This window comes from Schistocerca piceifrons, unplaced genomic scaffold (genome assembly GCF_021461385.2).
Source record: "Schistocerca piceifrons isolate TAMUIC-IGC-003096 unplaced genomic scaffold, iqSchPice1.1 HiC_scaffold_1718, whole genome shotgun sequence".
Classification (NCBI taxonomy): domain Eukaryota; kingdom Metazoa; phylum Arthropoda; class Insecta; order Orthoptera; family Acrididae; genus Schistocerca; species Schistocerca piceifrons.
In genome coordinates this window covers 174,496-246,584 of record NW_025727588.1, presented here as the reverse complement: position 1 = coordinate 246,584, position 72,089 = coordinate 174,496, and positions in this window count along the sequence as shown.

Sequence of the window (72,089 nt, the reverse complement as noted above, 5' to 3'; positions counted from 1 at the left end):
CGTCAATAAGAAGGTCCAAGGGATACAATAAACCTGGAGTGAAGCATCGGAATCTATAACTAGTGTCACAGGAATGGTTAAAACATAGACTCTTAGAAGGGTCAGTTTTCGTGTACTTAAGTAGGCATTTTGCCCTTTGTATTTAATTCCGATGCAATTTCTGTGATTCATCGTCAATAAGAAGGTCCAAGGGATACAGTAAAACTGAAGTCAAGCATCGGAATCTATTACTAGTGTCACAGGAATGGATCAAAGCATAGACAGTGAGATGTGTTAGTTTTCTTGTACTTAAGGCGGCATTGTGCATTTTATATTTAATTCCGATGCAATTTCTGTGATTCATCGTCAATAAGAAGGTCCAAGGGAGACAGTAAAACTGAAGTCAAGCATCGGAATCTATTACTAGTGTCACAGGAATGCTTTAAATCAAAGACAGTAAGAAGAGTCAGTCCTCGTGAACCTAAATCGGCATTGTGCTTTCGTATTTAATTCCGATGCAATTTCGGTGTTTCATCGTCAATAAGAAGGTCAGAGGGATACAGTAAACCTGATGTCAAGCATCGGAATCTATAACTAGTGTCACAGGAATGGTTCAAAACATAGCCAGTAAGATGAGTCAGTCTTCTTGTACTTAGGTAGGCATTGTTGGGTTTCTATTTAATTCCGATGCAATTTCTGTGTTTCATCGTCAATAAGAAGGTCAGAGGGATACAGTCAACCTGAAGTGTAGCATCGGGATCTATAACTAGTGTCACAGGAATGGTTCAAAGCATCGTCAGTAAGAAGAGTCAGTTTCTAGTACTTAAGTTGGCATTGTGCCTTTTGTATTTAATTCCGATGCAATTTCTGTGTTTCATCGTCAATAAGAAGGTCCAAGGGATACAGTAAACCTGAGGTGAAGCATCGGATTCTATAACTAGTGTCACAGGAATGGTTCAAAGCATAGACAGTAAGTAAAGTCAGTCGTCTTGTACTTAAGTCGGCATTGTGCTTTTTCTATTTAATTCCGATGCAATTTCTGTGTTTCATCGTCTATAAGAAGGTCCAAGGGATACAGTAAACCTGAAGTGAAGCATCGGAATCTATTACTAGTATCACAGGAATGGTTCAAAACATTGACGGTAAGATGAGTCAGTCTTCTTGTAGTTAAGTCGGCATTGTGCCTTTTGTATTTAATTCCGATGCAATTTCTGTGTTTCATCGTCAATAAGAAGGTCTAAGGGATACAGTAAACCTCAAGTGAATCATCGGAATCTATAACTAGCGTCACAGGAGAGGTTCAAAGCATAGTCAGTAGGAAGAGTCGGTCTTCATGTACTAAAGTCGGCATTGTGCCTTTTGTATTAAATTCCGACGCAATTTCTGTGTTTCATCGTCAATAAGAAGGTCAGTGGGATCCAGTAAACCTCAAGTGAAGCATCGGAATCTATAACTAGTGTCACAGGACTGGTTCAAAACATAGAGAGTAGGAAGAGTCAGTCTTCTTGTACTTAAGTTTGCATTGTGCCTTTTCTGTTTAGATCCGATGCAATTTCTGTATTTCATGGACAATAAGAAGGTCAGGGGGATACAGTAAACCTGAAGTGAAGCATCCGAATCCATAACTAGTGTCACAGGAATGGTTCAAAACATAGTTAGTAAATAGAGTCAGTCTTCTTGTACTTCAGTCGGCATTGTGCCTTTTGTATTTAATTCCGATGCAATTTCTGTGTTTCATCGTCAATATGAAGGTCAGAGGGATACAGTAAACCTGAAGTGAAGCATCGGAATCTATAACTAGTGTCACAGGAATGGTTCAAAACATAGTCAGTATGAAGAGTCAGTCTTTATGTACCTAAGTCTGCATTGTGCCTTTTGTGTTTAATTCCGATGCAATTTCTGTGTTTCATCGTCAATAAGAAGGTCTGAGGGGTACAGTAAACCTGAAGTGAAGAATCGGAATCTGTAACTAGTGTCACAGGAATGGTTCAAAACATAGACAGTAGGAAGAGTCAGTCTTCTTGTACTGAAGTCAGCATTGTGCCTTTTGTATTTAATTCCGATGCCATTTCTGTGTTTCATCGTCAATAAGAAGGTCCAAGGGATGCAGTAAACCAGGAGTGTAGCATCGGAATCTATAACTAGTGTCACAGGAATGCTTCAATTCATAGACAGTAAGAAGAGTCAGTCTTCTTGTACTTAAGTCGGTATTGTGCATTTTGTGTTTAATTCCGATGCAATTTCTGGGTTTCATCGTCAATATGAATGTCCAAGGGATACAGTAAACCTCAAGGGATGCATCGGATTCTATAACTAGTGTCACAGGAATGGTTCAAAAACATAGTCAGTAGGAAGAATCGGTCTTCATGTAATGAAGTCGGCATTGTGCCCTTTGTATATAATTCCGATGCAATTTCTGTGTTTCATCGTCAATACGAAGGTCCAAGGGATACAGTATACCGGAAGTGAATCATCGGAATCCATAACTAGTGTCACAGGAAAGGTTTAAAACATAGACAGTAGGAAGAGTCAGTCTTCTTGTACTTAAGTTGGCATTGTGCCTTTTGTATTTAATTCCGATGCAATTTCTGTGTTTCTTCGTCAATACGAAGGTCCAAGGTATACAGTAAACCTGAAGTGAAGCATCGGAATCTATAACTAGGGTCACAGGAATGGTTCAAACAAAGTCAGTAAGAGGAACCAGTCTTCTTGTACTTAAGGCGGCATTGTGCCTTTTCTATTTAATTCCGATGCAATTTCTGTGTTTCATTGTCAATAAGAAGGTCAGAGGGATACAATAAACCTGAAGTGAAGCATCGGAATCTATAACTAGTGTCACAGAAATTGTTCAAAGCAAAGTCAGTAAGTGGAGTCAGTCTTCTTGTCCTTAAGTCGGCATTGTGCCTTTTGTATTTAATTCCGATGCAATTTCTGTGTTTCATCGTCAATAAGAAGGTCCAAGGGATACAGTAATCCTGGAGTGTAGCATCAGAATCTATAACTAGTGTCACAGGAATGGTTCAAAACATTGACAGTAGGAAGGGTCAGTCTTCGTGTACTTATGTCGGCATTTTGCATTTTGTACTTAATTCCGATGCAATTTCTGTGTTTCATCGTCAATAACAAGGTCTAAGGGATACAGTAAACCTGGAGTGAAGCATCGGAATCTATACCTAGTGTCAATGGAATGATTTAAAACATAGTCAGTCAGAAGAGTCAGTCTTCTTGTACTTAAGTCGGCATTGTGTCTTTTGTATTTAATTCCGTTACAATATGTGTGTTTCTTCGTCAATAAGAAGCTCAGAGGGATACAGTAAACCTGAAGTGAAGCATCGGAATCTGTAGCTAGTGTCACAGGAATGGTTCAAATCATAGTCAGTAAGAGGAGTCAGTCTTCTTGTCCTTAAGTCGGCATTGTGATTTTTGTATTAAATTCCGATGCAATTTCTGTGTTTCATCGTCAATAAGAAGGTCCAAGGGATACAGTAAACCTGGAGTGAAGCATCGTAATCTATAACTAGTGTCACAGGAATGGTTCAAAGCATAGTCAGTAAGAATAGTCAGTCTTCTTATACTTAAGTCATCATTGTGCATCTTCTATTTAATTCTGATGCAATTTCTGTGTTTCATCGTCAATAAGAAGGTCCAAGGGATACAGTAAACCTCGAGTGAAGCATCGGAGTCTATAACTAGTGTCACAGGGATGGTACAAATCATAGACAGTAAGAAGAGACAGACTTCTTTTACTTAAGTCAACATTTAGTTTTGTATTTAATTCCGATGCAATTTCTGTGTTTCATCGTCAATAAGAAGGTCCAAGGGATGCCGTAAACTTGGAGTGAAGCATCGGAGTCAATAAGTAGTGTCACAGGACTGGTTCAAAAATAGACGGTAAGAAGAGTCAGTCTTCTTGTACTTAATTCGGCATTGTGCCTTTTGTATTTAATTCCGATGCAATTTCTGTGTTTCATCGTCAATAAGGAGGTCAGAGGGATACAGTAAACCTGAAGTGAAGCATCGGAATCCATAACTAGTGTCACAGAAATGGTTCAAAACATAGTCAGTAAGAAGAGTCAGTTTTCTTGTACTTATGTCGGCATTGTGCCTTTTGTATTTAATTCCGATGCAATTTCTGTGTTTCATCGTCAATAAGAAGGTCCAAGGGATACAGTAAACCTGGAGTGAAGCATCGGAATCTATACCTAGTGTCACAGCGACAGTTCAAAACATAGACAGTAAGATAAGTCAGTATTCTTGTACTGAAGTCGGCATTGTGCTTTTTGTATTTATTTCCGATGCAATATCTGTGTTTCATCGTCTCTAAGAAGGTACAGAGGGATACAGTAATCCAGAAGTTAAGCATCGGAATCTATAACTAGTGTCACAGAAATTTTTCAAAGCATAGTCAGTAAGAAGAGTCAGTCTTGATGTAGTTAAGTGGGCATTGTGCCTTTTGTATTGAATTCCTATGCAATTTCTGTGTTTCATCGTCAATAAGAAGGTCCAAGGGATACAGTAAACCTGAAGTGAAGCATCGGAATCTACGACTAGTGTCACGGGAATGGTTCAAAACATAGACAGTAGGAAGAGTAAGTCTTCTAGTACTTAAGTCGCCATTGTGCCTTTTCTATTTGATTCCGCTGCAATTTCTGTTTTTCATCGTCAATAAGACGGTCAGAGGGATACAGTAAACCTGAAGTAAATCATCGGAAACTATAACAAGTGTCACTGGCATGGCTCAAAACGTAGACAGTTGGAAGAGTCAGTCTTCTTGTACTTAAGTCGGCATTGTGTTCTTTTGTATTTAATTCCGATTCAATTTCAGTGTTTCATCGTCAATAAGAAGGTCCAAGGGATACAGTAAACCTGAAGAGAAGCATCGGAATCTACAACTATTGTCACAGGAATGGATCAAAACATAGACAGTATTAAGAGTCAGTCTTCTTGTACTTAAGTCGGCATTGTGCCGTTTGTATTTAATTCCGATGCAATTTCTGTGTTTCATCGTCAATAAGAATGTCCAAGCTATACAGTAAACCTGGAGTGAGCATCGGAATCTATAACTAGTGTCACAGGAATGGTTCAAAACATAGACAGTAAGAAGAGGCAGTCATCTTGTACTTAAGTCGACATTGTGCATTTTCTATTTAATTCCGATGCAAATTCTGTGTTTCATCGTCAATAAGAAGGTCAGAGGGATACAGTAAACCTGAAGTGAAGCATCGGGATCTATAACTATAGTCACAGGAATGGTTCAAATCATAGTCAGTAAGAAGAGTCAGTTTTCTTGTACTTAAGTCGGCATTGTGCCTTTTGTATTTAATTCCGATGCAATTTCTGTTTTTCATCGTCAATAAGAGGGTCCAAGGGATACAGTATACCTGAAGTGAAGCGTCGGAATCTATAACTAGTGTCACAGGAATGGTTCAAAACATAGTCAGTATGAAGAGTCAGTCATTATGTACCTAAGTCTGCATTGTGCCTTTTGTGTTTAATTCCGATGCAATTTCTGTGTTTCATCGTCAATAAGAAGGTCAGAGGGATACAGTAAACCTTAAGTGAAGCATCGGAATCTGTAACTAGTGTCACAGGAATGGTTCAAAACATAGACAGTAGGAAGAGTCAGTCTTCTTGTACTTAAGTTGGCATTGTGCCTTTTGTATTTAATTCCGATGCAATTTCTGTGTTTCTTCGTCAATACGAAGGTCCAAGGTATACAGAAAACCTGAAGTGAAGCATCGGAATCTATAACTAGTGTCACAGGAATGGTTCAAACAAAGTCAGTAAGAGGAACCAGTCTTCTTGTACTTAAGGCGGCATTGTGCCTTTTCTATTTAATTCCGATGCAATTTCTGTGTTTCATTGTCAATAAGAAGGTCAGAGGGATACAATAAACCTGAAGTGAAGCATCGGAATCTATAACTTGTGTCACAGAAATTGTTCAAAGCAAAGTCAGTAAGAAGAGTCAGTCTTCTTGTCCTTAAGTCGGCATTGTGCCTTTTGTATTTAATTCCGATGCAATTTCTGTGTTTCTTCGTCAATACGAAGGTCCAAGGTATACAGAAAACCTGAAGTGAAGCATCGGAATCTATAACTAGTGTCACAGGAATGGTTCAAACAAAGTCAGTAAGAGGAACCAGTCTTCTTGTACTTAAGGCGGCATTGTGCCTTTTCTATTTAATTCCGATGCAATTTCTGTGTTTCATTGTCAATAAGAAGGTCAGAGGGATACAATAAACCTGAAGTGAAGCATCGGAATCTATAACTAGTGTCACAGAAATTGTTCAAAGCAAAGTCAGTAAGAAGAGTCAGTCTTCTTGTCCTTAAGTCGGCATTGTGCCTTTTGTATTTAATTCCGATGCAATTTCTGTGTTTCATCGTCAATAAGAAGGTCCAAGGGATACAGTAATCCTGGAGTGTAGCAGCAGAATCTATAACTAGTGTCACAGGAATGGTTCAAAACATTGACAGTAGGAAGGGTCAGTCTTCGTGTACTTATGTCGGCATTTTGCATTTTGTACTTAATTCCGATGCAATTTCTGTGTTTCATCGTCAATAACAAGGTCTAAGGGATACAGTAAACCTGGAGTAAAGCATCGGAATCTATACCTAGTGTCAATGGAATGGTTCAAAACATAGTCAGTCAGAAGAGTCAGTCTTCTTGTACTTAAGTCGGCATTGTGCCTTTTGTATTTAATTCCGATACAATATGTGTGTTTCATCGTCAATAAGAAGCTCAGAGGGATACAGTAAACCTGAAGTGAAGCATCGGAATCTGTAGCTAGTGTCACAGGAATGGTTCAAATCATAGTCAGTAAGAAGAGTCAGTCTTCTTGTCCTTAAGTCGGCATTGTGATTTTTGTATTAAATTCCGATGCAACTTCTGTGTTTCATCGTCATTAAGAAGGTCCAAGGGATACAGTAAACCTGGAGTGAAGCATCGTAATCTATAACTAGTGTCACAGGAATGGTTCAAAGCATTGACAGTAAGAAGAGTCAGACTTCTTGTACTTAATTCTGCATTGTGCCTTTTGTATTTAATTCCGATGCAATTTCTGTGTTACATCGTCAATAAGAAGGTCCAAGGGATACTGTAATCCTGAAGTGAAGCATCGGAATTAATAACTAGTGTCACAGGAATGGTTCAAAATATAGTCAGTAAGAAGAGTCAGTCCTCTTGTACTTAAGTCGGCATTGTGCCTTTTGTATTGAATTCCGATGCAATTTCTGTGTTTCATCGTCAATAAGAAGGACCAAGGTATACAGTAAACCTGGAGTGAAGCATCGGAATCTATAACTAGTGTCACAGGGATGGTTCAAAACATAGACAGTAAGAAGAGTCAGTCTTCTCGTTCTTAAGTCGGCATTGTGCCTTTTGTATTTAATTCCGATGCAATTTCTGTGTTTCATCGTTAATAAGAAGGTCAGAGGGATACAGTTATCTTGAAGTGAAGCATCGGAATCTATAACTAGTGTCACAGGAATGGTTCAAAGCATAGTCAGTAAGAATAGTCAGTCTTCTTATACTTAAGTCATCATTGTGCATCTTCTATTTAATTCTGATGCAATTTCTGTGTTTCATCGTCAATAAGAAGGTCCAAGGGATACAGTAAACCTCGAGTGAAGCATCGGAGTCTATAACTAGTGTCACAGGAATGGTACAAATCATAGACAGTAAGAAGAGACAGACTTCTTTTACTTAAGTCAACATTTAGTTTTGTATTTAATTCCGATGCAATTTCTGTGTTTCATCGTCAATAAGAAGGTCCAAGGGATGCAGTAAACTTGGAGTGAAGCATCGGAGTCAATAAGTAGTGTCACAGGACTGGTTCAAAAATAGACGGTAAGAAGAGTCAGTCTTCTTGTACTTAATTCGGCATTGTGCCTTTTGTATTTAATTCCGATGCAATTTCTGTGTTTCATCGTCAATAAGGAGGTCAGAGGGATACAGTAAACCTGAAGTGAAGCATCGGAATCCATAACTAGTGTCACAGAAATGGTTCAAAACATAGTCAGTAAGAAGAGTCAGTTTTCTTGTACTTATGTCGGCATTGTGCCTTTTGTATTTAATTCCGATGCAATTTCTGTGTTTCGTCGTCAATAAGAAGGTCCAAGGGATACAGTAAACCTGGAGTGAAGCATCGGAATCTATACCTAGTGTCACAGCGACAGTTCAAAACATAGACAGTAAGATGAGTCAGTATTCTTGTACTGAAGTCGGCATTGTGCTTTTTGTATTTATTTCCGATGCAATATCTGTGTTTCATCGTCTCTAAGAAGGTCAGAGGGATACAGTAATCCAGAAGTTAAGCATCGGAATCTATAACTAGTGTCACAGAAATTTTTCAAAGCATAGTCAGTAAGAAGAGTCAGTCTTCATGTAGTTAAGTGGGCATTGTGCCTTTTGTATTGAATTCCGATGCAATTTCTGTGTTTCATCGTCAATAAGAAGGTCCAAGGGATACAGTAAACCTGAAGTGAAGCATCGGAATCTACGACTAGTGTCACGGGAATGGTTCAAAACATAGACAGTAGGAAGAGTATGTCTTCTAGTACTTAAGTCGCCATTGTGCCTTTTCTATTTAATTCCGCTGCAATTTCTGTTTTTCATCGTCTATAAGACGGTCAGAGGGATACAGTAAACCTGAAGTAAATCATCGGAATCTATAACAAGTGTCACTGGCATGGCTCAAAACGTAGACAGTTGGAAGAGTCAGTCTTCTTGTACTTAAGTCGGCATTGTGTTCTTTTGTATTTAATTCCGATTCAATTTCTGTGTTTCATCGTCAATAAGAAGGTCCAAGGGATACAGTAAACCTGAAGAGAAGCATCGGAATCTACAACTATTGTCACAGGAATGGATCAAAACATAGACAGTATTAAGAGTCAGTCTTCTTGTACTTAAGTCGGCATTGTGCCGTTTGTATTTAATTCCGATGCAATTTCTGTGTTTCATCGTCAATAAGAAGGTCCAAGGGATACAGTAAACCTGAAGTGAAGCATCGGAATCTACGACTAGTGTCACGGGAATGGTTCAAAACATAGACAGTAGGAAGAGTAAGTCTTCTAGTACTTAAGTCATCATTGTGCATCTTCTATTTAATTCTGATGCAATTTCTGTGTTTCATCGTCAATAAGAAGGTCCAAGGGATACAGTAAACCTGAAGTGAAGCGTCGGAATCTATAACTAGTGTCACAGGAATGGTTCAAAACAGAGTCAGTATGAAGAGTCAGTCTTTATGTACCTAAGTCTGCATTGTGCCTTTTGTGTTTAATTCCGATGCAATTTCTGTGTTTCATCGTCAATAAGAAGGTCAGAGGGATACAGTAAACCTGAAGTGAAGCATCGGAATCTGTAACTAGTGTCACAGGAATGGTTCAAAACATAGACAGTAGGAAGAGTCAGTCTTCTTGTACTTAAGTTGGCATTGTGCCTTTTGTATTTAATTCCGATGCAATTTCTGTGTTTCTTCGTCAATACGAAGGTCCAAGGTATACAGAAAACCTGAAGTGAAGCATCGGAATCTATAACTAGTGTCACAGGAATGGTTCAAACAAAGTCAGTAAGAGGAACCAGTCTTCTTGTACTTAAGGCGGCATTGTGCCTTTTCTATTTAATTCCGATGCAATTTCTGTGTTTCATTGTCAATAAGAAGGTCAGAGGGATACAATAAACCTGAAGTGAAGCATCGGAATCTATAACTTGTGTCACAGAAATTGTTCAAAGCAAAGTCAGTAAGATGAGTCAGTCTTCTTGTCCTTAAGTCGGCATTGTGCCTTTTGTATTTAATTCCGATGCAATTTCTGTGTTTCTTCGTCAATACGAAGGTCCAAGGTATACAGAAAACCTGAAGTGAAGCATCGGAATCTATAACTAGTGTCACAGGAATGGTTCAAACAATGTCAGTAAGAGGAACCAGTCTTCTTGTACTTAAGGCGGCATTGTGCCTTTTCTATTTAATTCCGATGCAATTTCTGTGTTTCATTGTCAATAAGAAGGTCAGAGGGATACAATAAACCTGAAGTAGAGCATCGGAATCTATAACTAGTGTCACAGAAATTGTTCAAAGCAAAGTCAGTAAGAAGAGTCAGTCTTCTTGTCCTTAAGTCGGCATTGTGCCTTTTGTATTTAATTCCGATGCAATTTCTGTGTTTCATCGTCAATAAGAAGGTCCAAGGGATACAGTAATCCTGGAGTGTAGCATCAGAATCTATAACTAGTGTCACAGAAATGGTTCAAAACATTGACAGTAGGAAGGGTCAGTCTTCGTGTACTTATGTCGGCATTTTGCATTTTGTACTTAATTCCGATGCAATTTCTGTGTTTCATCGTCAATAACAAGGTCTAAGGGATACAGTAAACCTGGAGTGAAGCATCGGAATCTATACCTAGTGTCAATGGAATGGTTCAAAACATTGTCAGTCAGAAGAGTCAGTCTTCTTGTACTTAAGTCGGCATTGTGGCTTTTGTATTTAATTCCGATACAATATGTGTGTTTCATCGTCAATAAGAAGCTCAGAGGGATACAGTAACTCTGAAGTGAAGCATCGGAATCTGTAGCTAGTGTCACAGGAATGGTTCAAATCATAGTCAGTAAGAAGAGTCAGTCTTCTTGTCCTTAAGTCGGCATTGTGATTTTTGTATTAAATTCCGATGCAACTTCTGTGTTTCATCGTCAATAAGAAGGTCCAAGGGATACAGTAAACCTGGAGTGAAGCATCGTAATCTATAACTATTGTCACAGGAATGGTTCAAAGCATTGACAGTAAGAAGAGTCAGACTTCTTGTACTTAATTCTGCATTGTGCCTTTTGTATTTAATTCCGATGCAATTTCTGTGTTACATCGTCAATAAGAAGGTCCAAGGGATACTGTAATCCTGAAGTGAAGCATCGGAATTTATAACTAGTGTCACAGGAATGGTTCAAAATATAGTCAGTAAGAAGAGTCAGTCCTCTTGTACTTAAGTCGGCATTGTGCCTTTTGTATTGAATTCCGATGCAATTTCTGTGTTTCATCGTCAATAAGAAGGACCAAGGGATACAGTAAACCTGGAGTGAAGCATCGGAATCTATAACTAGTGTCACAGGGATGGTTCAAAACATAGACAGTAAGAAGAGTCAGTCTTCTCGTCCTTAAGTCGGCATTGTGCCTTTTGTATTTAATTCCGATGCAATTTCTGTGCTTCATCGTTAATAAGGTCAGAGGGATACAGTTATCTTGAAGTGAAGCATCGGAATCTATAACTAGTGTCACAGGAATGGTTCAAAGCATAGTCAGTAAGAATAGTCAGTCTTCTTATACTTAAGTAATCATTGTGCATCTTCTATTTAATTCTGATGCAATTTGTGTGTTTCATCGTCAATAAGAAGGTCCAAGGGATACAGTAAACCTCGAGTGAAGCATCGGAATCTACACCTAGTGTCAATGGAATGGTTCAAAACATAGTCAGTCAGAGGAGTCAGTCTTCTTGTACTTAAGTCGGCATTGTGTCTTTTGTATTTAATTCCGATACAATATGTGTGTTTCATCGTCAATAAGAAGCTCAGAGGGATACAGTAAACCTGAAGTGAAGCATCGGAATCTGTAGCTAGTGTCACAGGAATGGTTCAAATCGTAGTCAGTAAGAGGAGTCAGTCTTCTTGTCCTTAAGTCGGCATTGTGATTTTTGTATTAAATTCGGATGCAATTTCTGTGTTTCATCGTCAATAAGAAGGTCCAAGGGATACAGTAAACCTCGAGTGAAGCATCGTAATCTATAACTAGTGTCACAGGAATGGTTCAAAGCATTGACAGTAAGAAGAGTCAGACTTCTTGTACTTAATTCTGCATTGTGCCTTTTGTATTTAATTCCGATGCAATTTCTGTGTTACATCGTCAATAAGAAGGTGCAAGGGATACTGTAATCCTGAAGTGAAGCATCGGAATTTATAACTAGTGTCACAGGAATGGTTCAAAATATAGTCAGTAAGAAGAGTCAGTCCTCTTGTACTTAAGTCGGCATTGTGCCTTTTGTATTTAATTCCGATGCAATTTCTGTGTTTCATCGTCAATAAGGAGGTCAGAGGGATACAGTAAACCTGAAGTGAAGCATCGGAATCCATAACTAGTGTCACAGAAATGGTTCAAAACATAGTCCGTAAGAAGAGTCAGTTTTCTTGTACTTATGTCGGCATTGTGTCTTTTGTATTTAATTCCGATTCAATTTCTGTGTTTCATCGTCAATAAGAAGGTCCAAGGGATACAGTAAACCTGAAGAGAAGCATCGGAATCTACAACTATTGTCACAGGAATGGATCAAAACATAGACAGTTTTAAGAGTCAGTCTTCTTGTACTTAAGTCGGCATTGTGCCGTTTGTATTTAATTCCGATGCAATTTCTGTGTTTCATCGTCAATAAGAATGTCCAAGCTATACAGTAAACCTGGAGTGAGCATCGGAATCTATAACTAGTGTCACAGGAATGGTTCAAAAATTAGACAGTAAGAAGAGGCAGTCATCTTGTACTTAAGTCGACATTGTGCATTTTCTATTTAATTCCGATGCAAATTCTGTGTTTCATCGTCAATAAGAAGGTCAGAGGGATACAGTAAACCTGAAGTGAAGCATCGGGATCTATAACTATCGTCACAGGAATGGTTCAAAACATAGTCAGTAAGAAGAGTCAGTCTTCTTGTACTTCAGTCGGCATTGTGCCTTTTGTATTTAATTCCGATGCCATTTCTGTGTTTCATCGTCAATAAGAAGGTCCAAGGGATGCAGTAAACGAGGAGTGTAGCATCGGAATCTAGAACAAGTGTCACAGGAATACTTCAAATCATAGACAGTAAGAAGAGTCAGTCCTCGTGTACTTAAGTCGGCATTGTGCCTTTTGCATTTTATTGCGATGCAATTTCTGTGTTTCATCGTCAATAAGAAGGTCCAAGGGATACAGTAAACCTGGAGTGAAGCATCGGAATCTATAACTAGTGTCAAAGGAATGGTTCAAATCATAGACAGTAAAAAGAGTCAGTCATCTTGTACTTAAGTCGGCATTGTGCATTTTGTGTTTAATTCCGATGCAATTTCTGGGTTTCATCGTCAATATAAAGGTCCAAGGGATACAGTAAACCTCATGTAATGCACGGAATCTATAACGAGTGTCACAGGAATGGTTCAAAACATAGTCAGTAGGAAGAGTCGGTCTTCATGTAATGAAGTCGGCATTGTGCCTTTTGTATATAATTCCGATGCAATTTCTGAGTTTCATCGTCAATACTAAGGTCCAAGGGATACAGTAAACCGGAAGTGAAGCATCGGAATCTATAACTAGTGTCACAGGAAAGGTTTAAAACATAGACAGTAGGAAGAGTCAGTCTTCTTGTACTTAAGTCGGCATTGTGCCTTTTGTATTTAATTCCGATGCAATTTCTGTGTTTCTTCGTCAATAAGAAGGTCCTAGGTATACAGTAAACCTGAAGTGCAGCATCAGAATCTATAACTAGTGTCACAGGAATGGTTCAAATCATAGACAGTAAGAAGAGTCAGTCTTATTGTACTTATGTCGGCATTGTGCCTTTTCTATTTCATTCCGATGCAATTTCTGTGTTTCATCGTGAATAAGAAGGTCAGAGGGATACAATAAACCTGAAGTGAAGCATCGGAATCTATAACTAGTGTCACAGGAATTGTTCAAAGCAAAGTCAGCAAGAAGAGTCAGTCTTCTTGTCCTTAAGTCGGGATTGTGCCTTTTGTATTTAATTCCGATGCAATTTCTGTGTTTCATCGTCAATAAGAAGGTCCAAGGGATACAGTAAACCTGGAGTGTAGCATCGGAATTTATAACTAGTGTCACAGGAATGGTTCAAAACATAGACAGTAAGAAGAGTCAGTCTTCGTGTACTTATGTTGGCATTTTGCCTTTTGTATTTAATTCCGATGCAATTTCTGTGTTTCATCGTCAATAACAAGGTCCAAGGGATACAGTAAACCTGGAGTGAAGGATCGGAATCTATACCTAGTGTCAATGGAATGGTTCAAAACATAGTAAGTCAGAAGAGTCAGTCTTCTTGTACTTAATTCTGCATTGTGCCTTTTGTATTTAATTCCGATGCAATTTCTGTGTTACATCGTCAATAAGAAGGACCAAGGGATACAGTAATCCTGAGGTGAAGCATCGGAATTTATAACTAGCGTCACAGGAATGGTTCAAAGTATAGTCAGTAAGAAGAGTCAGTCTTCTTGTACTTAAGTAGGCATTGTGCCTTTTCTATTGAATTCCGATGCAATTTCTGTGTTACATCGTCAATAAGAAGGACCAAGGGATACAATAAAAGTGGAGTGGAGCATCGGAATCTATAACTAGTGTCACAGGGATGGTTCAAAACATAGACAGTAAGAAGAGTCAGTCTTCTCGTTCTTAAGTCGTTATAGACAGTAAGATGAGGCAGTCATCTTGTACTTAAATCGACATTGTGCATTTTCTATTTAATTCCGATGCAATTTCTGTGTTTCATCGTCAATAAGAATGTCAGAGGGATACAATAAACCTGAAGTGTAGCATCGGAATCTATAACTAGTGTCACAGGAATGGTTCTAAACATAGTCAGTAAGAACAGTCAGTCTCCTTGTCCTTAAGTCGCCATTGTGCTTTTTGTATTTAATTCCGAAGCAATTTCTGTGTTTCATCGTCAGTAGGAAGGTCCAAGGGATACAGTAAACCTGGAATGTAGCATCGGAATCTATAACTAGTGTCACAGGAATGGCTCAAAACATAGACAGGAAGAAGACTCAGTCTTCGTGTACTTAAGTCGGCATTTTGCCATTTGTATTTAATTCCGATGCAATTTCTGTGTTTCATCGTCAATAAGAAGGTCCTAGGGATACAGTAAACCTGAAGTGAAGCATCGGAATCTATAACTAGTGTCACAGGAATGGTTCAAAACATAGTCAGTAAGAAGAGTCAGTCTTCTTGTACTTAAGTCTTCCTTGTGCCATTTTTATTTAATTCCGATGCAATTTCTGTGTTTCATCGTCAATAAGAAGGTCCAAGGGATACAGTATACCTGGAGTAAAGCATCGGAATCTATAACTAGTGTCAATGGAATGGTTCAAAACATAGACAGTAAGAAGAGGCAGTCTTCTTGTACTTAAGTCGGCATTGTGCCTTTTGTATTTACTTCCGATGCAATTTCTGTGTTTCATCGTCAATAAGAGGTCGGAGGGATACAGTAAACCTGAAGTGAAGCATCGGAATCTATAGCTAGTGTCACAGGAATGGTTCAAAACATAGTCAGTAAGAAGAGTCAGTCTTCCTGTCCTTAAGCCGACATTGTGCCTTTTGTATTTAATTGCGATGCAATTTCTGTGTTTCATCGTCAATAAGAAGGTCCAAGGGATACAGTAAACCTGGAGTGAAGCATCGGAATCTATAACTGGTGCCACAGGAATGGTTCAAACATAGTCAGTTGGAAGAGTCGGTCTTCATGTACTTAAGTCGGCATTGTGCCTTTTGTATTTAATTCCGATGCATTTTCTGTGTTTCATCGTCTATAAGAAGGTCCACGGGATACGGTAAACCTGAAGTGAAGCATCAGATACTATAATTAGTGTCCCAGGAATGGTTCAAAACATAGTAAGAAGAGTCAGTCTTCTTGTACTTAAGTCGACATTGTGCCTTTTGCATTTATTTCCGATGCAATTTCTGTGTTTCATCGTCAACAAGAAGGTCAGAGGGATGCAGTAAACATGAAGTGAAGCATCGGAATCTATAACTAGTGTCACAGGAATGGTTCAAATCATAGTCAGTAAGAAGAGTCAGTCTTCTTGTACTTAAGTCGGCATTGTGCATTTTGTATTTAATTCCGATGCAATTTCTGTGTTTCATCGTCAATAAGAGGGTCCAAGGGATACAGTAAACCTGGAGTGAAGCATCGGAATCTATAACTGGTGCCACAGGAATGGTTCAAACATAGTCAGTAGGAAGAGTCGGTCTTCATGTACTTAAGTCGGCATTGTGCCTTTTGTATTTAATTCCGATGCAATTTCTGTGTTTCATCGTCTATAAGAAGGTCCAAGGGATACGGTAAACCTGAAGTGAAGCATCGGAATCTATAACTAGTGCCACAAGAATGGTTTAAAACATAGACAGTAGGAAGAGTCAGTCTTCTTGTACTTAAGTCGTCATTGTGCCTTTTGTATTTAATTCCGATGCAATTTCTGTGTTTCATCGTCAATAAGAAGGTCCAAGGGATACAGTAAACCTGAAGTGAAGCATCAAAATGTATAATTAGTGTCCCAGGAATGTTTCAAATCATAGTAAGAAGGGTCAGTCTTCTTGTACTTAAGTCGGCATTGTGCCATTTGTTTTTAATTCCGATGCCATTTCCTTGTTTCATCGTCAATAAGAAGGTGCAAGGTATACAGTATACCTGAAGTGAAGCATCGGAATCTATAACTAGTGTCACAGGAATGGTTCAAATCATAGTCAGTAAGAAGAGTCAGTCTTCTTGTACTAAAGCGGCATTGTGCCTTTTGTATTTAATTCCGATGCAATTTCTGTGTTTCATCGTCAATAACAAGGTCCAAGGGATACAGTAAGCCTGGAGTGAAGCATTGGAATCTATAACTAGTGTCACAGGAATGGTTCAAAACGTAGACAGTAAGAAGAGTCAGTCTTCTTGTACTTAAGTCGACATTGTGCCTTTTCTATTTCATTCCGATGCAATCTCTGTGTTTCATCGTCAATACGAAGGTCAGAGGCATAATATAAACCTGAAGTGTAGCATCGGAATCTATAACTAGTGTCACTGGAATGGATCAAAACATAGTCAGTAAGAACAGCCAGTCCTCGTGTCCTTAAGTCGGCATTGTGCCTTTTGTATTTAATTCCGATGCAATTTCTGTGCTTCATCGTCAATATGAAGGTCCAAAGGATACAGTAAACCTAGAGTGTAGCATCGGAATCTATAACTAGTGTCACAGGAATGGTTAAAAACATAGACAGTAAGAAGAGTCAGTCTTCGTGTACTTAAGTCGGCATTTTGCCTTTTGAATTTAATTCCGATTGAATTTCTGTGTTTCATCGTCAATAAGAAGGTCCAAGGGATACAGTAAACCTGAAGTGAAGCATCGGAATCTTTAACCAGTGCCACAGGAATGGTTCAAAACATAGTCAGTAAGAAGAGTCAGTCTTCTTGTACTTAAGTCTTCTTTGTGCCTTATCTATTTAGTTCCGATGCAATTTCTGTGTTTCATCGTCAATAAGAAGGTCCAAGGGATACAGTAAACCTGGATCGAAGCATCGGAATCTATAACTAGTGTCAATGGAATGGTTCAAACATAGGCTGTAAGAAGAGTCAGTCTTCTTGTACTTAAGTCGGCATTGTGCCTTTTATATTTAATTCCGATGCATTTCTGTGTTTCATCGTCAAAAGTAGGTCAGAGGGATACACTAAACCTTAAGTGAAGCATCTGAATCTATAGCTAGTGTCACAGGAATGGTTCAAAACATAGTCAGTAAGAAGAGTCAGTCTCCTCGTCCTTAAGTCGGCATTGTGCCTTTTGTATTTAATTCCGATGCAATTTCTGTGTTTCATCGTCAATATGAAGGCCCAAGGGATACAGTGAACCTGGAGTGAAGCATCGGAATCTATAACTAGTGTCACAGGAATGGTTCAAAACATAGACATTAAGAAGAGTCAGTCGTCTTGCACTTAAGTCGGCATTGTGCCTTTTGTATTTAATTCCGATGCAATTTCTGTGTTTCATCGTCAATACGAAGGTCCAAGGGATACAGTAAACCTCAAGTGAAGCATCGGAATCTATAACTGGTGTCACAGGAATGGTTCAAACATAGTCAGTAGGAAGATCCGGTCTTCATGTACTTAAGTCGGCATTGCGCCTTTTGTATTTAATTCCGATGCCATTTCTGCGTTTCATCGTCAATAAGAAGGTCCAAGGGATACAGTTAACCTGAAGTGAAGCATCGGAATCTATAACTAGTGTCGCAAGAATGGTTCAAAACTTAGACAGTAGGAAGAGTCAGTCTTCTGGTACTTCAGTTGGCATTGTGCCTTTTGTATTTAATTCCGATGCAATATCTGTGTTTCATCGTCAATAACAAGGTCCAAGGGATACAGTGAACCTGAAGTGAAGCATCGGAATCTATAACTAGTGTCACAGGAATGGTTCAAACATAGACAGTAAGAAGAGTCAGTCTTCTTGTACTTAAGTCGGCATTGTGCCTTTTGTATTTAATTCCGATGCTATTTCTGTGGTTCATCGTCAATAAGAAGGTCATAGGGATACAGTAAACCTGAAGGGAAGCATCGCAATCTATAACTAGTCTCACAGGAATGGTTCATTCATAGTCAGTAAGAAGAGTCAGTCTTCTTGTACTTAAGTCGGCATTGTGCCTCTTGTATTTAATTCCGATGCAATTTTTGAGTTTCATCGTCAATAAGAGGGTCAGAGTGATACAGTAAACCTGAAGTGACGCATCGGAATCTATAACTAGAGTCACAGGAATGGTTCAAAGCAGAGACAGTAAGAAGGGTCAGTCTTCTTGCACTTATGTCGGCATTGTGCCTTTTGTATTTAATTCCAATGCAATTTCTGTGTTTCATCGTCAATAAGAAGGTCCAAGGGATACAGTAAACCTGAGTGAAGGATCGGAATCTATAACTAGTGTCACAGGAATGGTTCAAAACATAGACAGTAAGAAAAGTCAGTCGTCTTGTACTTAAGTCGGCATTGTGCTTTTTCTACTTAATTCCGATGCAATTTCTCTGTTTCATCGTCAATAATTTTAGAGGGATACAGTAAACCTGAAGTGAAGCATCCGAATCTATAACTAGTGTCACATGAATGGTTTAAATCATAGTCAGTAAAAGGAGTCAGTCTTCTTGTACTTAAGTCGGCATTGTGCCTTTTGTATTTAATTCCGAGGCAATTTCTGTGTTTCATCGTCAATAAGAAGGTCCAAGGGATACAGTAAACCTGAAGTGAAGCATCGGAATCTATAACTTGTGTCACAGGAATGGTTCAAAACATAGACAGAAGGAAGAGTCGGTCTTCTTGTACTTAAGTCGGCATTGTGCCTTTTCTATTTAATTCCGATGCAATTTCTGTGTTTCATCGTCAAAAAGTAGGTCAGAGGGGTACAGTAAAGCTGAAGTGAAGCATCGGAATCTATAACTAGTGTCACAGGAATGGTTCAAATCATAGTCTGTAAGAGGAGTCAGTCTTTTTGTACTTAAGTCGGCAGTGTTCCTATTGTGTTAATTCCGATGCGATTTCTGTATTTCATCGTCAATAAGAAGGTCCAAGGGATACAGTAAACCTGAAGTGAAGCATCGGAATCTATAACTAGTGTCACAGGAATGGTTCAAATCATAGTCAGTAAGAAGAGTCAGTCTTCTTGTACTAAAGCGGCATTGTGCCTTTTGTACTTAATTCCGATGCAATTTCTGTGTTTCATCGTCAATAACAAGGTCCAAGGGATACAGTAAGCCTGGAGTGAAGCATCGGAATCTATAACTAGTGTCACAGGAATGGTTCAAACCGTAGACAGTAAGAAGAGTCTGTCTTCTTGTGCTTAAGTCGACATTGTGCCTTTTCTATTTAATTCCGATGCAATCTCTGTGTTTCATCGTCAATACGAAGGTCAGAGGCATAATATAAACCTGAAGTGTAGCATCGGAATCTATAACTAGTGTCACTGGAATGGTTCAAAACATAGTCAGTAAGAACAGCCAGTCCTCGTGTCCTTAAGTCGGCATTGTGCCTTTTGTATTTAATTCCGATGCAATTTCTGTGCTTCATCGTCAATATGAAGGTCCAAAGGATGCAGTAAACCTAGAGTGTAGCATCGGAATCTATAACTAGTGTCACAGGAATGGTTAAAAACATAGACAGTAAGAAGAGTCAGTCTTCGTGTACTTAAGTCGGCATTTTGCCTTTTGAATTTAATTCCGATTGAATTTCTGTGTTTCATCGTCAATAAGAAGGTCCAAGGGATACAGTAAACCTGAAGTGAAGCATCGGAATCTTTAACCAGTGCCACAGGAATGGTTCAAAACATAGTCAGTAAGAAAAGTCAGTCTTCTTGTACTTAAGTCTTCTTTGTGCCTTATCTATTTAGTTCCGATGCAATTTCTGTGTTTCATCGTCAATAAGAAGGTCCAAGGGATACAGTAAACCTGGATCGAAGCATCGGAATCTATAACTAGTGTCAATGGAATGGTTCAAACATAGACTGTAAGAAGAGTCAGTCTTCTTGTACTTAAGTCGGCATTGTGCCTTTTATATTTAATTCCGATGCATTTCTGTGTTTCATCGTCAAAAGGAGGTCAGAGGGATACACTAAACCTTAAGTGAAGCATCGGAATCTATAACTAGTGTCACAGGAATGGTTCAAAACATAGACATTAAGAAGAGTCAGTCGTCTTGCATTTAAGTCGGCATTGTGCCTTTTGTATTTAATTCCGATGCAATTTCTGTGTTTCATCAGCAATACGAAGGTCCAAGGGATACAGTAAACCTCAAGTGAAGCATCGGAATCTATAACTGGTGTCACAGGAATGGTTCAAACATAGTCAGTAGGAAGATCCGGTCTTCATGTACTTAAGTCGGCATTGCGCCTTTTGTATTTAATTCCGATGCCATTTCTGCGTTTCATCGTCAATACGAAGGTCCAAGGGATACAGTTAACCTGAAGTGAAGCATCGGAATCTATAACTAGTGTCGCAAGAATGGTTCAAAACTTAGACAGTAGGAAGAGTCAGTCTTCTGGTACTTCAGTTGGCATTGTGCCTTTTGTATTTCATTCCGATGCAATATCTGTGTTTCATCGTCAATAACAAGGTCCAAGGGATACAGTGAACCTGAAGTGAAGCATCGGAATCTATAACTAGTGTCACAGGAATGGTTCAAATCATAGACAGTAGGAAGAGTCAGTCTTCTTGTACTTAAGTCGGCATTGTGCCTTTTCTATTTAATTCCGATGCAATTTCTGTGTTTCATCGTCAAAAAGTAGGTCAGAGGGGTATAGTAAAGCTGAAGTGAAGCATCGGAATCTATAACTAGTGTCACAGGAATGGTTCAAAACATAGTCAGTAAGAGGAGTCAGTCTCTTTTTACTTAAGTCGGCAGTGTTCCAATTGTGTTAATTCCGATGCGATTTCTGTATTTCATCGTCAATAAGAAGGTCCAAGGGATACAGTAAACCTCAAGTGAAGCATCGGAAATTATAACTAGTGTCACAGGAATGGTTCAAATCATAGTCAGTAGGAAGTGACGGTCTTCTTGTACTTAAGTCGGCATTGCGCCTTTTGTATTTAATTCCGAGGCAATTTCTGTGTTTCATCGTCAATAAGAAGGTCCAAGGGATACAGTAAACCTGAAGTGAAGCATCGGAATCTATAACTAGTGTCACAGGAATGGTTCAAAACATAGTCAGTAAGAGGAGTCAGTCTCTTTTTACTTAAGTCGGCTGTGTTCCAATTGTGTTAATTCCGATGCGATTTCTGTATTTCATCGTCAATAAGAAGGTCCAAGGGATACAGTAAACCTGAAGTGACGCATCGGAATCTATAACTAGTGTCACAGGTATGGTTCAGAACATAGACAGTAAGATGAGTCAGTCTTCTTGTACTTAAGTCGGCATTGTGCCTTTTGTATTTAATTCCGATGCAATTTCTGTGTTTCATCGTCAATAAGAAGGTCAGAGGGATACAGTAAACCTCAAGTGAAGCATCGCAATCTATAACTAGTCTCATAGGAATGGTTCAAATCATAGTCACTAAGAATAGTCAGTCTTCTTGTACTTAAGTCGGCATTGTGAATCTTGTATTTAATTCCGATGCAATTTCTGTGTTTCATCGTCAATAAGAAGGTCAGAGGGATACAGTAAACCTGAAGTGACGCATCGGAATCTATAACTAGTGTCTCAGGAATGGTTCAAATCATAGTCAAAAGGAAGTGTCGGTCTTCATGTACTTAAGTCGGCATTGTGCCTTTTGTATTTAATTCCGATGCAATTTCTGTGTTTCATGATCAATAAGAAGGTCAGAGGGATACAGTGAACCTGAAGGGAAACATCGCAATCTATAACTAGCCTCACAGGAATGGTTCAAAACATTGTCAGTAAAAGGAGTCAGTCTTCTTGTATTTATGTCGGCATTGTGCCTTTTGTATTTAATTCCGAGGCAATTTCTGTGTTTCATCGTCAATAAGAAGGTCCAAGGGATACAGTAAACCTGAAGTGAAGCATCGGAATCTATAACTAGTGTCACAGGAATGGTTCAAAACATAGTCAGTAAGAGGAGTCAGACTCTTTTTACTTAAGTCGGCAGTGTTCCAATTGTGTTATTTCCGATGCGATTTCTGTATTTCATCGTCAATAAGAAGGTCCAAGGGATACAGTAAACCTGAACTGACGCATCGGAATCTATAACTAGTGTCACAGGTATTGTTCAGAACATAGACAGTAAGATGAGTCAGTCTTCTTGTACTTAAGTCGGCATTGTGCCTTTTGTATTTAATTCCGATGCAATTTCTGTGTTTCATCGTCAATAAGAAGGTCCAAGGTATACAGTAAACCTCAAGTGAAGCATCGGAATCTATAACTAGTGTCACAGGAATGGTTCAAAGCATAGTCAGTAGGAAGAGTCGGTCTTCATGTACTTAAGTCGGCATTATGCCTTTTGTATTTAATTCCGATGCAATTTCTGTGCTTCATCGTCAATAAGAAGGTACAAGGGATACAGTAAACCTGGAGTGAAGCGTCTGAATCTATAACTAGTGTCACAGGAATGGTTCAGAACATAGACAGTAAGATGAGTCAGTCTTCTTGTACTTAAGTCGGCATTGTGCCTTTTGCATTGAATTCCGATGCAATTTCTGTGTTTCATCGTCAGTACGAAGGTTCAAGGGATACAGTAAACCTCAAGTGAAGCATCGGAATCTATAACTAGTGTCACAGGAATGGTTCAAATCATAGTCAGTAGGAAGTGTCGTTCTTCATGTACTTAAGTCGGCATTGTGCCTCTTGTATTTAATTCGGATGCAATTTCTGTGTTTCATCGTCAATAAGAAGGTCAGAGGGATACAGTAAACCTGAAGTGACGCATTGGAATCTATAACTAGTGTCAAAGGAATGGTTCAAATCATAGTCAGTAGGAAGTGTCGGTCTTCATGTACGTCAGTCGGCATTGTGCCTTTTGTATTTAATTCCGATGCAATTTCTGTGTTTCATCGTCAATAAGAGCGTCAGAGGGATACAGTGAACCTGAAGTGAAGCATCGCAATCTATAACTAGTCTCACAGGAAGGGTTCAAAACATAGTCCGTAAAAGGAGTCATTCTTTTTGTACTTTAGCCGGCAGTGTGCCTATCGTGTTAATTCCGATGCGATTTCTGTATTTCATCGTCAATAAGAAGGTCCAAGAGATACAGTAAACCTGAAGTGAAGCATCGGAATCTATAACTAGAGTGACAGGAATGGTTCAGAACATAGACAGTAAGATGAGTCAGTCTTCTTGTACTTAGGTCGGCATTGTGCCTTTTGCATTTAATTCCGATGCAATTTCTGTGTTTCACCGTCAATAAGAAAGTCAGAGGGATATAGTAAACCCTAAGTGACGCATCGGAATCTACAACTAGTGTCACAGGAATGGTTCAAATCACAGTCAGTAGGAAGTGTCGGTCTTCATGTACGTAAGTCGGCATTGTGCCTTTTTTATTTAATTCCGATGCAATTTCTGTCTTTCATCGTCAATATGAAGGTCAGAGGGATACAGTAAACCTGAAGTGAAGCATCGCAATATATAACTAGTCTCACAGGAATGGTTCAAAACATAGTCACTAAGAATAGTCAGTCTTCTTGTACTTAAGTCGGCATTGTGAATCTTGTATTTAATTCCGATGCAATTTCTGTGTTTCATCGTCAATAAGAAGGTCAGAGGGATACAGTAAACCTGAAGTGACGCATCGGAATCTATAACTAGTGTCACAGGAATGGTTCAAATCATAGTCAAAAGGAAGTGTCGGTCTTCATGTGCTTAAGTCGGCATTGTGACTTTTGTATTTAATTCCGATGCAATTTCTGTGTTTCATGGTCAATAAGAAGGTCAGAGGGATACAGTGAACCTGAAGGGAAACATCGCAATCTACAACTAGTCTCACAGGAATGGTTCAAAACATTGTCAGTAAAAGGAGTCAGTCTTCTTGTATTTATGTCGGCATTGTGCCTTTTGTATTTAATTCCGAGGCAATTTCTGTGTTTCATCGTCAATAAGAAGGTCCAAGGGATACAGTAAACCTGAAGTGAAGCATCGGAATCTATAACTAGTGTCACAGGAATGGTTCAAATCATAGACAGTAGGAAGAGTCAGTCTTCTTGTACTTAAGTCGGCATTGTGCCTTTTCTATTTAATTCCGTTGCAATTTCTGTGTTTCATCGTCAAAAAGTAGGTCAGAGGGGTATAGTAAAGCTGAAGTGAAGCATCGGAATCTATAACTAGTGTCACAGGAATGGTTCAAAGCATTGTCAGTAAGAGGAGTCAGTCTTTTGGTACTTAAGTCGGCAGTGTGCCTATTGTGTTAATCCCGATGCCATTTCTGTATTTCATCGCCAATAAGAAGGTCCAAGGGATACAGTAAACCTGAAGTGAAGCATCGGAATCTATAACTAGTGTCACAGGAATGGTTCAAAACATAGTCAGTAAGAGGAGTCAGTCTCTTTTTACTTAAGTCGGCAGTGTTCCAATTGTGTTAATTCCGATGCGATTTCTGTATTTCATCGTCAATAAGAAGGTCCAAGGGATACAGTAAACCTCAAGTGAAGCATCGGAATCTATAACTAGTGTCACAGGAATGGTTCAAATCATAGTCTGTAGGAAGTGTCGGTCTTCTTGTACTTAAGTCGGCATTGTGCCTTTTGTATTTAATTCCGATGTAATTTCTGTGTTTCATCGTCATTAAGAAGGTCAGAGGGATACAGTAAACCTCAAGTGAAGCATCGCAATCTATAACTAGTCTCACAGGAATGGTTCAAATCATAGTCACTAAGAATAGTCAGTCTTCTTGTACTTAAGTCGGCATTGTGAATCTTGTATTTAATTCCGATGCAATTTCTGTGTTTCATCGTCAATAAGAAGGTCAGAGGGATACAGTAAACCTGAAGTGACGCATCGGAATCTATAACTAGTGTCTCAGGAATGGTTCAAATCATAGTCAATAGGAAGTGTCGGTCTTCATGTACTTCAGTCGGCATTGTGCCTTTTGTATTTAATTCCGATGCAATTTCTGTGTTTCATGGTCAATAAGAAGGTCAGAGGGATACAGTGAACCTGAAGGGAAACATCGCAATCTATAACTAGCCTCACAGGAATGGTTCAAAACATTGTCAGTAAAAGGAGTCAGTCTTCTTGTATTTATGTCGGCATTGTGCCTTTTGTATTTAATTCCGAGGCAATTTCTGTGTTTCATCGTCAATAAGAGGGTCCAAGGGATACAGTAAACCTGAAGTGAAGCATCGGAATCTATAACTAGTGTCACAGGAATGGTTCAAAACATAGTCAGTAAGAGGAGTCAGTCTCTTTTTACTTAAGTCGGCAGTGTTCCAATTGTGTTAATTCCGATGCGATTTCTGTATTTCATCATCAATAAGAAGGTCCAAGGGATACAGTAAACCTGAAGTGACGCATCGGAATCTATAACTAGTGTCACAGGTATGGTTCAGAACATAGACAGTAAGATGAGTCAGTCTTCTTGTACTTAAGTCGGCATTGTGCCTTTTGCATTTAATTCCGATGCAATTTCTGTGTTTCATCGTCAATAAGAAGGTCCAAGAGATACAGTAAACCTCAAGTAAAGGATCGGAATCTATAACTAGTGTCACAGGAATGGTTCAAAACATAGTCAGTAGGAAGAGTCGGTCTTCATGTACTTAAGTCGGCATTGTGCCTTTTGTATTTAATTCCGATGCAATTTCTGTGCTTCATCGTCAATAAGAAGGTCCAAGGGATACAGTAAACCCGGAGTGAAGCGTCGGAATCCATTACTAGTGTCACAGGAATGGTTCAAAACATAGTCAGTAAGAGGAATCAGTCTTTTTGTAGTTAAGTCGGCAGTGTGCCTATTGTGTTAATTCCGATGCGTTTTCTGTATTTCATCGTCAATAAGAAGGTCCAAGGGATACAGTAAACCTGAAGTGAAGCATCGGAATCTATAACTAGTGTCACAGGAATGGTTCAAAACATAGTCAGTAAGAAGAGTCAGTCTTTTTGTACTTAAGTCGGCAGTGTTCCTATTGTGTTAATTCCGATGCGATTTCTGTATTTCATCGTCAATAAGAAGGTCCAAGGGATACAGTAAACCTGAAGTGAAGCATCGGAATCTATAACTAGTGTCACAGGTATGGTTCAGAACATAGACAGTAAGATGAGTCAGTCTTCTTGTACTTAAGTCGGCATTGTGCCTTTTGCATTTAATTCCGATGCAATTTCTGTGTTTCATCGTCAATAAGAAGGTCCAAGAGATACAGTAAACCTCAAGTGAAGGATCGGAATCTATAACTAGTGTCACAGGAATGGTTCAAAACATAGTCAGTAGGAAGAGTCGGTCTTCATGTACTTAAATCGGTATTGTGCCTTTTGTATTTAATTCCGATGCAATTTCTGTGCTTCATCGTCAATAAGAAGGTCCAAGGGATACAGTAAACCTGGAGTGAAGCGTCGGAATCCATAACTAGTGTCACAGGAATGGTTCAGAACATAGACAGTAAGATGAGTCAGTCTTCTTGGACGTAAGTCGGCATTGTGCCTTTTGCATTTAATTCCGATGCAATTTCTCTGTTTCATCGTCAATAAGGTTAGAGGGATACAGTAAACCTGAAGTGAAGCATCGGCATCTATAACTAGTGTCACATGAATGGTTCAAATCATAGTCAGTAAAAGGAGTCAGTCTTCTTGTACTTAAGTCGGCATTGTGCCTTTTGTATTTAATTCCGAGGCAATTTCTGTGTTTCATCGTCAATAAGAAGGTCCAAGGGATACAGTAAACCTGAAGTGAAGCATCGGAATCTATAACTTGTGTCACAGGAATGGTTCAAAACATAGACAGAAGGAAGAGTCGGTCTTCTTGTACTTAAGTCGGCATTGTGCCTTTTCTATTTAATTCCGATGCAATTTCTGTGTTTCATCGTCAAAAAGTAGGTCAGAGGGGTTCAGTAAAGCTGAAGTGAAGCATCGGAATCTATAACTAGTGTCACAGGAATGGTTCAAAACATAGTCAGTAAGAGGAGTCAGTCTTTTTGTACTTAAGTCGGCAGTGTTCCTATTGTGTTAATTCCGATGCGATTTCTGTATTTCATCGTCAATAAGAAGGTCCAAGGGATACAGTAAACCTGAAGTGAAGTTTCGGAATCTATAACTAGTGTCACAGAAATGGTTCAGAACATAGACAGTAAGATGAGTCAGTCTTCTTGTACTTAGGTCGGCATTGTGCCTTTTGCATTTAATTCCGATGCAATTTCTGTGTTTTATCGTCAATAAGAAAGTCAGAGGGATATAGTAAACCCTAAGTGACGCATCGGAATCTACAACTAGTGTCACAGGAATGGTTCAAATCACAGTCAGTAGGAAGTGTCGGTCTTCATGCACGTAAGTCGGCATTGTGCCTTTTTTATTTAATTCCGATGCAATTTCTGTCTTTCATCGTCAATATGAAGGTCAGAGGGATACAGTAAACCTGAAGTGAAGCATCGCAATATATAACTAGTCTCACAGGAATGGTTCAAAACATAGTCACTAAGAATAGTCATTCTTCTTGTACTTAAGTCGGCATTGTGAATCTTGTATTTAATTCCGATGCAATTTCTGTGTTTCATCGTCAATAAGAAGGTCAGAGGGATACAGTAAACCTGAAGTGACGCATCGGAATCCATAACTAGTGTCACAGGAATGGTTCAAATCATAGTCAAAAGGAAGTGTCGGTCTTCATGTACTTAAGTCGGCATTGTGACTTTTGTATTGAATTCCGATGCAATTTCTGTGTTTCATGGTCAATAAGAAGGTCAGAGGGATACAGTGAACCTGAAGGGAAACATCGCAATCTATAACTAGCCTCACAGGAATGGTTCAAAACATTGTCAGTAAAAGGAGTCAGTCTTCTTGTATTTATGTCGGCATTGTGCCTTTTGTATTTAATTCCGAGGCAATTTCTGTGTCTCATCGTCAATAAGAAGGTCCAAGGGATACAGTAAACCTGAAGTGAAGCATCGGAATCTATAACTAGTGTCACAGGAATGGTTCAAATCATAGACAGTAGGAAGAGTCAGTCTTCTTGTACTTAAGTCGGCATTGTGCCTTTTCTATTTAATTCCGTTGCAATTTCTGTGTTTCATCGTCAAAAAGTAGGTCAGAGGGGTATAGTAAAGCTGAAGTGAAGCATCGGAATCTATAACTAGTGTCACAGGAATGGTTCAAAGCATTGTCAGTAAGAGGAGTCAGTCTTTTGGTACTTAAGTCGGCAGTGTGCCTATTGTGTTAATCCCGATGCCATTTCTGTATTTCATCGCCAATAAGAAGGTCCAAGGGATACAGTAAACCTGAAGTGAAGCATCGGAATCTATAACTAGTGTCACAGGAATGGTTCAAAACATAGTCTGTAAGAGGAGTCAGTCTCTTTTTACTTAAGTCGGCAGTGTTCCAATTGTGTTAATTCCGATGCGATTTCTGTATTTCATCGTCAATAAGAAGGTCCAAGGGATACAGTAAACCTCAAGTGAAGCATCGGAATCTATAACTAGTGTCACAGGAATGGTTCAAATCATAGTCAGTAGGAAGTGTCGGTCTTCTTGTACTTAAGTCGGCATTGTGCCTTTTGTATTTAATTCCGATGTAATTTCTGTGTTTCATCGTCATTAAGAGGGTCAGAGGGATACAGTAAACCTCAAGTGAAGCATCGCAATCTATAACTAGTCTCACAGGAATGGTTCAAATCATAGTCACTAAGAATAGTCAGTCTTCTTGTACTTAAGTCGGCATTGTGAATCTTGTATTTAATTCCGATGCAATTTCTGTGTTTCATCGTCAATAAGAAGGTCAGAGGGATACAGTAAACCTGAAGTGACGCATAGGAATCTATAACTAGTGTCTCAGGAATGGTTCAAATCATAGTCAAAAGGAAGTGTCGGTCTTCATGTACTTAAGTCGGCATTGTGCCTTTTGTATTTAATTCCGATGCAATTTCTGTGTTTCATGGTCAATAAGAAGGTCAGAGGGATCCAGTGAACCTGAAGGGAAACATCGCAATCTATAACTAGCCTCACAGGAATGGTTCAAACATTGTCAGTAAAAGGAGTCAGTCTTCTTGTATTTATGTCGGCATTGTGCCTTTTGTATTTAATTCCGAGGCAATTTCTGTGTTTCATCGTCAATAAGAAGGTCCAAGGGATACAGTAAACCTGAAGTGAAGCATCGGAATCTATAACTAGTGTCACAGGTATGGTTCAGAACATAGACAGTAAGATGAGTCAGTCTTCTTGTACTTAAGTCGGCATTGTGCCTTTTGTATTTAATTCCGATGCAATTTCTGTGTTTCATCGTCAATAAGAAGGTCCAAGGGATACAGTAAACCTCAAGTGAAGCATCGGAATCTATAACTAGTGTCACAGGAATGGTTCAAAGCATAGTCAGTAGGAAGAGTCGGTCTTCATGTACTTAAGTCGGCATTGTGCCTTTTGTATTTAATTCCGATGCAATTTCTGTGCTTCATCGTCAATAAGAAGGTACAAGGGATACAGTAAACCTGGAGTGAAGCGTCTGAATCTATAACTAGTGTCACAGGAATGGTTCAGAACATAGACAGTAAGATGAGTCAGTCTTCTTGTACTTAAGTCGGCATTGTGCCTTTTGCATTGAATTCCGATGCAATTTCTGTGTTTCATCGTCAGTACGAAGGTTCAAGGGATACAGTAAACCTCAAGTGAAGCATCGGACTCTATAACTAGTGTCACAGGAATGGTTCAAATCATAGTCAGTAGGAAGTGTCGTTCTTCATGTACTTAAGTCGGCATTGTGCCTCTTGTATTTAATTCCGATGCAATTTCTGTGTTTCATCGTCAATAAGAAGGTCAGAGGGATACAGTAAACCTGAAGTGACGCATTGGAATCTATAACTAGTGTCACAGGAATGGTTCAAATCATAGACAGTAGGAAGTGTCGGTCTTCATGTACGTCAGTCGGCATTGTGCCTTTTGTATTTAATTCCGATGCAATTTCTGTGTTTCATCGTCAATAAGAAGGTCAGAGGGATACAGTAAACCTGAAGTGAAGCATCGCAATCTATAACTAGTCTCACAGGAAGGGTTCAAAACATAGTCCGTAAAAGGAGTCAGTCTTCTTGTACTTAAGTCGGCATTGTGCCTTTTGTATTTAATTCCGAGGCAATTTCTGTGTTTCATCGTCAATAAGAAGGTCCAAGTGATACATTAAACCTCAATTGAAGCATCGGAATCTATAACTAGTGTCACAGGAATGCTTCAAAACATAGACAGTAGGAAGAGTCAGTCTTCTTATACTTAAGTCGGCATTGTGCATTTTCTATTTAATTCCGATGCAATTTCTGTGTTTCATCGTCAAAAAGTAGGTCAGAGGGGTACAGTAAAGCTGAAGTGAAGCATCGGCGTCTATAACTAGTGTCACAGGAATGGTTCAAAACATAGTCAGTAAGAGGAGTCATTCTTTTTGTACTTAAGCCGGCAGTGTGCCTATTGTGTTAATTCCGATGCGATTTCTGTATTTCATCGTCAATAAGAAGGTCCAAGTGATACAGTAAACCTGAAGTGAAGCATCGGAATCTATAACTAGAGTGACAGGAATGGTTCAGAACATAGACAGTAAGATGAGTCAGTCTTCTTGTACTTAAGTCGGCATTGTGCCTTTTGCATTTAATTCCGATGCAATTTCTGTGTTTCATCGTCAATAAGAAGGTCCAAGGAATACAGTAAACCTCAAGTGAAGCATCGGAATCTATAACTAGTGTCACAGGAATGGTTCAAATCATAGTCAGTAGGAAGTGTCGGTCTTCATTTACTTAAGTCGGCATTGTGCCTTTTTTATTTAATTCCGATGCAATTTCTGTGTTCCATCGTCAATAAGAAGCTCCAAGGGAAACAGTAAACCTGGAGTGAAGCGTCGGAATCTATAACTAGTGTCACAGGAATGGTTAAAACATAGACAGTAAGAAGAGTCAATCTTCCTTGTACGTAAATCGGCATTGTGCCCTTGGTATTAAATTCCGATGCAATTTCTGTGTTTCATCGTCAATAAGAAGGTCCAAGGTATACAGTGAACCTCAAGTGAAGCATCGGAATCTATAACTAGTGTCACAGGAACGGTTCAAACATAGTCAGTAGGAAGAGTTGGTCTTCATGTACTTAAATCGGCATTGTGCCTTTTGTATTTAATTCCGAAGCAATTTCTGTTTTTCATCATCAATAAGAAGGTCAGACAGATACAGTAAACCAGTAGTGAAGCATCGGAATCTATAACTAGTGTCACAGGAATGGTTCAAATCATAGTCAGTAAGAAGAGTCAGTCTTATAGTACTTAAGTCGACATTGTGCCTTTTCTATTTACTTCCGACGCAATCTCTGTGTTTCATCGTCAATAAGAAGGTCAGAGGCGTAATATAAACCTGAATTGTATTATCGGAATCTATAACTAGTGTCACAGGAATGGTTCAAAACGTAGTCAGTAAGAACAGCCAGTCCTCTTGTCCTTAAGTCGGCATTTTGCCTTTTGTATTTAATTCCGATGCAATTTCTGTGCTTCATCGTCAATATAAAGTTCCAAGGGATACAGTAAACCTAAAGTGGAGCAACGGAATCTATAACTAGTGTCACAGGAATGGTTAAAAACATAGACAGTAAGAAGAGTCAGTCTTCGTGTACGTAAGTCGGCATTTTGCCTTTTGAATTTAATTCAGATAGAATTTCTGTGTTCATCGTCAATAAGAAGGTCCAAGGGATACAGTAAAACTGAAGTGAAACATCGGAATCTATAACTAGAGTCACAGAATGGTTCAAAGCATAGACAGTAATAAGGGTCAGTCTTCTTGCACTTATGTCAGCATTGTGCCTTTTGTATTTAATTCCAATGCAATTTCTGTGTTTCATCGTCAATAAGACGGTCCAAGGGATACAGTAAACCTGAAGTGAAGCATCGGAATCTATAACTAGTGTCAAAGGAATGGTTCAAAACATAGACAGTACGAAAAGTCGGTCGTCTTGTACTTAAGTTGGCATTGTGCTTTTTCTATTTAATTCCGATGCAATTTCTGTGTTTCATCGTCAATAAGAAGATCAAAGGGATACAGTAAACCTGAAGTGAAGCATCCGAATCTATAACTAGTGTCACATGAATGGTTCAAAACATAGTCAGTAAAAGGAGTCAGTCTTCTTGTACTTAAGTCGGCATTGTGCCTTTTGTATTTAATTCCGAGGCAATATCTGTGTTTCATCGTCAATAAGAAGGTCCAAGGGATACAGTAAAACTGAAGTGAAGCGTCCGAATCTATAACTAGTGTCACATGAATGGTTCAAAACATAGTCAGTAAAAGGAGTCAGTCTTCTTGTACTTAAGTCGGCATTGTACCTTTTGTATTTAATTCCGAGGCAATATCTGTGAAGGTCCAAGGGATACAGTAAAACTGAAGTGAAGCGTCGGAATCTATAACTAGTGTCACAGGAATGGTTCAGAACATAGACAGTAAGATGAGTCAGTCTTCTTGTACTTAAGTCGGCATTGTGCCTTTTGCATTTAATTCCGATGCAATTTCTGTGTTTCATCGTCAATACGAAGGTCCAAGTTATACAGTAAACCTCAAGTGAAGCATCGGAATCTATAACTAGTGTCACAGGAATGGTTCAAATCATAGTCAGTAGGAAGTGTCGGTCTTCATGTACTTAAGTCGGCATTATGCCTTTTGTATTTAATTCCCATGCAATTTCTGTGTTTCATCGTCAATAAGAAGGTCAGAGGGATACAGTTAACCTGAAGGGAAGCATCGCAATCTACAACTAGTCTCACAGGAATGGTTCAAATCATAGTCAGTAAGAAGACTCAGTCTTCTTGTACTTAAGTCGGCATTGTGCCTCTTGTATTTAATTCCGATGCAATTTCTGTGTTTCATCGTCAATAAGAAGGTCAGAGGGATACAGTAAACCTGAAGTGACGCATCGGAATCTATAACTAGTGTCACAGGAATGGTTCAAATCATAGTCAGTAGGAAGTGTCGGTCTTCATGTACTTAAGTCGGCATTGTGCCTTTTGTATTTAATTCCCATGTAATTTCTGTGTTTCATCGTCATTAAGAAGGTCAGAGGGATACAGTAAACCTGAAGTGAAGCATCGTAATCTATAACTAGTGTCACAGGAATGGTTCAAAACATAGTCAGTAAGAAGAGTCAGCCTTTTGTACTTAAGTCGGCATTGTTCCTATTGTGTTAATTCCGATGCGATTTCTGTATTTCATCGTCAATAAGAAGGTCCAAGGGATACAGTAAACCTGAAGTGAAGCATCGGAATCTATAACTAGTGTCACACGTATGGTTCAGAACATAGACAGTGAGATGAGTCAGTCTTCTTGTACTTAAGTCGGCATTGTGCCTTTTGTATTTAATTCCGATGCAATTTCTGTGTTTCATCGACAATAAGAACGTCCAAGAGATACAGTAAACCTCAAGTGAAGCATCGGAATCTATAACTAGTATCACAGGAATGGTTCAAAAAATAGTCAGTAGGAAGAGTCGGTCTTCATGTACTTAAGTCGGCATTGTGCTTTTTGTATTTAATTCCGATGCAATTTCTATGTGTCATCGTCAATAAGAAGGTTCAAGGGATACAGTAAACCTCAAGTGAAGCATCGGAATCTATAACTAGTGTCACAGGAATGGTTCAAATCAAAGTCAGTAGGAAGTGTCGATCATCATGTATTTAAGTCGGCATTGTGCCTTTTGTATTTAATTCCGATGCAATTTCTGTGTTTCATCGTCAGTAAGAAGGTCAGAGGGATTCAGTTAACCTGAAGGGAAGCATCGCAATCTATAACTAGTCTCACCGGAATGGTTCAAATCATAGTCAGTAAGAAGAGTCAGTCTTCTTGTACTTAAGTCGGCATTGTGCCTCTTGTATGTAATTCCGATGCAATTTCTGTGTTTCATCGTCAATAAGAGGGTCAGAGGGATACAGTAAACCTGATGTGACGCATCGGAATCTATAACTAGTGTCACAGGAATGGTTCAAATCATAGTCAGTAGGAAGTGTCGGTCTTCATGTACGTAAGTCGGCATTGTGCCTTTTGTATTTAATTCCGATGCAATTTCTGTGTTTCATCGTCAATAAGAAGGTCCAAGGGATACAGTAAACCTGAAGTGAAGCATCGGAATCTACAACTAGTGTCAAAGGAATGGTTCAAAACATAGACAGTATGAAAAGTCGGTCGTCTTGTACTTAAGTCGGCATTGTGCTTTTTCTATTTAATTCCGATGCAATTTCTGTGTTTCATCGTCAATAAGAAGGTCCAAGGGATACAGTAAAACTGAAGTGAAGCGTCCGAATCTATAACTAGTGTCACATGAATGGTTCTAAACATAGTCAGTAAAAGGAGTCAGTCTTCTTGTACTTAAGTCGGCATTGTGCCTTTTGTATTTAATTCCGAGGCAATATCTGTGTTTCATCGTCAATAAGAAGGTCCGAGGGATACAGTAAAACTGAAGTGAAGCGTCGGAATCTATAACTAGTGTCACAGGAATGGTTCAGAACATAGACAATAAGATGAGTCAGTCTTCTTGTACTTAAGTCGGCATTGTGCCTTTTGCATTTAATTCCGATGCAATTTCTGTGTTTCATCGTCAATAAGAAGGTCCAAGTTATACAGTAAACCTCAAGTGAAGCATCGGAATCTATAACTAGTGTCACAGGAATGGTTCAAATCATAGTCAGTAGGAAGTGTCGGTCTTCATGTACTTAAGTCGGCATTGTGCCTTTTGTATTTAATTCGCATGCAATTTCTGTGTTTCATCGTCAATAAGAAGGTCAGAGGGATACAGTTAACCTGAAGGGAAGCATCGCAATCTATAACTAGTCTCACAGGAATGGTTCAAATCATAGTCAGTAAGAAGAGTCAGTCTTCTTGTACTTAAGTCGGCATTGTGCCTCTTGTATTTAATTCCGAGGCAATTTCTGTGTTTCATCGTCAACAAGAAGGTCCAAGGGATACAGTAAACCTCAAGTGAAGCATCGGAATTTATAACTAGAGTCACAGGAATGGTTCAAATCATAGTCAGTAGGAAGTGTCGGTCTTCATGTACTTAAGTCGGCATTGTGCCTTTTGTATTTAATTCCGATGTAATTTCTGTGTTTCATCGTCATTAAGAAGGTCAGAGGGATACAGTAAACCTGAAGTGACGCATCGGAATCTATAACTAGTGTCACAGGAATGGTTCAAATCATAGTCAAAAGGAAGTGTCGGTCTTCATGTACTTAAGTCGGCAATGTGCCTTTTGCATTTAATTCCGATGCAATTTCTCTGTTTCATCGTCAATAAGAAGGTCAGAAGGATACAGTAAACCTGAGGGGAAATATCGCAATCTATAACTAGCCTCACAGGAATGGTTCAAAACATAGTCAGTAAAAGGAGTCAGTCTTCTTGTAGTTATGTCGGCATTGTGCCTTTTGTATCTAATTCCGAGGCAATTTCTGTGTTTCATCGTCAATAAGAAGGTCCAAGGGATACAGTATACCTGAAGTGAAGCATCGGAATCTATAACTAGTGTCACAGGAATGGTTCAAATCATAGACAGTAGGAAGAGTCAGTCTTTTTGTACTTAGGTCGGCATTGTGCCTTTTTCTATTTAATTTCGATGCCATTTCTGTGTTTCATCGTCAAAAAGTGGGTCAGAGGGGTTCAGTAAAGCTGAAGTGAAGCATCGGAATCTATAACTAGTGTCACAGGAATGGTTCAAAACATAGTCAGTAAGAGGAATCAGTCTTTTTGTAGTTAAGTCGGCAGTGTGCCTACTGTGTTAATTCCGATGCGATTTCTGTATTTCATCGTCAATAAGAAGGTCCAAGGGATACAGTAAACCTGAAGTGAAGCATCGGAATCTATAACTAGTGTCACAGGAATGGTTCAAAACATAGTCAGCAAGAAGAGTCAGTCTTTTAGTACTTAAGTCGGCAGTGTTCCTATTGTGTTAATTCCGATGCGATTTCTGTATTTCATCGTCAATAAGAAGGTCCAAGGGATACAGTAAACCTGAAAGTGAAGCATCGGAATCTATAACTAGTGTCACAGGTATGGTTCAGAACATACACAGTAAGATGAGTCAGTCTTCTTGTACTTAAGTCGGCATTGTGCCTTTTGCACTTAATTCCGATGCAATTTCTGTGTTTCATCGTCAATAAGAAGGTCCAAGAGATACAGTAAACCTCAAGTGAAGCATCGGAATCTATAACTAGTGTCACAGGAATGGTTCAAAACATAGTCAGTAGGAAGAGTCGGTCTTCATGTACTTAAGTCGGCATTGTGCCTTTTGTATTTAATTCCGATGCAATTTCTGTGCTTCATCGTCAATAAGAAGGTCCAAGGGATACAGTGAACCTGGAGTGAAGCGTTGGAATCTATAACTAGTGTCACAGGAATGGTTCAGAACATAGACAGTAAGATGAGTCAGTCTTCTTGGACTTAAGTCGGCATTGTGCCTTTTGCATTTAATTCCGATGCAATTTCTATGTGTCATCGTCAATAAGAAGGTTCAAGGGATACAGTAAACCTCAAGTGAAGCATCGGAATCTATAACTAGTGTCACAGGAATGGTTCAAATCAAAGTCAGTAGGAAGTGTCGATCTTCATGTATTTAAGTCGGCATTGTGCCTTTTGTATTTAATTCCGATGCAATTTCTGTGTTTCATCGTCAGTAAGAAGGTGAGGGATTCAGTTAACCTGAAGGGAAGCATCGCAATCTATAACTAGTCTCACCGGAATGGTTCAAATCATAGTCAGTAAGAAGAGTCAGTCTTCTTGTACTTAAGTCGGCATTGTGCCTCTTGTATGTAATTCCGATGCAATTTCTAAGTTTCATCGTCAATAAGAGGGTCAGAGGGATACAGTAAACCTGATGTGACGCATCGGAATCAATAACTAGTGTCACAGGAATGGTTCAAATCATAGTCAGTAGGAAGTGTCGGTCTTCATGTACGTAAGTCGGCATTGTGCCTTTTGTATTTAATTCCGATGCAATTTCTGTGTTTCATCGTCAATAAGAAGGTCAGAGGGATACAGTAAACCTGAAGTGAAGCATAGCAATCTATGTTTAGTCTAACAGGAATGGTTCAAAACATAGTCAGTAAAAGGAGTCAGTCTTCTTGTACTAAAGTCGGCATTGTGCCTTGTGTAATTAATTCCGAGGCAATTTCTGTGTTTCATCGTCAATAAGAAGGTCCAAGGCATACAGTAAACCTGGATCGAAGTTTCGGAATCTATAACCAGTTTAAATGGAATGGTTCAAAACATAGACTGTAAGAAGAGTCAGTCTTCTTGTACTTAAGTCGGCATTGTGCCTTTTGTATTTAATTCCGATGCATTTCTGTGATTCATCGTCAAAAAGGAGGTCAGAGGGATACACTAAACCTTAAGTGAAGCATCGGAATCTACAGCTAGTGTCACAGGAATAGTTCAAAACATAGTCAGTAAGATGAGTCAGTCTCCTTGTCCTTAAGTCGGCATTGTGCCTTTTGTATTTAATTCCGATGCAATTTCTGTGTTTCATCGTCAATAAGAAGTCCCAAGGGATACTGTTAAATTGGCGTGAAGCATCGGAATCTATAACTAGTGTCACAGGAATGGTTCAAAACATAGACATTAAGAAGAGTCAGTCTTCTTGCACTTAAGTCGGCATTGTGCCTTTTGTATTTAATTCCGATGCAATTTCTGTGCTTCTTCGTCAATAAGAAAGTCCAAGGGATACAGTAAACCTGGAGTGAAGCGTCGGAATCTATAACTAGTGTCACAGGAATGGTTCAGAACGTAGAGAGTAGGATGAGTCATTCTTCTTGTACATAAGTCGGCATTGTGCCTTTTGCATTTAATTCCGATGCAATTTCTGTGTTTCATCGTCAATAGGAAGGTCCAAGTTATACAGTAAACCTCAAGTGAAGCATCGGAATCTATAACTAGTGTCACTGGAATGGTTCAAATCATAGCCAGTAGGAAGTGTCGGTCTTCATGTACTTAAGTCGGCATTGTGCCTTTTGTATTTAATTCCCATTCAATTTCTGTGTTTCATCGTCAATAAGAAGGTCAGAGGGATACAGTTAACCTGAAGGGAAGCATCGCAATCTATAACTAGTCTCACAGGAATGGTTCAAATCATAGTCAGTAAGAAGAGTCAGTCTTCTTGTACTTAAGTCGGCATTGTGCCTCTTGTATTTAATTCCGAGGCAATTTCTGTGTTTCATCGTCAACAAGAAGGTCCAAGGGATACAGTAAACCTCAAGTGAAGCATCGGAATTTATAACTAGAGTCACAGGAATGGTTCAAATCATAGTCAGTAGGAAGTGTCGGTCTTCATGTACTTAAGTCGGCATTGTGCCTTTTGTATTTAATTCCGATGTAATTTCTGTGTTTCATCGTCAATAAGATGGTCCAAGGGATACAGTATACCTGAAGTGAAGCATCGGAATCTATAACTAGTGTCACAGGAATGGTTCAAATCATAGTCAAAAGGAAGTGTCGGTCTTCATGTACTTAAGTAGGCAATGTGCCTTTTGTATTTAATTCCGATGCAATTTCTGTGTTTCATCGTCAGTAAGAAGGTCAGAGGGATACAGTAAACCTGAGGGGAAACATCGCAATCTATAACTAGCCTCACAGGAATGGTTCAAAACATAGTCAGTAAAAGGACTCAGTCTTCTTGTACTTATGTCGGCATTGTGCCTTTTGTATTTAATTCCGAGGCAATTTCTGTGTTTCATCGTCAATAAGAAGGTCAAAGGGATACAGTAAACCTGAAGTGAAGCATCGGAATCTATAACTAGTGTCACAGGAATGTTTCAAATCATAGACAGTAGGAAGAGTCAGTCTTCTTGTACTTAGGTCGGCATTGTGCCTTTTCTATTTAATTCCGATGCAATTTCTGTGTTTCATCGTCAAAAAGTCGGTCAGAGGGGTACAGTAAAGCTGAAATGAAGCATCGGAATCTATAACTAGTGTCACAGGAATGGTTCAAAACATAGTAAGTAAAAGGAGTCAGTCTTCTTGTACTTAAGTCGGCCTTGTGCCTTTTGTATTTAATTCCGATTCAATTTCTGTGTTTCATAGTCAAAAAGAAGGTCCAAGGGATACAGTAAACCTGAAGTGAAGCATCGCAATCTATAACTAGTGTCACCGGAAAGGTTCAAAACATAGACAGTAGGAAGAGTCAGTCTTCTTGTACTTAAGTCGGCATTGTGCCTTTTCTATTTAATTCCGATGCCATTTCTGCGTTTCACCGTCAAAAAGTAGGTCAGAGGGGTTCAGTAAAGCTGAAGTGAAGCATCGGAATCTATAACTAGTGTCACAGGAATGGTTCAAAACATAGTCAGTAAGAAGAGTCAGTCTTTTTGTACTTAAGTCGGCAGTGTTCCTATTGTGTTAATTCCGATGCGATTTCTGTATTTCATCGTCAATAAGAAGGTCCAAGGGATACAGTAAACCTGAAGTGAAACATCGGAATCTATAACTAGTGTCACAGGTATGGTTCAGAACATAGACAGTAAGATGAGTCAGTCTTCTTGTACTTAAGTCGGCATTGTGCCTTTTGCATTTAATTCCGATGCAATTTCTGTGTTTCATCGACAATAAGAAGGTCCAAGAGATACAGTAAACCTCAAGTGAAGCATCGGAATCTATAACTAGTGTCACAGGAATGGTTCAAAACATAGTCAGTAGGAAGAGTCGGTCTTCATGTACTTAAGTCGGCATTGTGCCTTTTGTATTTCATTCCGATGCAATTTCTGTGCTTCATCGTCAATAAGAAGGTCCAAGGGATACAGTAAACCTGGAGTGAAGCGTCGGAATCTATAACTAGTGTCACAGGAATGGTTCAGAACTTAGACAGTAAGATGAGTCAGTCTTCTTGGACTTAAGTCAGCATTGTGCCTTTTGCATTTAATTCCGATGCAATTTCTGTGTTTCATCGTCAATAAGAAGGTTCAAGGGATACAGTAAACCTCAAGTGAAGCATCGGAATCTATAACTAGTGTCACAGGAATGGTTCAAATCAAAGTTTGTAATAAGTGTCGGTCTTCATGTACTTAAGTCGGCATTGTGCCTTTTGTATTTAATTCCGATGCAATTTCTGTGTTTCATCGTCAGTAAGAAGGTCAGAGGGATTCAGTTAACCTGAAGGGAAGCATCGCAATCTATAACTAGTCTCACAGGAATGGTTCAAATCATAGTCAGTAAGAAGAGTCAGTCTTCATGTACTTAAGTCGGCATTGTGCCTCTTGTATTTAATTCCGATGCAATTTCTGTGTTTCATCGTCAATAAGAAGGTCAGAGGGATACAGTAAACCTGAAGTGACGCATCGGAATCTATAACTAGTGTCACAGGAATGGTTCAAATCATAGTCAAAAGGAAGTGTCGGTCTTCATGTACTTAAGTACGCAATGTGCCTTTTGTATTTAACTCCGATGCAATTTCTGTGTTTCATCGTCAGTAAGAAGGTCAGAGGGACACAGTAAACCTGAGGGGAAACATCGCAATCTATAACTAGCCTCACAGGAATGGTTCAAACATAGTCAGTAAAAGGACTCAGTCTTCTTGTACTTATGTCGGCATTGTGCCTTTTGTATTTAATTCCGAGGCAATTTCTGTGTTTCATCGTCAATAAGAAGGTCCAAGGGATACAGTAAACCTGAAGTGAAGCATCGGAATCTATAACTAGTGTCACAGGAATAGTTCAAATCATAGACAGTAGGAAGAGTCAGTCTTCTTGTACTTAGGTCGGCATTGTGCCTTTTCTATTTAATTCCGATGCAATTTCTGTGTTTCATCGTCAAAAAGTCGGTCAGAGGGGTACAGTAAAGCTGAAGTGAAGCATCGGAATCTATAACTAGTGTCACAGGAATGGTTCAAAACATAGTCAGTAAAAGGAGTCAGTCTTCTTGTACTTAAGTCGGCATTGTGCCTTTTGTATTTAATTCCGATTCAATTTCTGTGTTTCATCGTCAATAAGAAGGTCCAAGGGATACAGTAAACCTGAAGTGAAGCATCGCAATCTATAACTAGTGTCACAGGAAAGGTTCAAAACATAGACAGTAGGAAGAGTCAGTCTTCTTGTACTTAAGTCGGCATTGTGCCTTTTCTATTTAATTCCGATGCCATTTCTGTGTTTCACCGTCAAAACGTAGGTCAGAGGGGTTCAGTAAAGCTGAAGTGAAGCATCGGAATCTATAACTAGTGTCACAGGAATGGTTCAAATCATAGTCAGTAAGAGGAATCAGTCTTTTTGTAGTTAAGTCGGCAGTGTGCCTATTGTGTTAATTCCGATGCGATTTCTGGTATTTCATCGTCAATAATAAGGTCCAAGGGATACATTAAACCTGAAGTGAAGCATCGGAATCTATAACTAGTGTCCACAGAATGGTTCAAAACATAGTCAGTAAGAAGAGTCAGCCTTTTTGTACTTAAGTCGGCAGTGTTCTATTGTGTTAATTCCGATGCGATTTCTGTATTTCATCGTCAATAAGAAGGTCCAAGGGATACAGTAAACCTGAAGTGAAACATCGGAATCTATAACTAGTGTCACAGGTATGATTCAGAACATAGACAGTAAGATGAGTCAGTCTTCTTGTACTTAAGTCGGCATTGTGCCTTTTGCATTTAATTTTGATGCCATTTCTGTGTTTCATCGACAATACGAAGGTCCAAGAGATACAGTATACCTCAAGTGAAGCATCGGAATCTATAACTAGTGTCACAGGAATGGTTCAAAACATAGTCAGTAGGAAGAGTCGGTCTTCATGTACTTAAGTCGGCATTGTGCCTTTGGTATTTCATTCCGATGCAATTTCTGTGCTTCATCGTCAATAAGAAGGTCCAAGGGATACAGTAAACCTGGAGTGAAGCGTCGGAATCTATAACTAGTGTCACTGGAATGATTCAGAACATAGACAGTAAGATGAGTCAGTCTTCTTGGACTTAAGTCAGCATTGTGCCTTTTGCATTTAATTCCGATGCAATTTCTGTGTTTCATCGTCAATAAGAAGGTTCAAGGGATACAGTAAACCTCAAGTGAAGCATCGGAATCTATAACTAGTGTCACAGGAATGGTTCAAATCAAAGTTAGTAGGAAGTGTCGGTCTTCATGTACTTAAGTCGGCATTGTGCATTTTGTATTTAATTCCGATGCAATTCCTGTGTTTCATCGTCAGTAAGAAGGTCAGAGGGATTCAGTTAACCTGAAGGGAAGCATCGCAATCTATAACTAGTCTCACAGGAATGGTTCAAATCATAGTCAGTAAGAAGTGTCAGTCTTCATGTACTTAAGTCGGCATTGTGCCTCTTGTATTTAATTCCGATGCAATTTCAGTGTTTCATCGTCAATAAGAAGGTCAGAGGGATACAGTAAACCTGAAGTGACGCATCGGAATCTATAACTAGTGTCACAGGAATGGTTCAAATCATAGTCAGTAGGAAGTGTCGGTATTCATGTACGTAAGTCGGCATTGTGCCTTTTGTATTTTATTCCGATGCAATTTCTGTGTTTCATCGTCAATAAGAAGGTCAGAGGGATACAGTAAACCTGAAGTGAAGCATCGGAATCTATAACTAGTGTCACAGGAATGGTTCAAAACATAGTCAGTAGGAAGAGTCGGTCTTCATGTACTTAAGACGGCATTGTGCCTTTTGTATTTAATTCCGATGCAATTTCTGTGTTTCATCGTCAATACGAAGCTCCAAGGGACACAGTAAACCTGGAGTGAAGCGTCGGAATCTATAACTAGTGTCACAGGAATGGTTAAAACATAGACAGTAAGAAGAGTCAGCCTTCCGTGTACTTAAATCGGCATTGTGCCCTTGGTATTAAATTCCGATGCAATTTCTCTGTTTCATCGACAATAAGAAGGTCCAAGGGATACAGTAAACCTCAAGTGAAGCATCAGAATCTATAACTAGTGTCACAGGAACGGTTCAAACATAGTCAGTAGGAAGAGTTGGTCTTCATGTACTTAAATCGGCATTGTGCCTTTTGTATTTAATTCCGATGCAATTTCTGTGTGTCATCGTCAATAAGAAGGTCCAAGGGATATAGTAAACCTGACGTGAGGCATCGTAATTTATAACTAGTGACACAGGAATGGTTCAAAACATAGACATTAGGAAGAGTCAGTCTTCTTGGACTTGAGTCTGCACTGTGCCTTTTGTATTTAATTCCGATACAATTTCTGTGTTCCATTGCAAATAAGACGGTCCAAGGGATACAGTAAACCTGAAGTGAAGCATCGGAATCTATCACTAGTGTCACAGGAATGGTTCAAAACAAATTAAGTAAAAAGAGTCAGACTTCTTATATTTAAGTCTGCATTGTGCCTCTTGTATTTAATTCCGATGCAATTTCTGTGTTTCCTCGTCAATAAGAAGGTCCAGAGCATACAGTAAACCTGAAGTGAAGCATCGGAATCTATAACTAGTGTCACAGGAATGGTTCAAAACATAGACATAAGAAAGAGTCAGTCTTCTTGTACTTAAGTCGGCTTTGTGCCTTTTCTATTTAATTCCGATACAATTTCTGTGTTTCATCGTCAAAAAGTAGGTCAGAGGGGTACAGTAAAGCTGAAGTGAAGCATCGGAATCGTTAACTAGTGTCACAGGAGTGGTTCAAAACATAGTTAGTAAGAGGAGTCGGTCTTCTTGTACTTAAGTCGGCAGTGTTCCTATTGTGTTAATTCCGATGCGATTTCTGTATTTCATCGTCAATAAGAAGGTCCAAGGGATACAGTAAACCTGAAGTGAAGCATCGGAATCTATAACTAGTGTCACAGGAATGGTTCAGAACAGAGTTAGTCTTCTTGTACTTAAGTCGGCATTGTGCCATTTGTATTTAATTCCAAGCAATTTCTGTGTTTCATCGTCAATAAGAAGGTCCAAGGGATACAGTAAACCTCAAGTGAAGCATCGGAATCTATAACTAGTGTCACAGGAATGGTTCAAAACATAGTCAGTAGGGAGAGTCGGTCTTCATGTACTTAAGTCGGCATTGTGCCTTTTGTATTTAATTCCGATGCAATTTCTGTGCTTCATCGTCAATAAGAAGGTCCAAGGGATACAGTAAACCTGGAGTGAACCGTCGGAATTTATAACTAGTGTCACAGGAATGGTTAAAACATAGACAGTAAGAAGAGTCAGTCTTCCTTGTACTTAAATCGGCATTGTGCCCTTGGTATTAAATTCCGATGCAATTTCTGTGTTTCATTGTCAATAAGAAGGTCCAAGGGATACAGTAAACCTCAAGTGAAGCATCGGAATCTATATCTAGTGTCACAGGAACGGTTCAAACATAGTCAGTAGGAAGAGTTGGTCTTCATGTACTTAAATCGGCATTGTGCCTTTTGTATTTAATTCCGATGCAATTTCTGTGTTTCATCGTCAATAAGAAGGTCCAAGGGATACAGTAAACCTGAAGTGAAGCATCGGAATCTATAACTAGTGTCACAGGAATGGTTCAGAACATAGACAGTAAGATGAGTCAGTCTTCTTGTACTTAAGTCGGCATTGTGCCTTTTGTATTTAATTCCGATGCAATTTCTGTGTTTCATCGTCAATAAGAATGTCCCAGGGATACAGTAAACCTCAAGTGAAGCATCGGAATCTATAACCAGTGTCTCAGGAATGGTTCAAAACATAGTCAGTAGGAAGAGTCGGTCTTCATGTACTTAAGTCGGCATTGTGCCTTATGTATTTAATTCCGATGCAATTTCTGTGCTTCATCGTCAATAAGAAGGTCCAAGGGATACAGTAAACCTGGAGTGAAGCGTCGGAATCTATAACTAATGTCACAGGAATGGTTCAGAACATAGACAGTAAGATGAGTCAGTCTCTTTGTACTTAAGTCGGCATTGTGCCTTTTGCATTTAATTCCGATGCAATTTCAGTGTTTCATCGTCAATAAGAAGGTCCAATGGATACAGTAAACCCCATGTGAAGCATCGGAATCTATAACTAGTGTCACAGGAATGGTTCAAATCATAGTCAGTAGGAAGTGTCGGTCTTCATGTACTTAAGGCGGCATTGTGCCTTTTGTATTTAATTCCGATGCAATTTCTGTGTTTCATCGTCAATAAGAAGGTCCAAGGGATACAGTAAACCTCAAGTGAAGATTCGGAATCTATAACTAGTGTCACAGGAATGGTTCAAATCATAGTCAGTAGGAAGTGTCGGTCTTCATGTTCTTAAGTCGGCACTGTGCCTTTTGTATTTAATTCCGATGCAATTTCTGTGTTTCATCGTCAATAAGAAGGTCAGAGGGATACAGTAAACCTGAAGGGAAGCATCGCAATCTATCACTAGTCTCACAGGAATGGTTCAAAACATAGTCAGTAAAAGGGGTCAGTCTTCTTGTACTTAAGTCGGCGTTGTGCCTTTTGTATTTAATTCCGATGCAATTTCTGTGCTTCGTCGTCAATAAGAAGGTCCAAGGGATACAGTAAACCTATAGTGAAGCGTCGGAATCTATAACTAGTGCCACAGGAATGGTTCAGAACATAGACAGTAAGATGAGTCAGTCTTCTTGTACTTAAGTCGGCATTGTGCCTTTTGCATTTAATTCCGATGCAATTTCTGTGTTTCATCGTCAATAAGAAGGTCCAAGGGATACAGTAAACCTCAAGTGAAGCATTGGAATCTATGACTAGTGTCACAGGAATGGTTCAAACCATAGTCAGTAGGAAGTGTCGGTCTTCATGTACTTAAGTTGGCATTGTGCCTTTTGTATTTAATTCCGATGCAATTTCTGTGTTTCATCGTCAATAAGAAGGTCAAAGGGAAACAGTAAACCTGGAGTGAAGCGTCGGAATCTATAAATAGTGTCACAGGAATGGTTAAAACATAGACAGTAAGAAGAGTCAGTCTTCCTTGGACTTATATCGGCATTGTGCCCTTTGTATTAAATTCCGATGCAATTTCTGTGTTTCATCGTCAATAAGAAGGTCCAAGGGATACAGTAAACCTCAAGTGAAGCATCGGAATCTATAACTAGTGTCACAGGAACGGTTCAAACATAGTCAGTAGGAGGAGTTGGTCTTTATGTACTTAAGTCGGCATTGTGCCTTTTGTATTTAATTCCGATGCAATATCTGTGTTTCATCGTCAATAAGAAGGCCCAAGGGATACAGTAAACAAGAAGTGAAGCATCGTAATCTATAACTAGTGACACAGGAATGGTTCAAAACATAGACTTTAGGAAGAGTCTGTCTTCTTGTACTTAAGTCGGCACTGTGCCTTTTGTATTTAATTCCGATGCAATTTCTGTGGTTCATTGCAAATAAGACGGTCCAAGGGATACAGTAAACCTGAAGTGAAGCATCTGAATCTACAACTAGTGTCACAGGAATGGTTCAAAACAAACTAAGTAAGAAGAGTCAGTCTTCTTATACTTAAGTCTGCATTGTGCCTCTTGTATGTAATTCCGATGCAATTTCTGTGATCCATCGTCAATAAGAAAGTCCATGGGATGTAGTAAGCCTGGAGTGTAGCTTCGGAATCTATAACTAGTGTCACAGGAATGGTTCAAATCATGGACAGTAAGAAGTGTAAGTCTTCGTGAACTTAAGTCGGAATTTTGCCTTTTCTATTTAATTCCGACGCAATTTCTGTGTTTCATCGTCAATAAGAAGGTCCAAGGGATACAGCAAACGTGAGGTGAAGCATCGGAATCCATAACTAGTGTCACAGGAATGGTTCGAAACATAGACAGTAAGAAGAGTCAGTCTTCTTGTACTTAAGTCGGCATTGTGCCTTTTCTACTTAATTCCGATGCATTTTCTGTGTTTCATCGTCAATAACGAGGTCCAAGGGATACAGTAAACCTGGAGTGTAGCATCGGAATCTCTAACTAGTCTCACTGGAATGGTTCAAATCATAAACAGTAAGAAGAGTCAGTCTTCTTGTACTAAAGTCGGCATTGTGCAATTTGTATTTAATTCCGATGCAATTTCTGTGTTTCATCGTCAAAAAGTAGGTCAGAGGGGTACAGTAAAGCTGAAGTGAAGCATCGGAATCTATAAGTAGTGTCACAGGAATGGTTCAAAGCATAGTCAGTAAGAGGAGTCAGTCTTTTTGTACTTAAGTCGGCAGTGTGCCTTTTGTGTTAATTCCGATGCGATTTCTGCATTTCATCGTCAATAAGAAGGTCCAAGGGATACAGTAAACCTGAAGTGAAGCATCGGAATCTATAACTAGTGTCACAGGAATGGTTCAGAACATAGACAGTAAGATGTGTCAGTCTTCTTGTAGTTAAGTCGGCATTGTGCATTTTGTATTTAATTCCGATGCAATTTCTGTGTTTCATCGTCAATAAGAAGGTCCAAGGGATACAGTAAACCTCAAGTGAAGCATCGGAATCTATAACTAGTGTCACAGGAATGGTTCAAAACATAGTCAGTGGGAAGAGTCGGTCTTCATGTACGTAAGTCGGCATTGTGCCTTTTGTATTTAATTCCGATGCAATTTCTGTGCTTCATCGTCAATAAGAAGGTCCAAGGGATACAGTAAATTTGGAGTGAAGAGTCGGAATCAATAACTAGTTCACAGGAATGGTTCAGACCATAGACAGTAAGATGAGTCAGTCTTCTTGTACTTAAGTCGGCATTGTGCCTTTTGTATTTAATTCCGAAGCAATTTCTGTGTTTCATCGTCAATAAGAAGGTCCAAGGGATACAGTAAACCTGAAGTGAAGCATCGAAATGACTAGTCTCACAGAAATGGTTCAAAACATAGTCTGTAAAAGGCATCAGTCTTCTTGTACTTAAGTCGGCACTTTGCCTTTTGTATTTAATTCCGAGGCAATTTCTGTGTTTCATCGTCAATAAGAAGGTCCAAGGGATACAGTAAACCTCAAGTGAAGCATCGGAATCTATAACTAGTGTCACAGGAATGGTTCAAATCATAGTCAGTAGGAAGTGTCGGTCTTCATGTACTTAAGTCGGCATTGTGCATTTTGTATTTATTCCGATGCGATTTCTGTGTTTCACCGTCAATAAGAAGGTCAGAGGGATACAGTAAACCTGAAGGGAAGCATCGCAATCTATAACCAGTCTCACAGGAATGGTTCAAATCATAGTCAGTAAAAAGAGTCAGTCTTCTTGTACTTAAGTCGGCATTGTGCCTCTTGTATTTAATTCCGATGCAATTTCTGTGTTTCATCGTCAATAAGAAGGTCAGAGGGATACAGTAAGTCTGAAGTGACGCATCGGAATCTATAACTAGTGTCACAGGAATGGTTCAAATCATAGACAGTAGGTAGTGGCGGTCTTCATGTACTTAAGTCGGCATTGTGCCTTTTGTATTTAATTCCGATGCAATTTCTGTGTTTCATCGTCAATAAGAAGGTCAGAGGGATACAGTAAACCTGAAGGGAAGCATCGCAATCTATAACTAGTCTCACAGGAATGGTTCAAAACATAGTCAGTTAAAGGAGTCAGTCTTCTTGTACTTAAGTCGGCATTGTGCCTTTTGTATTTAATTCTGTGGCAATTTCTGTGTTTCATCGTCAATACGAAGGTCCAAGGGATACAGTAAACCTGAAGTGAAGCATCGGAATCTATAACTAGCGTCACAGGAATGCTTCAAAACATAGACTGTAGGAAGAGTAGGTCTTCTTGTACTTAAGTCGGAATTTTGCCTTTTCTATTTAATTCCGATGCATTTTCTGTGTTTCATCGTCAATAAGAAGGTCCAAGGAATACAGTAATCCTGGAGTGTAGCATCGGAATCTATAACTAGTGTCACTGGAATGGTTCAAAGCATAGACAGTAAGAAGAGTCAGTCTTCTTGTACTTAAGTCGGTATTGTGCAATTTGTATTTAACTCAGATGCAATTTCTGTGTTTCATCGTCAATAAGATGGTCAGAGGGATACAGTAAACCTGAAGGGAAGCATCGGAATCTATAGCTAGTGTCACAGGAATGGTTCAAAACATAGTCAGTAAGAAGAGTCAGTCTTCTTCTCCTTAAATCGGCATTGTGACTTTTGTATTTAATTCCGATGCAATTTCTGTGTTAAGTCGTCAATAACAAGGTCCAAGGGATACACTAAACCTCAAGTGAAGCATCGGAATCTATAACTAGTGTCATAGGAATGGTTCAAGTCATAGGAAGTAAGACGAGTCAGTCTTCTTGTACTTAAGTTGACATTGTGCCTTTTCTATTTAATTCCGATGCAATTTCTGTGTTTCATCGTCAATAAGAAGGTCCAAGGGATACAGTAAACCTGAGGTGAAACATCGGAATCTATAAGTAGTGTCACAGGAATCTTTCAAAACATAGACAGTAAGAAGAGTCAGTCTTCTTGTACTTAAGTCGGAATGTGCCTTTTGTATTTAATTCCGATGCAATTTCTGTGATTCATCGTCAATAAGAAGGCCCAAGGGATACAGTAAACCTGAAGTGAAGCATCGGACTCTATAACTAATGTCACAGGAATGGTTCAAAACATAGACAGTAGAGGAGTCAGTCTTCTTGCAGTTAAATCGGCATTGTGCATTTTGTAATTAATTCCGATGCAATTTCTGTGTTTCATCGTCAGTAAGAAGGTCCAAGGGATACAGTAAACCTGAAGTGAAGCATCGGAATCTATAACTAGTGTCACAGGAATGGTTCAAAACATAGTCAGTAAGAAGAGTTTGTCTTCTTGTCCTTAAGTGGGCATTGTGCCTTTTGTATTTAATACCGATGCAATTTCTGTGTTTCATCGGCAATAAGATCACTGGGATACTGTAAACCTGAAGTGAAGCATCGGAATTTATAACTAGTGTCACAGGAATGGTTCAGAACATAGACAGTAAGATAAGTCAGTCTTCTTGTACTTAAGTCGGCATTGTGCCTTTTGCATTTAATTCCGATGCAATTTCTGTGTTTCATCGTCAATAAGATGGTCAGAGGGATACAGTAAACCTTAAGTGAAGCATCGGATCCCAAAACTAGTGTCACAGGATTGGTACAAACATAGTCAGTAGGAAGAGTCGGTCTTCATGTACTTAAGTCGGCATTGTGCCTTTTGTATTTAATTCCGATGCAATTTCTGTGCTTCATCGTCAATAAGAAGGTCCAAGGGATACAGTAAACCTGGAGTGAAGCGTCGGAATCTATAACTTGTGTCACAGGAATGGTTCAGAACAGAGACAGTAATATGAGTCAGTCTTCTTGTACTTAAGTCGGCATTGTGCCTTTTGCATTTAATTCCGATGCAATATCTGTGTTTCATCGTCAATAAGAAGGTCCAAGGGATACAGTAAACCGCAAATGAAGCATCGGAATCTATAACTAGTGTCACAGGAATGGTTCAAATCATAGTCAGTAGTAAGTGTTAGTTTTCATGTACTTAAGTCGGCAATGTGCCTTTTGTATTTTATTCCGATGCAATCTCTGTGTTTCATCGTCAATAAGAAGGTCCAAGGGAAACAGTTAGCCCAAAGTGAAGCGTCGGAATCTATAACTAGTGTCACAGGAATGGTTAAAACATAGACAGTAAAAAGAATCAGTCTTCCTTGTACTTAAATCGGCATTGTGCCATTGGTATTAAATTCCGATGCAATTTCTGTGTTTCATCGTCAATAAGAAGGTCCAAGGGCTACAGTAAACCTGAAGTGAAGCATCGTAATCTATAACTAGTGACACAGGAATGGTTCAAAACATAGACATTAGGAAGATTGAGTCTTCTTGTACTTAAGTCGGCACTGTGCCTTTTGTATTTAATTCCGATGCAATTTCTGTGCTTCATTGCAAATAAGACGGTACAAGGAATACAGTAAAACTGAAGTGAAGCATCGGAATCTATAACTAGTGTCACAGGAATGGTTCAATACAAAGTAAGTAATAAGAGTCAGTCTTCTTATCCTTAAGTCTGCATTGTGCCTCTTGTATTTAATTCCGATGCAATTTCTGTGTTTCATCGTCAATAAGAAGGTCCATGGGATATAGTAAGCCTGGAGTGTAGCATCGGAATTTATAACTAGTGTCAGAGGAATGGTTCAAATCATAGACAGTAAGAAGTGTCAGTCTACGTGTACTTAAGTCGGAATTTTTCCTTTTCTATTTAATTCCGATGCAATTTCTGTGTTTCATCGTCAATAAGAAGGTCCAAGGTACACAGTAAACCTGAAATGATGCATCAGAATCTATAACTCGTGTCACTGGAATGGTTCAAAATATAGACAGTAAGAAGAGTCAGTCTTCTTGAACTTAAGTCGGCATTGAGCAATTTGTATTTAATTCCGAAGCAATTTCTGTGTTTCACGTCAATAAGAAGGTCAGAGGGATACAGTAAACCTGAAGTGAATATTCGGAATCTATAGCTAGAGTCACAGGAATGGGTCAAAACATAGTCAGTAAGAGGAGTCAGTCTTTTTGTACTTAAGTCGGCAGTGTTCCTGTTGTGTTAATTCCGATGCGATTTCTGTATTTCATCGTCAATAAGAAGGTCCAAGGGATACAGTAAACCTGAAGTGAAGCATCGGAATCTATAACTAGTGTCACAGGAATGGTTCAGAACATAGACAGTAAGATGAGTCAGTCATCTTGTAGTTAAGTCGGCATTGTGCATTTTGTATTTAATTCCGATGCAATTTCTGTGTTTCATCGTCAATAAGAAGGTCCAAGGGATACAGTAAACCTCAAGTGAAGCATCGGAATCTATAACTAGTGTCACAGGAATGGTTCAAAACATAGTCAGTGGGAAGAGTCGGTCTTCATGTACTTAAGTCGGCATTGTGCCATTTGTATTTAATTCCGATGCAATTTCTGTGCTTCATCGTCAATAAGAAGGTCCAAGGGATACAGTAAACCTGGAGTGAAGAGTCGGAATCAATAACTAGTTCACAGGAATGGTTCAGAACATAGACAGTAAGATGAGTCAGTCTTCTTGTACTTAAGTCGGCATTGTGCCTTTTGTATTTAATTCCGATGCAATTTCTGTGTTTCATCGTCAATAAGAAGGTCCAAGGGATACAGTAAACCTGAAGTGAAGCATCGGAATGACTAGTCTCACAGGAATGGTTCAAAACATAGTCTGTAAAAGGCATCAGTCTTCTTGTACTTAAGTCGGCATTTTGCCTTTTGTATTTAATTCCGAGGCAATTTCTGTGTTTCATCGTCAATAAGAAGGTCCAAGGGATACAGTAAACCTCAAGTGAAGCATCGGAATCTATAACTAGTGTCACAGGAATGGTTCAAATCATAGTCAGTAGGAAGGGTCGGTCTTCATGTACTTAAGTCGGCATTGTGCATTTTGTATTTATTCCGATGCGATTTCTGTGTTTCACCGTCAATAAGAAGGTCAGAGGGATACAGTAAACCTGAAGGGAAGCATCGCAATCTATAACCAGTCTCACAGGATTGGTTCAAATCATAGTCAGTAAAAAGAGTCAGTCTTCTTGTACTTAAGTCGGCATTGTGCCTCTTATATTTAATTCCGATGCAATTTCTGTGTTTCATCGTCAATAAGAAGGTCAGAGGGATACAGTAAACCTGAAGTGACGCATCGGAATCTATAACTAGTGTCACAGGAATGGTTCAAATCATAGTCAGTAGGTAGTGGCGGTCTTCATTTACTTAAGTCGGCATTGTGCCTTTTGTATTTAATTCCGATGCAATTTCTGTGTTTCATCGTCAATAAGAAGGTCAGAGGGATACAGTAAACCTGAAGGGAAGCATCGCAATCTATAACTAGTCTCACAGGAATGGTTCAAACATAGTCAGTAAAAGGAGTCAGTCTTCTTGTACTTAAGTCGGCATTGTGCCTTTTGTATTTAATTCTGTGGCAATTTCTGTGGTTCATCGTCAATACGAAGGTCCAAGGGATACAGTAAACCTGAAGTGAAGCATCGGAATCTATAACTAGCGTCACAGGAATGCTTCAAAACATAGACAGTAGGAAGAGTAGGTCTTCTTGTACTTAAGTCGGCATTGTGCCTTTTCTATTTAATTCCGATGCAATTTCTGTGTTTCATCGTCAATAAGAAGGTCCATGGGATATAGTAAGCCTGGAGTGTAGCATCGGAACCTATAACTAGTGTCACAAGAATGGTTGAAATCATAGACAGTAAGAAGTGTCAGTCTTCGTGTATTTAAGTCGGAATTTTGCCTTTTCTATTTAATTCCGATGCATTTTCTGTGTTTCATCGTCAATAAGAAGGTCCAAGGGATACAGTAAACCTGGAGTGTAGCATCGGAATCTATAACTAGTGTCGCTGGAATGGTTCAAAGCATAGACAGTAAGAAGAGTCAGTCTTCTTGTACTTAAGTCGGCATTGTGACTTTTGTATTTAATTCCGACGCAATTTCTGTGTTACGTCGTCAATAAGATGGTCAGAGGGATACAGTAAACCTGAAGTGAGGCATCGGAATCTATAGCTAGTGTCACAGGAATGGTTCAAGTCATAATAAGTAAGACGAGTCAGTCTTCTTGTACTTAAGTTGACATTGTGCCTTTTCTATTTAATTCCGATGCAATTTCTGTCTTTCATCGTCAGTAAGAAGGTCCAAGGGATACAGTAAACCTGAGGTGAAACATCGGAATCTATAAGTAGTGTCACAGGAATCTTTCAAAACATAGACAGTAAGAAGAGTCAGTCTTCTTGTACTTAAGTCGGAATGTGTCTTTTGTATTTAATTCCGATGCAATTTCTGTGATTCATCGTCAATAAGAAGGCCCAAGGGATACAGTAAACCTGAAGTGAAGCATCGGACTCTATAACTAATGTCACAGGAATGGTTCAAAACATAGACAGTAGAGGAGTCAGTCTTCTTGTAGTTAAATCGGCATTGTGCATTTTGTAATTAATTCCGATGCAATTTCTGTGTTTCATCGTCAATAAGAAGGTCCAAGGGATACAGTAAACCTAAAGTGAAGCATCGGAATCTATAACTAGTGTCACAGGAACGGTTCAAACATAGTCAGTAGGAAGAGTTGGTCTTCATGTACTTAAGTCGGCATTGTGCCTTTTGTATTTAATTCCGATGCGATTTCTGTGTTTCAGCGTCAACAAGATGGGCAGAGGGATACAGTAAACCTGAAGTGAAGCACGGAATCTATAGCTAGTGTCACAGGAATGGTTCAAAACATACTCAGTAAGAAGAGTCAGTCTTCTTCTCCTTAAATCGGCATTTGACTTTTGTATTTAATTCCGATGAAATTTCTGTGTTACGTCGTCAATAACAAGGTCCAAGGGATACACTAAACCTCAAGTGAAGCATCGGAATCTATAACTAGTGTCACAGGAATGGTTCAAAACATAGTCAGTAAGAAGAGTTTGTCTTCTTGTCCTTAAGTCGGCATTGTGCCTTTTGTATTTAATACCGATGCAATTTCTGTGTTTCATCGGCAATAAGGTCACTGGGATACTGTAAACCTGAAGTGAACCATCGGAATTTATAACTAGTGTCACAGGAATGGTTCAGAACATAGACAGTAAGATGAGTCAGTCTTCTTGTACTTAAGTCGGCATTGTGCCTTTTGCATTTAATTCCGATGCAATTTCTGTGTTTCATCGTCAATAAGATGGTCAGAGGGATACAGTAAACCTTAAGTGAAGCATCGGATCCCAAAACTAGTGTCACAGGAATGGTACAAACATAGTCAGTAGGAAGAGTCGGTCTTCATGTACTTAAGTCGGCATTGTGCCTTTGTATTTAATTCCGATGCAATTTCTGTGCTTCATCGTCAATAAGAAGGTCCAAGGGATACAGTAAACCTCAAATGAAGCATCGGAATCTATAACTAGTGTCACAGGAATGGTTCAAATCATAGTCAGTAGGAAGTGTTAGTCTTCATGTACTTAAGTCGGCAATGTGCCTTTTGTATTTTATTCCGATGCAATTTCTGTGTTTCATCGTCAATAAGAAGGTCCAAGGGAAACAGTAAACCTAAAGTGAAGCGTCGGAATCTATAACTAGTGTCACAGGAATGGGTAAAACATAGACAGTAAAAAGAGTCAGTTTTCCTTGTACTTAGAACGGCATTGTGCCATTGGTATTAAATTCCGATGCAATTTCTGTGTTTCATCGTCAATAAGAAGGTCCAAGGGATACAGTAAACCTGAAGTGAAGCATCGTAATCTATAACTAGTGACACAGGAATGGTTCAAAACATAGACATTAGGAAGAGTGAGTCTTCTTGTACTTAAGTCGGCACTGTGCCTTTTGTATTTAATTCCGATGCAATTTCTGTGCTTCATTGCAAATAAGACGGTACAAGGAATACAGTAAAACTGAAGTGAAGCATCGGAATCTATAACTAGTGTCACAGGAATGGTTCAATACAAAGTAAGTAAGAAGAGTCAGTCTTCTTATCCTTAAGTCTGCATTGTGCCTCTTGTATTTAATTCCGATGCAATTTCTGTGTTTCATCGTCAATAAGAAGGTCCATGGGATATAGTAAGCCTGGAGTGTAGCATCGGAATTTATAACTAGTGTCAGAGGAATGGTTCAAATCATAGACAGTAAGAAGTGTCAGTCTACGTGTACTTAAGTCGGAATTTTTCCTTTTCTATTTAATTCCGATGCAATTTCTGTGTTTCATCGTCAATCAGAAGGTGAAGGGATACAGTAAACATGGAGTGTAGCATCGGAATCTATAACTAGTGTCACTGGAATGGTTCAAAACATAGACAGTAAGAAGATCAGTCTTCTTGTACTTAAGTCGGCATTGTGCAACTCGTATTTAATTCCGATGCAATTTCTGTGTTTCATCGTCAATAAGAAGGTCAGAGGGTTACAGTAAACCTGAAGTGAAGCATCGGATTCCCAAACTAGGGTGACAGGAATGGTTCAAAACATAGACAGTAGGAAGAGTCAGTCTTCTTGTACTTAAGCCGGCATTGTGCCTTTTGTATTTAATTCCGATGCAATTTCTGTGTTTCATCGTCAATAAGAAGGTCCAAGGTACACAGTAAACCTGAAATGATGCATCAGAATCTATAACTCGTGTCACTGGAATGGTTCAAAATATAGACAGTAAGAAGAGTCAGTCTTCTTGAACTTAAGTCGGCATTGTGCAATTTGTATTTAATTCCGATGCAATTTCTGTGTTTCATCGTCAATAAGAAGGTCAGAGGGATACAGTAAACCTGAAGTGAATAATCGGAATCTATAGCTAGTGTCACAGGAAAGGTTCAAAACATAGTCAGTAAGAGGAGTCAGTCTTTTTGTACTTAAGTGGGCAGTGTTCCTGTTGTGTTAATTCCGATGCGATTTCTGTATTTCATCGTCAATAAGAAGGTCCAAGGGATACAGTAAACCTGGAGTGAAGAGTCGGAATCAATAACTAGTTCACAGGAATGGTCCAGAACATAGACAGTAAGATGAGTCAGTCTTCTTGTACTTAAGTCGGCATTGTGCCTTTTGTATTTAATTCCGATGCAATTTCTGTGTTTCATCGTCAATGAGAAGGTGCAAGGGATACAGTAAACCTGAAGTGAAGCATCGGAATGACTAGTCTCACAGGAATGGTTCAAAACATAGTCTGTAAAAGGCATCAGTCTTCTTGTACTTAAGTCGGCATTTTGCCTTTTGTATTTAATTCCGAGGCAATTTCTGTGTTTCATCGTCAATAAGAAGGTCCAAGGGATACAGTAAACCTCAAGTGAGGCATCGGAATCCATAACTAGTGTCACAGGAATGGTTCAAATCATAGTCAGTAGGAAGTGTCGGTCTTCATGTACTTAAGTCGGCATTGTGCATTTTGTATTTATTCCGATGCGATTTCTGTGTTTCACCGTGAATAAGAAGGTCAGAGGGATACAGTAAACCTGAAGGGAAGCATCGCAATCTATAACCAGTCTCACAGGAATGGTTCAAATCATAGTCAGTAAAAAGAGTCAGACTTCTTGTACTTAAGTCGGCATTGTGCCTCTTGTATTTAATTCCGATGCAATTTCTGTGTTTCATCGTCAATAAGAAGGTCAGAGGGATACAGTAAACCTGAAGTACGCATCGGAATCTATAACTAGTGTCACAGGAATGGTTCAAATCATAGTCAGTAGGTAGTGGCGGTCTTCATGTACTTAAGTCGGCATTGTGCCTTTTGTATTTAATTCCGATGCAATTTCTGTGTTTCATCGTCAATAAGAAGGTCAGAGGGATACAGTAAACCTGAAGGGAAGCATCGCAATCTATAACAAGTCTCACAGGAATGGTTCAAAACATAGTCAGTAAAAGGAGTCAGTCTTCTTGTACTTAAGTCAGCATTGTGCCTTTTGTATTTAATTCTGTGGCAATTTCTGTGTTTCATCGTCAATACGAAGGTCCAATGGATACAGTAAACCTGAAGTGAAGCATCGGAATCTATAACAAGCGTCACAGGAATGCTTCAAAACATAGACAGTAGGAAGAGTAGGTCTTCTTGTACTTAAGTCGGCATTGTGCCTTTTCTATTTAATTCCGATGCAATTTCTGTGTTTCATCGTCAATAAGAAGGTCCATGGGATATAGCAAGCCTGGAGTGTAGCATCGGAATCTATAACTAGTGTCACAGGAATGGTCCAAATCATAGACAGTAAGAAGTGTCAGTCTTCGTGTACTTAAGTCGGAATTTTGCCTTTTCTATTTAATTCCGATGCATTTTCTGTGTTTCATCGTCAATAAGAAGGTCCAAGGGATACAGTAAACCTGGAGTGTAGCATCGGAATCTATAACTAGTGTCACTGGAATGGTTCAAAGCATAGACAGTAAGAAGATTCAGTCTTTTGGTACTTAAGTCGGTATTGTGCAATTTGTATTTAACTCCGATGCAATTTCTGTGTTTCATCGTCAATAAGATGGTCAGAGGGATACAGTAAACCTGAAGTGAGGCATCGGAATCTATAGCTAGTGTCACAGGAATGGTTCAAAACATAGTCAGTAAGAAGAGTCAGTCTTCTTGTCCTTAAATCGGCATTGTGACTTTTGTATTTAATTCCGATGCAATTTCTGTGTTACGTCGTCAATAACAAGGTCCAAGGGATACACTAAACCTCAAGTGAAGCATCGGAATCTATAACTAGTGTCACAGGAATGGTTCAAGTCATAGGAAGTAAGACGAGTCAGTCTTCTTGTACTTAAGTTAACATTGTGCCTTTTCTATTTAATTCCGATGCAATTTCTGTGTTTCATCGTCAATAAGAAGGTCCAAGGGATACAGTAAACCTGAGGTGAAACATCGGAATCTATAAGTAGTGTCACAGGAATCTTTCAAAACATAGACAGTAAGAAGTGTCAGTCTTCTTGTACTTAAGTCGGAATGTGCCTTTTGTATTTAATTCCGATGCAATTTCTGTGATTCATCGTCAATAAGAAGGCCCAAGGGATACAGTAAACCTGAAGTGAAGCATCGGACTCTATAACTAATGTCACAGGAATGGTTCAAAACATAGACAGTAGAGGAGTCAGTCTTCTTGTAGTTAAATCGGCATTGTGCATTTTGTAATTAATTCCGATGCAATTTCTGTGTTTCATCGTCAGTAAGAAGGTCCAAGGGATACAGTAAACCTGAAGTGAAGCATCGGAATCTATAACTAGTGTCACAGGAATGGTTCAAAACATAGTCAGTAAGAAGAGTTTGTCTTCTTGTCCTTAAGTCGGCATTGTGCCTTTTGTATTTAATACCGATGCAATTTCTGTGTTTCATCGGCAATAAGGTCACTGGGATACTGTAAACCCGAAGTGAAGCATCGGAATTTATTACTAGTATCACAGGAATGGTTCAGAACATAGACAGTAAGATGAGTCAGTCTTCTTGTACTTAAGTCGGCATTGTGCCTCTTGTATTTAATTCCGATGCAATTTCTGTGTTTCATCGTCAATAAGAAGGTCAGAGGGATACAGTAAACCTGAAGTACGCATCGGAATCTATAACTAGTGTCACAGGAATGGTTCAAATCATAGTCAGTAGGTAGTGGCGGTCTTCATGTACTTAAGTCGGCATTGTGCCTTTTGTATTTAATTCCGATGCAATTTCTGTGTTTCATCGTCAATAAGAAGGTCAGAGGGATACAGTAAACCTGAAGGGAAGCATCGCAATCTATAACAAGTCTCACAGGAATGGTTCAAAACATAGTCAGTAAAAGGAGTCAGTCTTCTTGTACTTAAGTCAGCATTGTGCCTTTTGTATTTAATTCTGTGGCAATTTCTGTGTTTCATCGTCAATACGAAGGTCCAATGGATACAGTAAACCTGAAGTGAAGCATCGGAATCTATAACAAGCGTCACAGGAATGCTTCAAAACATAGACAGTAGGAAGAGTAGGTCTTCTTGTACTTAAGTCGGCATTGTGCCTTTTCTATTTAATTCCGATGCAATTTCTGTGTTTCATCGTCAATAAGAAGGTCCATGGGATATAGCAAGCCTGGAGTGTAGCATCGGAATCTATAACTAGTGTCACAGGAATGGTCCAAATCATAGACAGTAAGAAGTGTCAGTCTTCGTGTACTTAAGTCGGAATTTTGCCTTTTCTATTTAATTCCGATGCATTTTCTGTGTTTCATCGTCAATAAGAAGGTCCAAGGGATACAGTAAACCTGGAGTGTAGCATCGGAATCTATAACTAGTGTCACTGGAATGGTTCAAAGCATAGACAGTAAGAAGATTCAGTCTTTTGGTACTTAAGTCGGTATTGTGCAATTTGTATTTAACTCCGATGCAATTTCTGTGTTTCATCGTCAATAAGATGGTCAGAGGGATACAGTAAACCTGAAGTGAGGCATCGGAATCTATAGCTAGTGTCACAGGAATGGTTCAAAACATAGTCAGTAAGAAGAGTCAGTCTTCTTGTCCTTAAATCGGCATTGTGACTTTTGTATTTAATTCCGATGCAATTTCTGTGTTACGTCGTCAATAACAAGGTCCAAGGGATACACTAAACCTCAAGTGAAGCATCGGAATCTATAACTAGTGTCACAGGAATGGTTCAAGTCATAGGAAGTAAGACGAGTCAGTCTTCTTGTACTTAAGTTAACATTGTGCCTTTTCTATTTAATTCCGATGCAATTTCTGTGTTTCATCGTCAATAAGAAGGTCCAAGGGATACAGTAAACCTGAGGTGAAACATCGGAATCTATAAGTAGTGTCACAGGAATCTTTCAAAACATAGACAGTAAGAAGTGTCAGTCTTCTTGTACTTAAGTCGGAATGTGCCTTTTGTATTTAATTCCGATGCAATTTCTGTGATTCATCGTCAATAAGAAGGCCCAAGGGATACAGTAAACCTGAAGTGAAGCATCGGACTCTATAACTAATGTCACAGGAATGGTTCAAAACATAGACAGTAGAGGAGTCAGTCTTCTTGTAGTTAAATCGGCATTGTGCATTTTGTAATTAATTCCGATGCAATTTCTGTGTTTCATCGTCAGTAAGAAGGTCCAAGGGATACAGTAAACCTGAAGTGAAGCATCGGAATCTATAACTAGTGTCACAGGAATGGTTCAAAACATAGTCAGTAAGAAGAGTTTGTCTTCTTGTCCTTAAGTCGGCATTGTGCCTTTTGTATTTAATACCGATGCAATTTCTGTGTTTCATCGGCAATAAGGTCACTGGGATACTGTAAACCCGAAGTGAAGCATCGGAATTTATTACTAGTATCACAGGAATGGTTCAGAACATAGACAGTAAGATGAGTCAGTCTTCTTGTACTTAAGTCGGCATTGTGCCTTTTGCATTTAATTCCGATGCAATTTCTGTGTTTCATCGTCAATAAGATGGTCAGAGGGATACAGTAAACCTTAAGTGAAGCATCGGATCCCAAAACTAGTGTCACAGGAATGGTACAAACATAGTCAGTAGGAAGTGTCGGTCTTCATGTACTTAAGTCGGCATTGTGCCTTTTGTATTTAATTCCGATGCATTTTCTGTGCTTCATCTTCAATAAGAAAGTCCAAGGGATACAGTAAACCTGGAGTGAAGCGTCGGAATCTATAACTAGTGTCACAGGAATGGTTCAGAACATAGACAGTAAGATGAGTCAGTCTTCTTGTACTTAAGTCGGCATTGTGCCTTTTGCATTTAATTCCGATGCAATTTCTGTGTTACATCGTCAATAAGAAGGTCCAAGGGATACAGTAAACCTCAAGTGAAGCATCGGAATCTATGACTAGTGTCACAGGAATGGATCAAACCATAGTCAGTAGGAAGTGTTGGTCTTCATGTACCTAAGTCGGCATTGTGCCTTTTGTATTTAATTCCGATGCAATTTCTGTGTTTCAGCGTCAATAAGAAGGTCCAAGGGAAACAGTAAACCTGGAGTGAAGCGTCGGAATCTATAACTAGTGTCACAGGAATGGTTAAAACATAGACAGTTAGAAGAGTCAGTCTTCCTTGTACTTAAATCGGCATTGTGGCGTTGGTATTAAATTCCGATGCAATTTCTGTGTTTCATCGTCAATAAGAAGGTCCAAGGGATACAGTAAACCTAAAGTGAAGCATCGGAATCTATATCTAGTGACACAGGAATGGTTCAAAACATAGACATTAGGAAGAGTCAGACTTCTTGCACTTAAGTCGGCACTGTGCCTTTTGTATTTAATTCCGATGCAATTTCTGTGTTTCATTGCAAATAAGACGGTCCAAGGGATACAGTAAACCTGAAGTGAAGCATCGGAATCTATAACTAGTGTCACAGGAATGGTTCAAAACAAAGTAAGTAAGAAGAGTCAGTCTTCTTATACTTATGTCTGCATTCTGCCTCTTGTATGTAATTCCGATGCAATTTCTGTGATCCATCGTCAATAAAAAGGTCCATGGGATGTAGTAAGCCTGGAGTGTAGCATCGGAATCTATAACTAGTGTCACAGGAATGGTTCAAAACATAGACAGTAAGAAGAGTCAGTCTTCTTGTACTTAAGTCGGCATTGTGACTTTTCTATTTAATTCCGATGCAATTTCTTTGTTACGTCAACAATAACAAGGTCCAAGGGATACAGTAATCCTCAAGTGAGCATTGGAATCTATAACTAGTGTCACACGAATGGTTCAGAGCATAGACAGTAAGATGAGACAGTCTTCTTGTACTTAAGTCGGCATTGTGCCTTTTGTATTTAATTCCGATGCAATTTCTGTGTTTCATCGTCAATAAGAAGGTCCAAGGGATACAGTAAACCTCAAGTGAAGCATCGGAATCGATAACTAGTGTCACAGGAATGGTTCAAAACATAGTCAGTAGGAGGAGTCGGTCTTCATGTACTTTAGTCGGCATTGTGCATTTTGTATTTAATTCCGATGCAATTTCTGTGTTTCATCGTCAATAAGAAGGTCCAAGGGAAACAGTAAACCTGGAGTGAAGCGTCGGAATCTATAACTAAAGTCACAGGAATGGTTAAAACATAGACAGTAAGAAGAGTCAGTCTTCCTTGTACTTAAATCGGCATTGTGCCAACGGTATTAAATTCCGATGCAATTTCTGTGTTTCATCGTCAATAAGAAGGTCCAAGGGATACAGTAAACCTGAAGTGAAGCATCGTAATCTATAACTAGTGACACAGGAATGGTTCAAAACATAGACATTAGGAAGAGTGGGTCTTCTTGTACTTAATTCGGCACTGTGCCTTTTGTATTTAATTCCGGTGCAATTTCTGTGTTTCATTGCAAATAAGACGGTACAAGGGATACAGTAACACTGAAGTGAAGCATCTGAATCTATCACTAGTGTCACAGGAATGGTTCAATACAAAGTAAGTAAGAAGAGTCAGTCTTCTTATCCTTAAGTCTGCATTGTGGCTCTTGTATTTAATTCCGATGCAATTTCTGTGTTTCATCGTCAAAAGAAGGTCCACGGGATATAGTAAGCCTGGAGTGTAGCATCGGAATTTATAACTAGTGTCTCAGGAATGGTTCCAATCATAGACAGTAAGAAGTGTAAGTCTACGTGTACTTAAGTCGGAATTTTGCCTTTTCTATTTAATTCCGATGCAATTTCTGTGTTTCATCGTCAATAAGAAGAACCAAGGGATACAGTAAACCTGAGGTGAAGCATCGGAATCTATAACAAGTGTCACAGGAATGGTTCCTAACATAGACAATAAGAAGAGTCAGTCTTCTTGTACTTAAGTCGGTACTGTGCCTTTTCTATTTAATTCCGATGCAATTTTTGTGTTTCATTGTCAATAACAAGGTCCAAGGGATACAGTAAACATGGAGTGTAGCATCGGAATCTATAAGTAGTGTCACTGGAATGGTTCAAACACAGACAGTAAGAAGATCAGTCTTCTTGTACTTAAGTCGGCATTGTGCAATTTGTATTTAATTCCGACGCAATTTCTGTGTTTCATCGTCAATAAGAAGGTCAGAGGGATACAGTAAACCTGAAGTGAAGCATCGGATTCCAAAACTAGGGTCACAGGAATGGTTCAAAACATAGACAGTAGGAAGAGTCAGTCTTCTTGTACTTAAGCCGGCATTGTGCCTTTTGTATTTAATTCCGATGCAATTTCTGTGTTTCATCGTCAATAAGAAGGTCCAAGGTACACAGTAAACCTGAAATGAAGCATCAGAATCTATAACTCGTGTCACTGGAATGGTTCAAAATATAGACAGTAAGAAGAGTCAGTCTTCTTGAACTTATGTCGGCATTGTGCCTTTTGTATTTAATTCCGATGCAATTTCTGTGTTTCAGCGTCAATAAGAAGGTCCAAGGGAAACAGTAAACCTGGAGTGAAGCGTCGGAATCTATAACTAATGTCACAGGAATGGTTAAAACATAGACAGTTAGAAGAGTCAGTCTTCCTTGTACTTAAATCGGCATTGTGGCGTTGGTATTAAATTCCGATGCAATTTCTGTGTTTCATCGTCAATAAGAAGGTCCAAGGGATACAGTAAACCTAAAGTGAAGCATCGGAATCTATATCTAGTGACACAGGAATGGTTCAAAACATAGACATTAGGAAGAGTCAGACTTTTTGCACTTAAGTCGGCACTGTGCCTTTTGTATTTAATTCCGATGCAATTTCTGTGTTTCATTGCAAATAAGACGGTCCAAGGGATACAGTAAACCTGAAGTGAAGCATCGGAATCTATAACTAGTGTCACAGGAATGGTTCAAAACAAAGTAAGAAAGAAGAGTCAGTCTTCTAATACTTATGTCTGCATTCTGCCTCTTGTATGTAATTCCGATGCAATTTCTGTGATCCATCGTCAATAAAAAGGTCCATGGGATGTAGTAAGCCTGGAGTGTAGCATCGGAATCTATAACTAGTGTCACAGGAATGGTTCAAATCATAGACAGTAAGAAGTGTCAGTCTTCGTGAACTTAAGTCGGAATTTTACCTTTTCTATTTAATTCCGATGCAATTTCTGTGTTTCATCGTCAATAAGAAGGTTTAAGGGATACAGTAAACCTGAGGTGAAGCATCGGAATCTATAACTAGTGTCACAGGAATGGTTCAAAACATAGACAGTAAGAAGAGTCAGTCTTCTTGTACTTAAGTCGGCATTGTGCCTTTTCTATTTAATTCCGATGCAATTTCTGTGTTTCATCGTCAATAACAAGGTCCAAGGGATACAGTAAACCTGGAGTGTAGCATCGGAATCTATCACTAGTGTCACTGGAATGGTTCAAAACATAAACAGTAAGAAGAGTCAGTCTTCTTGTACTTAAGTCGGCATTGTGACTTTTCTATTTAATTCCGATGCAATTTCTTTGTTACGTCAACAATAACAAGGTCCAAGGGATACAGTAAACCTCAAGTGAAGCATTGGAATCTATAACTGGTGTCACAGGAATGGTTCAGAGCATAGACAGTAAGATGAGACAGTCTTCTTGTACTTAAGTCGGCATTGTGCCTTTTGTATTTAATTCCGATGCAATTTCTGTGTTTCATCGTCAATAAGAAGGTCCAAGGGATACAGTAAACCTCAAGTGAAGCATCGGAATCGATAACTAGTGTCACAGGAATGGTTCAAAACATAGTCAGTAGGAGGAGTCGGTCTTCATGTACTTTAGTCGGCATTGTGCATTTTGCATTAAATTCCGATGCAATTTCTGTGCTTCATCGTCAATAAGAAGGTCCAAGGGATACAGTAAACCTGGAGTGAAGCGTCGGAATCTATAACTTGTGTCACAGGAATGGTTCAGAACATAGACAGTAAGATGAGTGAGTCTTCTTGTACTTAAGTCGGCATTGTGCATTTTGCATTTAATTCCGATGCAATTTCTGTGTTTCATCGTCAATAAGAAGGTCCAAGGGAAACAGTAAACCTGGAGTGAAGCGTCGGAATCTATAACTAAAGTCACAGGAATGGTTAAAACATAGACAGTAAGAAGAGTCAGTCTTCCTTGTACTTAAATCGGCATTGTGCCAACGGTATTAAATTCCGATGCAATTTCTGTGTTTCATCGTCAATAAGAAGGTCCAAGGGATACAGTAAACCTGAAGTGAAGCATCGTAGTCTATAACTAGTGACACAGGAATGGTTCAAAACATAGACATTAGGAAGAGTGGGTCTTCTTGTACTTAAGTCGGCACTGTGCCTTTTGTATTTAATTCCGGTGCAATTTCTGTGTTTCATTGCAAATAAGACGGTACAAGGGATACAGTAAAACTGAAGTGAAGCATCTGAATCTATCACTAGTGTCACAGGAATGGTTCAATACAAAGTAAGTAAGAAGAGTCAGTCTTCTTATCCTTAAGTCTGCATTGTGGCTCTTGTATTTAATTCCGATGCAATTTCTGTGTTTCATCGTCAAAAGAAGGTCCACGGGATATAGTAAGCCTGGAGTGTAGCATCGGAATTTATAACTAGTGTCTCAGGAATCATTCAAATCATAGACAGTAAGAAGTGTAAGTCTACGTGTACTTAAGTCGGAATTTTGCCTTTTCTATTTAATTCCGATGCAATTTCTGTGTTTCATCGTCAATAAGAAGGTCCAAGGGATACAGTAAACCTGAGGTGAAGCATCGGAATCTATAACAAGTGTCACAGGAATGGTTCCTAACATAGACAATAAGAAGAGTCAGTCTTCTTGTACTTATGTCGGTACTGTGCCTTTTCTATTTAATTCCGATGCAATTTTTGTGTTTCATTGTCAATAACAAGTCCAAGGGATACAGTAAACATGGAGTGTAGCATCGGAATCTATAACTAGTGTCACTGGAATGGTTCAAACACAGACAGTAAGAAGATCAGTCTTCTTGTACTTAAGTCGGCATTGTGCAATTTGTATTTAATTCCGACGCAATTTCTGTGTTTCATCGTCAATAAGAAGGTCAGAGGGATACAGTAAACCTGAAGTGAAGCATCGGATTCCAAAACTAGGGTCACAGGAATGGTTCAAAACATAGACAGTAGGAAGAGTCAGTCTTCTTGTACTTAAGCCGGCATTGTGCCTTTTGTATTTAATTCCGATGCAATTTCTGTGTTTCATCGTCAATAAGAAGGTCCAAGGTACACAGTAAACCTGAAATGAAGCATCAGAATCTATAACTCGTGTCACTGGAATGGTTCAAAATATAGACAGTAAGAAGAGTCAGTCTTCTTGAACTTAAGTCGGCTTTGTGCAATTTGTATTTAATTCCGATGCAATTTCTGTGTTTCATCGTCAATAAGAAGGTCAGAGGGATACAGTAAACCTGAAGTGAAGGATCGGAATCTATAGCTAGTGTCACAGGAATGGTTCAAAACATAGTCAGTAAGAGGAGTCAGTCTATTTGTACTTAAGTTCGCAGTGTTCCTGTTGTGTTAATTCCGATGCGATTTCTGTATTTCATCGTCAATTAGAAGGTCCAAGGGATACAGTAAACCTGACGTGAAGCATCGGAATCTACAACTAGTGTCACAGGAATGGTTGAGAACATAGACAGTAAGATGAGTCAGTCTTCTTGTAGTTAAGTCGGCATTGTGCATTTGGTATTTAATTCCGATGCAATTTCTGTGTTTCATCGACAATAAGAAGGTCCAAGGGATACAGTAAACCTCAAGTGAAGCATCGGAATCTATAACTAGTGTCACAGGAATGGTTCAAAACATAGTCAGTGGGAAGAGTCGGTCTTCATGTACTTAAGTCGGCATTGTGCCTTTTGTATTTAATTCCGATGCAATTTCTGTGCTTCATCGTCAATAAGAAGGTCCAAGGTACACAGTAAACCTGAAATGAAGCATCAGAATCTATAACTCGTGTCACTGGAATGGTTCAAAATATAGACAGTAAAAAGAGTCAGTCTTCTTGAACTTAAGTCGGCTTTGTGCAATTTGTATTTAATTCCGATGCAATTTCTGTGTTTCATCGTCAATAAGAAGGTCAGAGGGATACAGTAAACCTGAAGTGAAGGATCGGAATCTATAGCTAGTGTCACAGGAATGGTTCAAAACATAGTCAGTAAGAGGTGTCAGTCTTTTTGTACTTAAGTTCGCAGTGTTCCTGTTGTGTTAATTCCGATGCGATTTCTGTATTTCATCGTCAATAAGAAGGTCCAAGGGATACAGTAAACCTGAGGTGAAGAATCGGAATCTATAACTAGTGTCACAGGAATCTTTCAAAACATAGACAGTAAGAAGAGTCAGTGTTCTTGTACTTAAGTCGGCATTGTGCCTTTTGTATTTAATTCCGATGCAATTTCTGTGTTTCATCGTCAATAAGAAGGTCCAAGGGATACAGTAAACCTGAAGTGAAGCATCGGAATGACTAGTCTCACAGGAATGGTTCAAAACATAGTCTGTAAAAGGCGTCAGTCTTCTTGTACTTAGGTCGGCATTGTGCTTTTTGTATTTAATTCCGAGGCAATTTCTGTGTTTCATCGTCAATAAAAATGTCCAAGGGATACAGTAAACCTGAAGTGAAGCATCGGAATCTATAACTAGTGTCACAGGAATGGTTCAAATCATAGTCAGTAGGAAGTGTCGGTCTTCATGTACTTAAGTCGGCATTGTGCATTTTGTATTTAATTCCGATGCGATTTCTGTGTTTCACCTTCAATAAGAAGGTCAGAGGGATACAGTAAACCTGAAGGGAAGCATCGCCATCTATAACCAGTCTCACAGGAATGGTTCAAATCATAGTCAGTAGGTAGTGGCGGTCTTCATGTAGTTAAGTCGGCATTGTGCCTTTTGTATTTAATTGCGAAGCAATTTCTGTGTTTCATCGTCAATAAGAAGGTCCGAGGGATACAGTAAACCTGAAGGGAAGCATCGCAATCTATAGCTAGTGTCACACGAATGGTTAAAACATAGACAGTAAGAAGAGTCAGTCTTCCTTGTACTTAAATCGGCATTGTGCCTTTTGCATTTAATTCCGATGCAATTTCTGTGTTTCATCGTCAATAAGAAGGTCCAAGGGACACAGTAAACCTGAAGTGAAGCATCGGAATCTATAACTAGTGTCACAGGAATGGTTCAAAACAAAGTAAGTAAGAAGAGTCAGTCTTCTTATCCTTAAGTGTGCATTGTGCCTCTTGTACTTAATTCCGATGCAATTTCTGTGTTTCCTCGTCAATAAGAAGGTCCATGGGATATAGTAAGCCTGGAGTGTAGCATCGGAATCTATAACTAGTGTCACTGGAATGGTTCAAAGCATAGACAGTAAGAAGAGTCAGTCTTCTTGTACTTAAGTCGGCATTGTGCAATTTGTATTTAATTCCGATGCAATTTCTGTGTTTCATCGTCAATAAGAAGGTCAGAGGGATACAGTAAACCTGAAGTGAAGCATCGGAATCTATAGCTAGTGTCACAGGAATGGTTCAAAACATAGTCAGTAAGATGAGTCAGTCTTCTTGTCTTTAAATCGGCATTGTGAATTTTGTATTTAATTCCGATGCAATTTCTGTGTTACGTCGTCAATAACAAGGTCCAAGGGATAGAGTAAAACTCAAGTGAAGCATCGGAATCTATAACTAGTGTCACAGGAATGGTTCAAGTCATAGGAAGTAAGACGAGTCAGTCTTCTTGTACTTAAGTTGACATTGTGCCTTTTCTATGTAATTCCGATGCAATTTTTGTGTTTCATCGTCAATAAGAAGGTCCAAGGGATACAGCAAACCTGAGGTGAAGCATCGGAATCTATAACTAGTGTCACAGGAATCTTTCAAAAGATAGACAGTAAGAAGAGTCAGTCTTCTTGTACTTAAGTCGGAATGTGCCTTTTGTATTTAATTCCGATGCAATTTCTGTGATTCATCGTCAATAAGAAGGCCCAAGGGATACAGTAAACCTGAAGTGAAGCATCGGACTCTATAACTAGTGTCACAGAAATGGTTCACAACATAGACAGTAGGGGAGTCAGTCTTCTTGTAGTTAAGTCCTCATTGTGCATTTTGTAATTAATTCCGATGCAATTTCTGTGTTTCATCGTCAATAAGAAGGTCCAAGGGAAACAGTAAACCTGAAGTGAAGCATCGGAATCTATAACTAGTGTCACAGGAATGGTTCAAATCATAGTCAGTAAGAAGAGTTTGTCTTCTTGTCCTTAAGTCGGCATTGTGCCTTTTGTATTTAATTCCGAAGCAATTTCTGTGTTTCATCGTCAATAAGAAGGTCCAAGGTATACAGTAAACCTGAAGTGAACCATCGGAATCTATAACTAGTGTCTCAGATATGGTTCATAACATAGTCAGTAAGAAGAGTCAGTCTTCTTGTACTTAAGTCGGCATTCTGCCTTTTCTGTTTATTTCCGATGCAATTTCTGTGTTTCATCGTCAATAACAAGGTCCAAGGGATACAGTAAACCTGGAGTGAAGCATCGGAATCTATAACTGGTGTCACAGGAATGGTTCAAAACATCGACAGTAAGAAGAGTCAGTCTTCTTGTACTTAAGTTGACATTGTGCCTTTTGTATTTAATTCCGATGCAATATCTGTGTTTCATCGTCAATAAGAGGGTCCAAAGGATACAGTAAACCTTGAGTGTAGCATCGGAATCTATAACTAGTGTCACAGGAATGGTTCAAAACATAGACAGTAAGAAGAATCAGTCTTCGTGTACTTAAGTCGGCATTTTGACTTTTATATTTAATTCCGATGCAATTTCTGTGTTTCATCGTCAATAAGAAGGTCCAAGGGATTCAGTAAACCTGAAGTGAAGCATCGGAATCTATAACTTGTGTCACAGGAATGGTTCAAAACATAGTCAGTAAGGAGAGTCATTCTTCTTGTACTTATGTCGTCATTGTGCATTTTGCATTTAATTCCGATGCAATTTCTGTGTTTCATCGTCAATAAGAAGGTCCAAGGGATACAGTAACCCTGGAGTGAAGCATCGGAATCTATAACTAGTGTCAATGGAATGGTTCAAAGCATAGACAGTAAGAAGAGTCGGTCTTCTTGTACTTAAGTCGGCAATGTGACTTTTGTATTTAATTCCATTGCAATTTCTGTGTTTCATCGTCAATACGAAAGTCAAAGGGATACAGTAAACGTGAAGTGAAGCATCGGAATCTATAACTAGTGGCACAAGAATGGTTCAAAACATAGACAGTAGGAAGAGTCAGTCTTCTTGTACTTAAGTCGGCATTGTGCCTTTTGTATTTAATTCCGATGCAATTTCTGTGTTTCATCGTCACTAAGAAGGTCCAAGGGATACAGTAAACCTGAAGTGAAACATCGGTATCTATAACTAGTGTCACAGGAATGGTTCACATCATAGACAGTAAGAAGAGTCAGTCTTCTTGTACTTGAGTCGGCATTGAGCCTTTTGTATTTAATTCCGATGCAATTTCTGTGTTTCATCGTCAAGAAGAAGGTCAGAGAGATACAGTAAACCTGAAGTGAAGCATCGGAATCTATAACTAGTGTCACAGGAATGGTTCAAAACATAGACAGTAAGAAGAGTCAGTCTTCTTGTACTTCAGTCGGCATTGTGCCTTTTGCATTTAATTCCGATGACATTTCTGTGCTTCATCGTCATTACGAAAGTCAGAGGGATACAGTAAACCTGAAGTGAAGCATCGGAATCTATAGCTAGTGTCACAGGAATGGTTCAAATCATAGTCAGTATGAAGAGTCAGCCTTCTTGTCCTTAAGTCGGCATTGTGCCTTTTGCATTTAATTCCGATGCAATTTCTGTGTTTCATCGTCAATAAGAGGGTCCAAGGGATACAGTAAACCTGGAGTGAAGCATCGGAATCTATATCTAGTTTCACAGGAATGGTTCCAAACATAGACAGTAAGAAGAGTCAGTCTTCCTTGTACCTTAATCGGCATTGTGCCTTTGGTATTTAATTCCGATGCAATTTCTGTGTTTCGTCGTCAAGAAAAAGGTCCAAGAGATACAGTAAACCTCAAGTGAAGAATCGGAATCTTTAACTAGTGTCACAGGAACGGATCAAACATAGTCAGTAGGAAGTGTTGGTCTTCTTGTACTTAAGTCGTCACTGTGCCTTTTGTATTTAATTACGAGGCAATTTCTGTGTTTCATCGTCAATATGACGGTCCAAGGGATACAGTAAACCTGAAGTGAAGCATCGGATTCTATTACTACTGTCACAGGAATGGTTCAAAACAAAGTCAGTAAGAAGAGTCAGTCTTCTTATCCTTAAGTCGGCATTGTGCCTTTTGTATTTAATTCCGATGCAATTTCTGTGTTTCATCGTCAATAGGAAGGTCCATGGGATACAGTAAACCTCGAGTGTAACATCGGAATCTATAACTAGTGTTACAGGAATGGTTCAAATCATAGACTGTAAGAAAAGTCAGTCGTCGTGTTCTTAAGTCGGCTTGTGCCTTTGTATTTGATTCCGATGCAATTTTGTGTTTCATCGTCAATAAGAAGGTCCAGGGGATACAGTAAACCTGAAGTGAAGCATTGGAATCTATAACTAGTGTCACAGGCATGGTTCAAAACATAGTCAGTAAGAAGAGTCAGTCTTCTTGTACTTAAGTCGGCATTGTGCCATTTCTATTTAATTCCGATGCAAT